Here is a 72,089-nt window from a genome sequence, read left to right as displayed (position 1 = left end):
TTATAATTATGTCGTAACATACCAAGCAGATTTGTTCTTTTGTAATATTGGTATCATACACTATATACCTGCTGATTGCAATGAAGACTTTTAAGAAAATTCTGTGAGACCTTCTATTATTTGTTATAAAATTCTAGATTTGGTAACTATTTTCATAATAATATATTTAAGCACCATGATTGTAGTTGGGTTTCAGTTATAAAATAGAATACCACCCTTCACCATTGTAACATTCTCACCACCAATCCCCCATATCACTCCTCCTTCATGCCCTGCCTGTATTTGAGACATTCTATCACTCATTAAATTGTCATGATAGTTGTTAGTGTAGTTATTTCTGTAACTGCATTTGACTTTAAATAAAAGAATATCAGATGTCTTTGACAATCAGTAAGCAAAGATAACTTTGCATTTCTTTTGAATTTCCTCATAATTTCTAGAGTTCTAGCTATGTGTACATCTGCTTACAGTTTATAATGCAAAATAATGCCCTTTAAAATTTTGAAAACTATGCAATTATAAATGTCATTATGATAAAACTAGCAATAAGTAATCATTAAAATGTGTTTAATGTAACAACATTGGCTATAATTATATTTTATATTTCCAACCTTCATAGCCCAGGAGTCAAGTGTGTATACATAACAAAATATGCCATCAGATTATCAATATTCATTTTATATAATTATATGTTTTATTTATTTATCTTTTTTTGCTTAGAGACTACAGTCAGTGGTGCTCAGGCATTAGTTCAAATACCTTTTGGAGGGTCTCATATGTGGTGTTGGGGATAAAACCTGGCTTAGCTTTATGTAAGCAACTCCCTTATCTGCTATGCTATCTCTCCAGTCTTATATTTTATTTAGTTTTATCTTATTTTATATAGGGTGGCATCTTAAGCAATGTCCAGATGTCCTGGAAGGCACTGTTAGAAATTCTTTATTAACTGGTTTGGCAAATCAAAGAATAGGTCTAAAGATGCTGTGCTTTCCAGCACCTGCAGTGCTGGAGAGTACCCATGGTCTAGCCTGTTAGTACTGGGCATGAAAGAGGCCTCCACATTCACAACTAATATCAGGAGACCAAGTGTTGCCACACATTTAACTGGGATTGAATAAATAGACAGCATGTACTTCAATCCTTCTACTCTTTCTCTGGTTCCCTAATTCTAAGTTTCACAGGAAATATTTAAATGTCTGCTACTGAGATATCAAATTTCATATAAAGTACATAAAAAATATCATGATGGGAGATATAATGCAGTGGATATGATACCTGTTTTACATGATGCCGACCAAAGTTAAATTTCTGAATTATCATATGTCCCTGAGCTCTGACACAAAATTTGTCCCTGAGTGCAAAGCTAGGAGATGCTGAACACCGCTGGATGCTCCACCAAAACCAAAAGAAGCCAATCAATAAAATCACATTAATAGATAATACTGGGGACAATGAAGGCCAATAGTGACATTGAGGCATTTTATGCACAATTAATGAATATGAAAAAGTTGACATATGGAATCTGCTTATCAAAGTATTTTTAAAATTATTAAATAAACAAATACTCATATCATTGTATCAATCAATGCAGTGAAAGCACTTGACAAGATCCAATATACATTCATGAATAAAACTCTCAGCAGAACAGATGTGGAAGGAACCTTCCTCAGGATAGTAACAGCTATCTATTAAAGGCCCATAGGCAACATTACTCTTAATGGCAAAATACTGAAAGGCTTTTCACTAAACCAGGCACAAGTCAAGGATGTCCATTGTCTCCACTCTGATAAAACATAATATTAGAAGTTCTAGCAATAGCAATCAGACAGGAGAAGAAAATAAAAAATATATAAATGGAAAAAAATGAAGTCAAACTACCGTATTTGCCACGTATAAGACAACCCCCTAATTTTGCAGTTAAAACATAGATTTAGGCCTATATTCGCTGTATCAGACAGAACGTTCCTGTGCTGCATGTGCTGCATGTGTTCCTCTGCTCATGTACCACAGTGAGCCAATCACAGCAAGCAAAGGTTCAAAGGTTATACTGTAATAGACTTCCTCTCTGACTCTGAGCAGGCTTTTGACAGTGTAGACTCGGGTCCAAAACATTGTCTACTTTGCATGCATAAAAAGCCTGCTTGGATTGGCTGAGTTAGAAAGGCGGTCCAAGCAGCCTTGCAGTGATTGGTGCAGGATCGAGTTGGAAAATTCGTTTTGTGGCAATATTCAGACAATTTTCGTTTAGAGACATATTGAAACATTTTTCAGGATATTTTGGTGTATAAGAAGATCTCCGATTTTCGTTGACATTTTTTTTTATTTCAAAAGTCGTTTTATATGCCGGAAAATACGGTATCTCTTATTTGCAGTTGACATAATGCTATACATAGATAATCCAAAAGAGTCCACAAGAAAACTATAGAAAAAGTAAACCCACTAAACACAGAGCTCTGAATGTATCACCCTGGACAAAGCAGAAGTCTTCCACACAAAAACAAAAACAAAACAAAACAAAACCAAAACAAACAAACAAAAAAAAACACCACGGGAGAGTAATGATCCTGAGCAAAGACTAGAACTGATCCCATGACAGTATACTACAAGGAAGGAGAATCCCCATATCTCATAGGGCAAGTGAATTCCGTTTCGAATGACCCCAATATTTACTGTGCCAGGGCAGAGGGAAAAACAAAATGCAAAAAGCACAAAACCTTGGATATTTTTATATACATATATATATTACCTTCATTTATTATTGTTATTATTATTATTTTTATTTACCTACCTATTTTGGTCGATTTCTCGGTTTGGATGTGATTATTGAAATTGTTGTCCCCAATTATTTTTTTTTTCTCCTTTCTTTTCTTTCGTTACGTGCTACACCATGTTTCTTATTTCAAGACCACGGCGAGTTTTTTTTGGTTTATATGTTTGTTTGTTTTTGTTTTGTTTTTTTTTTTATCAGTTTTTTGTGGTGCTTATCGATGTAACTGGAGACCTCACTGGATATTTGACACTTCTTTTGGTACTGATGGGGTGTTTCACCTTCTTTTTCTCCTTCATTTCCCAAATCGATGAGGAGAACCCCTAGAAGGATTCTGCCCATTTTTTGGGGTATTAGACTCTTACCCCAGTTTACTCATTTTCTCTTTTTCAGGCAAAACCACCCAACTTGAACTGCTAGCCCTTTGCCCCCACCTTAGAGGGGGAAATAAGGGAGGCACCAAGACCAAATTGATGCAAGACTACTAAGTAGTAGGTCAAATACAGAGGGGATCACATATTCTAGCCACCCTGGGGGGGGAGGGAAGAGGAAATGGGAGGTAGGACAAAAACGGAGGTGTAGGGAGGACAATTTAGGGATGGGAATCCCCCCTGATTTTATGTAAATATGTACCTAGAATATTATTGTCAACAATATGTAAGCCACTATGATCAAAATAAAAATTATATATATAAAAAAAAAACAGACAGAAAAAAAAAAGTAAACCCATGCAGAAAACCAACATAGAAATGTGGCCAGCTACAAAGTTACACAAAAGACAGTTGCATTTCTTTACACAAATAATGGCTCAGAAAAGTAACAGATTAAAAAAATGAATCCTGGGGGCTGGATTTATAGCATGAAGGAAGGGCGTTTGCCTTGCATGCATAAGGATGGTGGTTCAAATTCTGGCATTCCATATGGTCCCCAGAGCCTGCCAGGAGTGATTTCTGAGCTTTGAGCCAAGAGAGCACTGCTGGATGTGACCCAACCCCCCCCCCAAATAATAATCATATTTAAAATAGTATCCAAAACTATCAAGTACCTAGGAATCAAACTAAGAAGAAGGTGAAAGACCTATACCATAAAAACTTCAAAAACAATTGAGAAATAAATAGAATAAGACATAGGAAATAAAAAATCATTCCATGCTCATTGATTGTAGAATCAGTATTATCAAAATGACCATCTTATCTAAACTATGATATAGATTCAATACAATCCCTGTTCAAGTTCAGAAATAAAAAATTTTCAAGGACATAGATTCTAAGTCTTAGAACAATCACTTATAAAGTCTGTGTGAAACCACAAAACATATTTGGTGAGAAACCCCATGTATATGGTCAATTAATTCTTTGACACAGGAACAAGAACTTGATATGAAATAAAGCCTCTTCAATATGTGGTGTTGGAACAGTTGGGTAACTAAGTGCAAGAAATTAAAGATAGGGGCTGCTGAGGTGGCGCTAGAGGTAAGGTGTCTGCCCTGCAAGCGCTAGCCAAGGAAGGACTGCGGTTCCACCCCCTGGTGTCCCATATGGTCCCCCCAAGTCAGGGGCAATTCCTGAGCATCTTAGCCAGGAGTAACCCCCTGAGCATCAAACAGGTGTGGCCTGAAAACCAAAAAAAAAAAGAAAAGAAAGAAATTAAAGATAAATTTATATCTCAAACCTTACACAAATGCCAGTTCAAAGTGCACCAAAAATCTTGAGATTAGACCCAAATCCATAAAATTCATTGAGGAAAACATAAAAAGAACACTCCAAGACATAGACCTCAAAGACATCTTTTATTAAAGGATGCCATTGGCAAGCCCTATAGCATTAAATCTGAATAAAGGGGTCTATATCCAACTAAAAAGTTTCTGTATGGCAAAAGAAGCATGGGCTAAAATTAGAAGACAGCAAACTGAATGGGGGAAAATGTTTGCACTGAACACATCAGATAAATTTTGATATCTAGGATATATATACAAATTACTCAGAAAGGCTAACTTCACAAAACCTAACAACCTCATCAAAAATGCAGAGAGGAAATGAACAGACACTTGTCTGAGGAAGACCCACATATGAACAATAGTCAGATAAAAAAAATACCCATCATCACTTATGATCAGGGAAATCCAAATCAATACAATGAAATATCATCTTACACCAGTGAGGATGGCACATATCAAAAATAGTGGGAATAATCTCTGTTGATTGGGATGTGGTGAGAAAGGGATTTTCTCATCCTCTGCTGGTGTGAATGCTGAGTAGTCCAACCACTATGGAAAACAGTATGAAGGATTATCAAGTAAACTCAACATTGAGCTGCCCGGTGACCCAGCAATTTCTCTTTTGAGTATCTATAGCCAGGACAGAAAAACATTCTTCCAAAAGGATATATGCCTACTACTATTGATTTCATTGCTCAGTACAATAGCTAGGACTTGGAATTCATCTAGATGTTCATTAACAGTAGAGTGCATCATCAAGAATTACATATATACCATGGAATACTATAGAACTATAAGGAATGATGCAAGCATTCAATTTTTCTATAACATGGATGAACTGCATATTATATTAAATGGAGTATGCCAGAAGAAATAAGAATAATTAAAGAATGATCTCACTATATGTAGTATTTAGAATAACTGCATGAAAAAATACAATAGATTAAGTGGGAGTTCTGTAGAACACTCTTAGCCCCACAGTAATATGAGGAGAAGGAAAGAAATTGAGCAGGTAGAATAAACATAAATATGAAAGAAGGGGGTTGAGGTCCAAGCATCTCAGGTGAATTGTTGGAGATAAAAAAAGAATAGAAATAAATATCCCAACCCAGAGTCAAACAATAATACAGTCAAGAGACCCATACTCTAACAATTTAGATTATAAATGGGCCTTTCATATGGGCAGGATGGGGGGTAAAGGTGATTGGATGGGACATGGTTGATGGAAGTCAACACTGGTGTTGGGAATTGGCCCTGATTTATTGTATGTCTGAAACCCAACGATGAAAAATTTTGTAAATCACAATGGTTTCAATAAAATGAAATTCAACAAACAAATAAATACTAATATTCATTAAATCTTCAGAGCCATTTCAATGACTTCTAGAGATTAGATATTAAATTCTGGTTGCTCAAGGACACATATATAAATCCATGTAAAGGTAAAATCAAAGCCAGGTCACGAACTACTGAGAAAGCATTTCTTTATGTACATAACAAATAATTACTGATTTTTGAAAATAATTTATGACTATTTCTAAATCTAATAGTACCTTTTAAGAAGTGTAAAATATGGCACATAATCTATGTCAAATAAAATAATCATTATTCCAATATTTAAGAACAAGAAAATAGATATTCCAAGTCAACTTAAATGACATCCTCTTAAAGAAATATATAACACATATATATTCAGTAGATTTACATGGAGAACTGTAAGCATTATTGTAGACTTGATAAACTCTATTTCCTGTTACTTTTAAGCATTGTTGATATATAAGCCTTCAGTTAGTTATTCAATATTTTATATTCAGTAATCCAGTTTTTTTCTAAACTTGAGTTTAACCTCCCTCCAGCTACTAACTTATCACTCAGCTTCACTGTGTTCATGGTTACAAAATGGCTGCCCAAAAGAATAAGCACCAACTCTTCGCATATCTAAGTTAAAGAAAGGACAATTTTTCTTTTAGAAGCAGTCATCAACTTTCTTTCAAATCTGATTGGCCAGAATTATGTTAGCTTCTCATGCTTCAAGGACTCACTGGCAAGGGGTTTAGAAATATCATGATTAGCTTAAAGGAAGGAAGTAGTTATACAAATAGCAAATTCTGACTTTAGCAGCAAGAGCTAAGTAGGGAAAGGATGTTATATAGACAAAAAAGTAACTTACATATCTCTATTTAAATGTATACAGTATCACAGTAAGGGTTATAGATCTCTTTTCCCATAAAATAAATACAGATACAATATTTTAAATTGATTTCCTTATCTTGAAGTTTAACCTTGATTTATTATTTGTCTGACCCTTAAAAATAAGGGTAATATAAGCCTTTAGGGAAAACAATGAAGTAACATAACAAACTGGAACTTTGTATTAAGAGTAATTTCATCTGTAGGTTAGACTCTGAGTTAACATGTGTGATTGCTATCTAAACTCCTCTTTCTTGTGTCTCTCCCTGAGGCCTTTTCTGATTGAAGCAGTTGTTTTTCATATCATTCCTGCATTAAACATGAAATTTCAGCTGCCAGAATTGAACCTTCCTTTTTCTGACAAGATTTCAAACAGCTTAGCTACAACCATTAGGATCAACATAAACAGTCTCAAGAAATGGGCAAATGAGTTTGTGAACATGGGATAAAAAACATTTTAAAATCTGGAGGCCACTAAAAGAAGCAACATTACTATAGTGCCAGTGTGTTTGAGCGTGCGTGTGTGTATAAGAGGAAGAGAGAAAGTGAAATAAAGGATAAATGATTTTCAAAAGGCTTGGGAATGTTCACTAGTAACTCTCATCATGGAGTCAGCTCCCATTGGTTACTAGGAGGCTAACTCAGGGTCTAATAGTGATGGGAAGTGAGCAGTATAGGTGATTCCATAATTTTTGCCTTAATGATATTCTCGTTAAACTTCATATATAAAATTATATGCAATATAAACTCATATTTGATGCCAAAGCTTTAAAAAGTGGCATATCTAAACAAGTAAAAAATTGGCAAATAAAGTAACTATAATTTGTTCCATTCTATTTGGAAGATAATCCATTCTGACTCTCTGAATTAAAACCTATAAAGACCTATTCATTCACCTGCTTTATTCCATAATTCACAGTATTTCCACTCTCCTATTCTCTCAATCTAAAATTCTCTTAATATGCATGTTTTAACCTTAGAGTTTTTTAACATTAGAATGAGACAAATCCACCTTGTCTGACTCTCAAGTAAATTGTAAAATGTTGAGAAAACTCTTTGGCCACAACACATTAGCATTCAATGGTATTACCCTGGTACTAACAAAAAAAGTGATCACATAGCTGAATTTACTTATTGAATACAAACTATTTTCATAGATAATTGTTCATTATTTTAAATGTTTTGTATTTACCCTCCCTAACACATCCTGTTTCTGCTACCATTACCCAACATTCTCCAAACAAAACTAAAAATTTTCATTAGTATTAGTTCTACTTAGAAACTCAAGAAGAGAAGTTATTTTTCTCTTTCTTAAATGCACAAAATATTAGGAAAATGTCTATAGAGAAACTAAAGAATTAAGATGCTTGGTTGTTCAAAACAAAGGATGAGAAAAGTAACATGAGATAGGAAACAAGAGATACAGTCTAGGAAACTAGTGGAAAACTCTAAGTAGAGATTAAGATGAAATAATCCAGATCAGTGATCTGAGAAAATAAAAATGATTTTTTAATGATAAACAGACAATAATAAGTGTCAATATGTAATCTTTGCAGACAAGGTTGGATGAAAGGAAAAATAGACAAAAGGTTAAAATCAAATGATATAGAAAGATCATCAGAAAATCTAGCTAAAAATTAAATCATAAAAGTGCACTGTTGTTGGATACCCCAGCCTTCCAATGTGACCCACTACTTCCATTCCCCCAAATTTAGGCCTAGCCTGTCCCCACTCCTGATATCTTTTTGCCCTTTCATCCCAAAACCACACAGACATGATTTATATCTGCTATTTCCAGACAGGTAGGCCTTAGCACTTCTCAAAACTCATTAAAAATCAATTAATTAGTCAGAATTTTTTATCATACAAAAAAAAAACCCCTGCACATTTAGGAAAAAGACTTATAATGCAACTGTATTAGTAGCCACCTTTCATATAAGTAGCAAACTGAAACTGAAACACCACCACTTCAACCAACAAAATGCAAAGGCCAATGGGAAAACTATGGAGTTCAACTGTAGGTGCAGATAGAGAAACCTAAGAAAATCTCCACGCCCATCAAAATGCCTAATCTTGGTGGATGAGAACCTAAGACAACATTTAATGCTTTAGTAACAGAAATCAAGGAGGCACTATCCAGCGAAATTAAGCAGTTAATAATCAATTCAACCAACTCAAAGAAGACCTCTTTCAGAAGATGAGAGAATCTATAAAAATTGAATGGAAGATACTAAAGAACACGTTAGCAAGCCATAGTAGCAGAATCACACAGTGGGAGAATATATAGATGAATGAAGACATATTGCAAAGCCAGCATTGGTAAAGAAACCAAAAAAGTAAAAGAGTCAAAGGATGAAAAGTAAGATACTTAGTGAACATAGATAAGAGAAAGTATCTCCAAATTATGGAAATTTCAGAAGGGAAAAAAAAAAAAGAAAGGGGAATAAGAAGTATTGGGAGAAATAATAGAAGAGAATTCCCCCACTCTATGGGAAGAGGCTATTTTACAAATCCAACAAAAGTGTCCCAAATAAAATAGACTCAAAGAGAGTAACACCAAAACATATAGTAATCAAAATGGGGGGAAAAAAACACAGACTTTTTAAAGCAATAAGGAAGAAGAAAAATCTTAAATATAAAGATAGACTATAACAGGGGGTGGAAAAACAAGTTCGACACAAAGAGCCAAATTTTTAAACTGTGGGAGTCAGAAAGCCACACCCACGCAGTGACCTGCCAAAACAGACAAACACTCACACAAAAGCATATAATTTTAACAATAATATATGAAACACATGTTGTGTTTTGCCATTTTGAGTGAGGATAAAAATCCTGCAGTGATGGTGAGGGTGTGTTGTGTCCTCCACACTAAGAACTAACAGCAAGATGTAACCCAACATGTGCCACAGGGTTCCCGGCTCGCTGGCCTGTGCAGTTGTTTCCGAGGGATGGGAGAGGGAATGCCGCAGCGTGGGGATAGGACTGAGAGCTCGGAGATTTCTCCTCAGAGGTCCCTCCTCAGAAGCAGCAGAACAAAATCCAAACTTGGCAAAGAGCCACAGTATACAAAATAATAATAAGAGGCAAAGAGCCGCATTCATTTTGGCCGGGAGCTTCATGAGGCTTGAGAGCCACGTGTCCGCCACCCCTGGGCTATAAGAATCAATCTAGATCTCCCATAAAAAGTGGTCCAGGTGATTAAGTAGGAAATGAAATGTTCAAATTCCTGAATGACAATTTCAATCTAGCAAACCTTTATTTTCCAAGGAAGGGAGGGTTATAAACATACTCAGATAAAAAATAACTTGCAATATTCATGATAACCAAACGGATTCTAAATGCACTATTGAAAGGTCACTTATATAAATAAAATAATCAATTTTAACAGTAATAACACTACACAATATAATGGTACAACATCCCTTTCTTTTTATAGTTTCCTTTAAAGTCAATGGACTTTCCCTTCAAAAAGCCACAGAGAAGAGTATTGCATCAGGAAATAATACACTTCCATTTGCAGCTCAGAAGAAACACATCTAAAATCTTAGGATAGACACAGGCTCAGAGTAAAAGAATGAAAAATAATTAAACAAGTCACTCAAAAACAAACAAAAATTTCATTAAACCTCAAGAGGTAATTAGAGACAAAGATGAACATTACTTATTTACTTATTAATCAGGGGTATAATAGACCAAGTACTAACACTAATCAACATATATATGCCAAATATTTGGTCAGTAAAGTATGTAAAGATTTTGCTCACAAATTGAGAGAAACATATGAGTAGAAAGTGATAGTAGTGGTAAATTTCAACATACCACACTTGCCATTGGACAGATCCACTAGGCAGGGACATAATAGCCGTACATAAAAACTAAAAACTATAAAAACTCTGCTCCAAGAATAAGAGAGGACACGCGGAATGAAGCACATACCCTGCTCATGGGATTGGCAGGATTAACATCATTAAAATGGCAATACTCCCCAAAGCACTGTACAGATTTAATGCGATCCCCCTAAAGATACCCATGAGATTCTTCACTCCTATCCACTGCTGGTGGGAATGCCGTCTAGTTCAACCTTTATGGAAAGCGATATGGAGATTCCTCCAAAAACTGGAAATCGAGCTCCCATACGATCCAGCTATACCACTCCTAGGAATATACCCTAGGAACACAAAAATACAATACAAAAACCCCTTCCTTACACCTATATTCATTGCAGCACTATTTACCATAGCAAGACTCTGGAAACAACCAAGATGCCCTTCAACAGACGAATGGCTAAAGAAACATGTGGTACATATACACAATGGAATATTATGCAGTTGTCAGGAGAGATGAAGTCATGAAATTTTCCTATACATGGATGTACACGGAATCTATTATGCTGAGTGAAATAAGTCAGAGAGAGAGAGAAAAATGCAGAATGGTCTCACACATTTATGGGTTTTAAGAAAAAATGAAAGACATTCTTGCAATAATAACTTTCAGACACAAAAGAGAAAAGAGCTGGAAGTTCCAGCTCACCTCAGGAAGCTCATCACAAAGAGTGATGAGTTTAGTTGGATAAATAACTACATTTTGAACTGTCCTAATAATGAGAATGTATGAGGGAAATTGAGAACCTGTTTAGAGTACAGGCGGGGGGTCAGGAAATAGAAAAACACTTCATGCTCTTGGAGTAGAAAAATCAATGTATAGAAGTGACTATTTTACCAAAATTACTATATAAAACTCAATGAAATCCCTATCCAAATACAGAAAAAATTACTCAAGGACTAGAACAGTCAGTTATAAAATGGCGTGGAACCATAGAATATCCCAGATAGCCAAAAACCATACTGAGAAACAAGAAATTAGAAGAAATCTCATTACCTAACTTGATGGTGTATTACAAAGCCATAGTGATCAAAGCAGTATAGTACAAGAAACAAAGGCAGACTTTCAGATCAAAAAGATCAAACAGAATATCCAGTGACAGACCAGCAATTATATGGGTCAATTAATCTTTAACAAAAGGAGCCAAAAACATGAAATAAAATAAAACACTCATTTTAACAAATTTTGTTGAGAATTAAGTAATTATGTGTATGAAATTAAGTCTGTATTTATATCTCACATATTACACAAAAATAATTTAAAGTTGGATCAAAGACCTTGAGATCAAACCCAAGTCCATAAGTACATTGGAGAAAACATAGACAGAACACTTGAATACCCAGACCTCAAAGAAGTTTTTAACAGTATGATTTCAATAGAAAGGCCTATAGAATCAAATCAGAATAAATTGTAATACATCAAACTAAAAATTTTTTGTATGACAAAAGAAACATGAGCTAAAATTAAAAAAGAGCTGACTTAGTGAGAGAAAATATTTTCCCCTCAGTACCTCAAATAAAGGGTTGCTATCTAGGACATATAAAGTAAACACAAAGGTTAACACACAAGATCTAAAACATATTTAAAAAGGAGTGAAGAGCCAGAGACAGAAAGGCCTCAGCAATAGAGGATGAAGCTTTGGGACTCAAAGAGGACTTCAGCCATACACAAGTTAGGGACAGAATTCAAGACAGAGCCACTGCTCTGCTCTGCTCCACAGCCAAGTGCTCCTACCTATTCAATGAATGCCTGCATGGGAAATAGAAAATGTCATACTACAATCACAATGATGAGAAAACAATGCAACCCTCTACCATGCTTAGAAGATGAATATAGCAGCTCTCATAACCTGAAAAGTACCAACCACCTATTTAGCCTCTCAGATAAGGAATTAGTGTAAAGATGGAGGATGTACATAGACCTCAAAGAAAGCATGGAATGAACTGAATGCTATATATAAGAATCAAGAGGATATGAGAGTAGAAATGAGAAAATGTCAAGCTAAAATAAGATGAAAAACTTAGTAGGCAAAATAAAAATTTCATTGGAAAGCCTCTCCAAAAGAGTAAAGACTGCGAAAGACAGAATCAGTGAGCTGGAAGATGAGATGTATAACAATTACATACAACAGAAGAGGTTGGAGAAGAGCCTCAAAACAAAACAAACAATCAGACTGTGGGAAAAATTCTCAAAGAATATGCACAGACAAAAATTGAAGTACTTGATAAATTCAAAAGAAACAACATAATAATCACTAGAGTCCCAGAGACACAGGAAGAAAATCCCCATAAAATATCAACAAACAAGGACATCATTACAGAGAAAGTCCCATAGCTAAAGAATGCATGCAACCAAATCCTACATGCCAGAAGAATACAAGCTAAATGAGTTCCAAAGAAACTACCACAAGACACATCCTTGTCAGAGTGACGAACCCCATAGATAGGGATGTGATACTGAAAGCAGAAAATTCAAAAAGGGAAATGACATTTAAAAGGAAGCATCTATAATATTTCCACAAATTTGTCACAAGAAAACACTCAAGGAGTGAAGTTCTAGTAGTGGGGCATTGTGACAAAACCTCAATAAAATTAATTGTTTCGCCAAGAGTACTTCACCTAGCCAGAGTTAAATTCATGTTTGAAGGAAGGATACACAGCACTTCTAGATAAACAGCAGCTTAGAAACTTTACACACTCGAAATCAGCCTTAAAAGATCAACTAGGAGATATACTTTAAGATAAGTCTTACCATAAGACACAAAAAAACTTCTAGTAAAAGATGGCACTAAATCCTCGTGGAATCATGTTTCATAACAAAAAATGAATAAATGCACCAGTTAAGACACAAAAGTGGCAAAAAAAGGATAAAAACTGAGTCCTAAGTTTTACTGCCTACAAAAAAACATCTGAATAGTCAGAAGAAACACAAACTCAACTCAAGGGGGAGGACAATTATTCAGCCTTTAAAAGATTGAGTGTCTTTGAGTGCCCGTAATAATTTTAGATGACACAGACTTTATACATAAAAATTTTATAAGGAACAGAGATGGAAATTTCTTAATAATTAAGTGATATGCGCAAGAAGAAACAAATCACACTCCTAAACATATACATACCAAATTAGGGATCAACAACTGTTGACAAACTTGAAGGAAGATATTAATAATGAAACAATAAGAGTGGAATTCTTCAACACTGCCTTGTCACCAGCTGATAGGCCAACCAGCTGAAACCTAAGATGAATACACTAGCACTGAGAAAGCAATGTAAGAAATTATATATATTACGGGAGCTGGTGAGGTGGCACTAGAGGTAAGGTGTCTGCCTTGCAAGCGCTAGCCAAGGACGGACCGTGGTTCGATCCCCCGGTGTCCCATATGGTCCCCCCAAGCCAGGGGCAATTTCTGAGGACTTAGCCAGGAGTAACCCCTGAGCATCAATCGGGTGTGGGCCGAAACCCCCCCCAAAAAAACAAAAAAAAGAAATTATATATATTACATATATAGGTATATATTACATATGTGTAATATACAATACATATATAATATTATATGTATATAATATTACATATATAATATAAGTTTATTTGTATTATATTAATTATATATTATATAATATGTGTTGATATATAATTATTATATATACATATATATTATATATTATATTTGGTTTATTTATTTATAATATTACATATACATATATGTAATATATACAAATATATGTAATATATATGGCTCTACATACCCCATAAAACTGGATACACAGTATTATCTATGCACCTTGGTCATTCTCCAAAGAAGACAACATGGTAGCTCATAAAACATACCTCCATAAAATAAAGAGGATAAAAATTGTACATATTAACTTCTCAGATCATTATGCTCTGAAATTAGAAGTGAATAACAAGCCAACACAGAAAAAAAAAGTTTAAAACCTGGAAATTTTTAAAATAATATCTTTATTTAATTACCTTGATTGCAAACATGATTGTGATTAGGTTTCAGTCATGTAAAGAACACCCCCCTTCACCAGTGCAACATTCCCACCACCAATGCCCAAATCTCCCTCCATCACACCCCATCCCCACCTGTACTCCAGACAGGCTTTCCAGTTCCCGCATTCATTCACATGGATATGATAGGTCACAGTGTAGTTATTTCCCTAACTGCACTCACCACTATTTGTGGTGAGCTTCATGAAGTGAGCTGGAAGTTCCAGCCCTCCTCTCATTGTCTCTGAGGATTGTTGCAAAAAATGACTTTTATTTTTCTTAAAACCCTTAGATGAGTGAGACTATTCTGCATCTCTCTCTCTCTCCCTCTGACTTATTTCACTCAACATGATAGATTCCAAGTACATCCATGTATAGGAAAATTTCATGACTTCATTTCTCCTGATGGCTGTATAATATTCCATTGTGTATATGTACCAAAGTTTCTTTAGCCATTCATCTGTTGAAGGGCATCTTGGCTGTTTCCAGAGTCTGGCTATTGTGAATAGTGCTGTAATAAATATAGGTGTGAGGAAGGGATTTTTGTGTTATATTCTTGTGTTCCTAAGGTATATCCCTAGGTGTGGTACAGCTGGGTCATACGGGAGCTCAAATTCCAATTTTTGTAGGAATCTCCATATCTCTTTCCACAAAGGTTGGACTAGAAAGCATTCCCACCAGCAGTGGATAAGAATCCCTTTCTCTCCACATCCCCACCAGCACTGATTGTTCTCATTCTTTGTGATGTGTGCCAATCTCTGTGGTGTGAGTTGGTACCTCATAATTGTTTTGATTTGCATCTCCCTGATGATTAGAGATGAGGAGCATTATTTCATGTGCCTTTTGGCTATTTGTATTTCTTTTTAATCAAAGTGTCTGTCCATTTCTTCTCCCCATTTTTTGATAGGATTAGATGTTTTCTTCTTGTAAAGTTCTGTCAGTGCCCTAAATATTTTGAAGATTAGCCCCTTATTTGATGGTTTTTGGGTGAATAGTTTCTCCCACTTAGTGGGGGGGCTCTTGTATCCTGGGCACTATTTCCTTTTAGGTGCAGAAGCTTCTCAGCTTACTGTATTTCCATCTGTTTATCTCTGCTTCCACTTGTTTGGAAAGTGCAGTTTCCTCCTTGAAGATGCCTTTAGTCTCAATGTCATGGAGTGTTTTACAGATGTGTTGTTTTATATACCTTAGGTATCAGGTCTGATATCTAGGTCTTTAATTCATTTAGATTTTACCTTTGTACATTATGTTAACTGGGGGGGGTCTATGTTTGCTTTTCTGCAAGTAGCTAACCAGTTCTGCCAACACCACTTTTTGAAGAAGCTTTCCCTGCTCCACTTAGGATTTCTTGCTCCTTTGTCAAAAATTAGGTGATTTTATGTCTGGGGGACATTCTCTGAGTACTCAAGCCTATTCCACTGATCTGAGGGTCTGTCTTTATTCCAATACCATGCTATAAAACCTGAAAATAAAACAGCTCACTCTTGAATAACCAGAGACAAAATCAAAGAGAAAATTAAAAAAAATTCCTGTAAACAAAGGAGAATAAAGGCACAAATTATCAAAAATCTATGGAAAAAGCTAAAGTAGCAGTAAGAGGAAAATGCATAACTTTGTAGGCATTCATCAGAGAAAAAGAAGAGGCCTACATAATTGCCCAGATTATAAATTTGTAAAGTACTCAACAAAATAAACCAAAAATAGGGAAGAATAAAATAATAAAGCTTAAAACAAAAATAAATAAATGGAAAATCAATAAAACAATCTGAAAGATTAGAAAGGCATACCCTGCTCTTGGATCGGCAGGATTAACATAATCAAAATGGCAATACTCCCCAAGGCATTATAAAGATTTAATGCGATCCCTCTAAAGATACCCATGACATTCTTCAAAGAAGTGGATCAGGCACTTTTGAAATTCGTTTGGAACAATAAACACCCTAGAATAGCTAAAGCAATCATTGGGAAAAAGAATATGGGAGAAATTGCTTTCCCCAACTTTAAACTTTACTACAAAGCAATAGTTATCAAAACAGCATGGTATTAGAATAAAGACAGGCCCTCAGATCAGTGCAATAGGCTTGAATACTCAGAAAATGTTCCCCAGACATACAATCACCTAATTTTTGATAAAGGAGCAGGAAATCCTAAATGGATCAGGGAAAGCCTCTTCAACAAGTGGTGTTGGCACAACTGGATAGCCATTTGCAAAAAATTGAACTTAGACCCCCAGATAACATCATGTACGGAGGTAAAATCCAAATGGATTAAAGACCTCGATATCAGACCCAAAACCATAAGATATATAGAACAACACATAGGCAAAACACTCCAGGACATTGAGACTACAGGTATCTTCTAAGAGGAAACTGCACTCTCCAAGCAAGTGAAATCAGAGATTAACAGATGGAAATATATTAAGCTGAGAAGCTTCTGCACCCTCAAAGGAAAATAGTGCCCAGGATACCAAGAGCCACCCACTGAGTGGGAGAAACTATTCACTCAATACCCAGTCAGATAAGGGGATAATCTCCAAAATATACAAAGCAATGACAGAACTTTACAAGAAAAAAAACATCTAATCCTATCAAAAATGGGGAGAAGAAATGAACAGACACTTTGACAAAGAAGAAAAACAAATGGCTAAAAGACACATGAAAAAATGCTCCACATCACTAATCATCAGGGAGATGCAAATCAAAACAATGATGAGATACCACCTCACACCACAGAGAATGGCACACACCACAAAGAATAAGAATAAACAGTGTTGGTGAGGATGTGGAGAGAAAGGAATTCTTATCCACTGCTGGTGGGAATGCCTTCTAGTTCAACCTTTATGGAAAGCGATATGGAGATTCCTCCAAAAACTGGAAATCGAGCTCCCATACAACCCAGCTATACCACTCCTAGGAATATACCCTAGGAACACAAAAATACAACACAAAAACCCCTTCCTTACACCTATATTCATTGCAGCACTATTTACCATAGCAAGACTATGGAAACAACCAAGATGCCCTTCAACAGATGAATGGCTAAAGAAACTTTGGTACATATACACAATGGAATATTATGCAGCTGTCAGGAGAGATGAAGTCATGAAATTTTCCTATACATGGATGTACATGGATTTTATTATGCTGAGTGAAATAAGTCAGAGAAAGAGAGAGAGAGAGAGAGAGAGAGAGAAACGCGAAAAATTGTCTCACTCATTTATGGGTTTTAAGAAAAATGAAAGACATTCTTGCAATAATAAATTTCAGACACAAAAGAGAAAAGAGCTGGAAGTTCCAGCACACCTCAGAAAGCTCACCACAAAGAGTGATGAGTTTAGTTAGAGAAAAAACTACATTTTAAACTGTCCTAAAATGAGAATGTATGAGAGAAATGGAGAGCCTGTTTAGAGTACAGGGGGGTTTTGGTTGGGGAGGAGGGAGACTTGGGACATTGGTGATGGGAATGTTTCACTGCTGATGGGTGGTGTTCTTTACATGACTGAAACCCAAACACAATCATGTATGTAATCAAGGTGTTTAAATAAAAAGCAAGAATTATTTAAAAATAATAGAGATAAACCACTAGCAAAACTCATAAAGAAAGGAAAAGATAGAAAATTAATAAACCAAATAATAAATGAAAATGGTAGATTACTACAGATACCACAGAAATTCAAAAGATAATCAGAGACTTCTTTTAGAAACTCTATGCCACAAAATATGAGAATCTAGAATAAACTGATAAAGTCTTGCCTCTTATAACCTCACAAGGTTGAACCAAGATGACCTAGCATATTTGAACAGATCCATAACTATTGAGAAAATTAAAATGGTAATCAAAATTCTTCCCCAAAACAAAAGCACAGGCCCATATGGTTTCATAGATTCTTTCAAACCTTCCAAGAGAACCTACAGCCAATCATTAAAATGGCAACATTCCCCCTGAGCATTATATAAATTTAATGCAATCCCTATGAAGTTACTCATGACATTCTGCAAAGAAGTGGATTAAATACTCCTAAAATTCATTTGGAGCAATAATCACCTACAAATAGTTAAAGCAACCATTAGGGAAAAAAGATCACTTTCCCCAACTTTAGATTGTACTACAAATTAATAGTCATTAAAACAGCATGGTAATAGTATAAAGACAGATCCTCAGATAATTGGAATAAACTTGAATATTCAGAGAATTGCCTCCAGACACACAATCAGTTGATCTTTGACAAAGGGTCAAGAAACACAAAGTGAAGCAAGGAAATCCTCTTCAACAAATGATGTTCAGACATTTGGTCAGCTTAATGCAAAAACATCAACTCAGACCTTTCTTTAACACCAGGCAGAAAGGCCAAATCAAGATGGAAAAATACCTTGATAACAGACTTGAAACTGTAAATTATATAGAATAAAATGTAGGCAAAACACTCCATAACATTGATATTAAAATCATCTTCATGGAGGAAACACTACTGTCCAAACAAGTGGAAGAAGAGATAAACAAATGAGTCTACATTAAACTGAGAAGTTTCTGTCCTCAAACAAAACAGTAACTAGGATTCAAAGGCCACACATAATTTGGAAGAAATTATTCACCCAATACCCATCATATAAGGGACTAATATCTAAGATATACAAGGTACTGACTAAACTTAAAAAAACTAACATCTAAACTCATCAAAATGAGAACAAATGAACAGATATTTCCTTAAAGAAGAAACACAAATGACCAAGAAAAAAACTTGAAAAAACTCTCCATATCACTAATTATCAGGGAGATGCAAATAAAAACAATGATGAGATATTATCTCATGCCACAGAGACACATCACAAAGAACAAGAACAGTTAGTGCTGGTGGTGATGTGGGGAGAAAGGAACTCCCATTTACTTCTAATGTAATGGTAATGCTGTCTAGCCTTTCTGGAAAATCATATGGATTTCCTTGAAACACTGAAAATTGAGCTCCCATATAATCCAGCAATACCACTTTTAGGGATATACCCTAGGAACACAAAAACACAATACAATAATGCCCTCTGCATCATGTTCATTGCAGTACTATTTACAATAGCCAGAATCTGGAAACAACCCAGCTGCCCCTAAACAGATGAATGGCTAAAGAAACTGTGTTACATATACACTATGAAATGAAGCTTTTAGAAAAAAATGAAGTCATGAAAATCTCCTCTACATGGATGAACACAGAGACTATTATGCTGAGTGAAATAAATCAGAAGAAGAGAGATAAATAAAGAATAGTTTCACTCATCTGTGGGATTTAAAAAAAAACAGTATAGTAGTAACACCCAGAGAAAATAGATATGAAGGCCAGAATGATGAGCCCATGTTATGAATCTTACCACAAAGAGTGTTAAGCACAGTTAGAGAAATAACTACACTAATAATTATGAAGATGCTAGAGAGAGAAATTCAATGCCTGTCTCCAGGACAGTCGGGGTATGGGGGAGGAGAAGCATGGGGGATATTGGTGGTGGTAAAGTTGCATAGGTCAAAAGGGGTGTATTTTTTATGGCTAAAACCAAATTATGAGCATGTTTACAAACATGATGCTAAATAAAATTATTTTTAAAAATAAAATAAAATGAGAAGACATTAATAAAACCTCTCTGAAAAAGACCAAAAGATGGTCAACAGACACATAAAAAATGAACATCCCTTATCATTACGCAGATCTATCACAATACAATGATAAAATATAATATCATACCTGTGAATATACCACATATTCAAAATACTGGGAATAATCTGTGTTGGTAGGACTGTAGTGAAATAGCAACTCTCATTTACTGCTGATGGGAATACAGCCTACTCCAACCCCTAAGAAAACAGTATGGAGGATTCTCAGTAAATACAGAATCAAACTTCATATAGCCCAGTGATAGCACTTTAGAGTATCTATCTGCCAGGTCAGAAAAGTATACATCCAAACAATGTATGTACACTGCTATTTATTTCAGCACTCAGTACAATAGCTAAGAATTAAAATGAACCTAGATATCCAACAATAGAATAGTGGATCATGATGTTGTAGTACAAAAGTCCTATGAAATACTCCTTTTCATAATAGACAAGGGTAAATTTATTTTATTAATTACATTATCAGTATGATCCAAATATTGAAGCAAAATTGGTATTCAAACATCCATCTTTCTCTCTTGTTAACCAAACCTACTTCAGATTTATTGGTTAGTCACAAATGTAAATATATTTTTGATTTATGATAGATGCTTTGGTAGTAGATGTATATTCATTAATTCTATTTAAAAATTTTAGTAGAACATAAATATACAAACATTATACGAATAATATGGCAAGTGATCAGGCAGGGAAAAAATGAAGGTTTTTTTTAATTTTACTCAAAGTTTATTGATGGTATATTTACCACTAAGGATGAAAAAGCTTTGTTATTGTGTATGGGTGATGAAGCAAGCACACTCCTGCTCTGTGGGCAAGAGTTCCTCTATTCCTAACATTTGTGTACTTATAGCCAAAAGTAGGTGGTAAAAATGAGAGAACTTGAAACCACATAATTGAATATGCCTTTTAAAGTTCACTTTAATCCATATTGAAAGGTGTCTTGGAAAAGAGCTGGGCTTAGAGATGGGAGAGTATTTTAAAGTTATTGTAGTTAGCGTGGTAAATAAAGTCCAAGCTAAAATCATAGCAACAGTTAAGCAATGGTGGCTGGCAGGAGTTGGTGATTTAGTGGTGATAAAATAATTTATGGAATGAAGAAGAATATACATTTTAGGACATATATTGGATTTGTGTGTGATAATTTATATATAACTTATATTTTCTTATGGGAAATCAGGGATGTTTATGATTGACATCTTAAATGCACTTTAATGCATTTTAATAGTGAATATGTCTGGTAAAATTCTTTCGTAGGCAGCTAAGAGGGAAGATATACAATATTAATTAATCAGTATTAAGCTAAGTAGACATTTGAAATTTAGAATTTTCTACCTGTAAAAATGAGAGACTACAATTCCCATGATGTATTTAAATTGCAAAAAGGTGAATAAAATCACTTAAGTAATTTTTTTTTTACCATCAGCAATCAAATGGTGAGAAGAAAAAGACACCCTATGAGAATAACTCTGAAAGAAAGATAAACAAAAAATACAAAATCCATCCATCCAGGATAAGGAGGTGTGCTCAACTTTCAAAATAACAATAATCCTCATCTAGGTTATCATGACCTTGTGGAAAATTGTAAGAGAAAAATCAGTGATATTGTTGCCCTAATTCTTAGTGTCAGGTGACATGAACTTTTTTTTCATAAAGAGAAAGATTACCAAGAGACTCAGAAAGCAAACTATGGCCCATTTCAGCTATACTTTATGGAAATTTTATATTTATGTATTGTGATACTGAGAATCAAACCCAGAACCTCATGCAAACATGTATTCTCTCAATGAGCTATCTCCCTAGAATTTTGAGTCATTGGGTGGAGGTGAGGCTTTTAGTAGTGTTTCTCAGATTTTCTCCCCACCATGTGCTCAGGGATCCTGGCAGGGCTGAGGATACCTTAGAAGGTGCTTGAGATTGTACCCAGGTCTCAGTGTTTGCAAGGCAAGCTCTCTATCTTCTGTATTATTACTCTGTCCTTGTTTTTAATAAAAGATAGTTGTTACTGAAGCATTGAGTGTTTTATTTAAGATCATACAGACATATGAGCTCAATCACCTGTTTACCTGAAATTGGATTGCTCGTTTGTTGAGATTCTGGGACTAAAAGTATAATTTTTCTGAAATATCTTAGTTATTTGCCTATTTAAATGTTACTTTGTAAGCTACTATATGAAGGTTAGAGCAAGTATAATTTGCAGAGAATAATTGTCTTGGTCTTAGACATTTTCTGAAGGATCACAAATTTTCTTCTGGATCAGCCATATAGTGTGACACCTAAACATGAAGCAGGTGGCAAAGACAGACACCCTCCCTCCAATCTGTTGTTTGGAGATCAGCTGTTTCAGACTGCCAAGGAGCACAGAAGTGAAGGAGAAGGAATAGGTTTTGTAGTTGCTGCCATACATGACCTAAATCCATTTTTAGATATGTTTAAAAGTTCTTGACAGACTTACAAAATATTCACTAACTCTTTGCTTATTAATCAATATTATTAGAATTATGCCTTTGACATCATTACTATCAGTCCCCTAAGAAAGTATAGCACCAATGCTAAGATGAATTTCCTGTTTCATCACTCTGGCTTTCTGAAATTTTGTTGGAAGTCATTTTGTTAATCTGGGTATTTGATTTTTTACAATAAAAAATGGACAACCTTCTTGGCCCTACAGAAAGTGGAGAAAATAGTGATTAAATGTAGGGTGTGTGGTTCAGGCCACAATGGCTAGAGAAAAAAAGTTAATAATGTTTGTGGGTACTGTTCTGCCCAGCTTAGAAATATTGAATACTCCTCAAACAGACCAGATGCAGTGCTTTCACCTCATCCAACAAAAGGCTGATCTTGCTCAAATTCAAGTAATGCTTAAAGCTGGGATTCATACAGCAGTCTGTACTGAGTGAGTTCATTATTCCTAAATAGCTACCTGTCATGTAAGAAATAGCAATAGAAACCATTGCTTTGTTCTGTTTGTTTTATTTTGCAGCAACATTCAGTGGTGCACAGGGTGTACTCCTGGCTCTGCACTCAGGGATCACTTCTGGTAGTACTCAGGGATAAGGAATGTGAAGGATTAAACCCAGACTGACCATGTGCAAGGCAAATGCCCTGTACAAAATATTCTAGTTCTCAGAAGCCATGATTAATGTTTTTAACCAAAATGATAATAGTAATAAAAAATAAAACCTGTGTGTACACAAATCAAGTACTTTGGCTGCATATATATTGTTACATCTCCATCCAATCTCTAGGAAACCTTTTACTTCTACTACTCTTGATAGAGATAAATAAACATCTGCATTTTTAAAGTTCTAAAAAATAAACACCTGCATTTTAAAGTTCTATAATTAAAATAATCTCTAAAATTTCCATCTCTAACATATTTTAGGAAAATGATCTCTCTTGAAGAATTTCTACATAGGGAATGCTATTAATATATTTTAGTGATGAGTATACACTATGACTAACAGAAACTTCAAGAATGCAGTGCTCAGTTGAACAGTGCTGAATATGTGCGAGGAATTTCAAATTCAAAAATGCCAAAATATCCTACATGCTTAGGTGCACATATCCTTTTACTACATGAGTGGTGTCAAAATTCTAGCTTCTTTTCTAAATATTAATTAGTATTTAAGACTATTAGTCTAGTTTAGTGATTTATTTCATTCTGTAATTAGATATAATTAGAATATCTCTTCTCTATCATATTTAACCTTTCTTTTCATAGAAAATGTTCTATAAGTACAGATAAAATTTTACCAAGTTATAATACTCATTTGAACTAGGTTATAAATCATGTTCTGAAATAACAACAATAGTCTAATAATTGGGTGATTTTCTTGTTTACATATGAATACTTTTTGATCAATGCATTCCAGTAATATTTTGGAATAATTTTTTTATTTTGGAATATATTTTTTTTTGGTTTTTGGGGCCACACCCTTTTGGTGCTCAGGGGTTACTCCTGGCTAAGCACTCAGAAATTGTCCCTGGCTTGGGGGGACCATATGGGACGCCGGGGGATCGAACCGCGATCCTTCCTTGGCTAGCCCTTGCAAGGCAGACACCTTACCTCTAGTGCCACCTCACCGGCCCCTATTTTGGAATAATTTTAAAGGAATATAACTGCCGCAAGATATTACATTTTGATCATCAGAATTTAGAGGAAATAAATTTTGTGGAATAGCACCTTATCCTACTATGTTAGAACAGTTCTAAAGAATGGTTCTTTCCCAGAAAGGAGCAACTTCATATGGAAGATAACATAACAAAAGATAGAGATAAAAAGTGGAGTGAAAAATCATTAATTGATTTTACCACTGTACCATTATGTATCCTGTATGCATAAACAAATTCAAAAGGAAAACATGGAGAAATTATGTCAATTTACAAGGGATAGTCTGAATATTTTCTTTAAAATTTTTACTCTATTTATTTTGTTTAAATTGAGAAAAATTCCAGGTTTGGATAAAGGAAACACATTTAAAAATTAGGAAATGAAGTCAGCACTCAAAATTATTTGGCCTGCCTGGAAAGACAATGTGTGTTTCTTGTGTTCTGTCCCATGGTGCAAAATCCCCTGAGCAAAGCCTTTCATTGCCCTGGTTCCAGTACTGGGACTGCCTCTCTCAAGGGTAGCCCCGAGCACTGCTAGGTATTTGCATTTGATCTTTAGTGAAAAAGAGAGAGAGGTAGAATTTAAATGCAGGAACGGTTTCCTAGGATTTGGTTCTACTTTCTTGTTAAAGAAATGAATACCATATTTTCTTAAACATAAATGTGGACATATGGTCTGACACATGCTCTGAAAATGGGGCAGAATATTTGAAATCAGGTCTGTCCCAGTCAATCCGGGACATATGGGCACAGTTCAGTGATTTGAATGTGAATTTTTCATTCCGTTCAAAAGCTGAATAGCCTCCGTGCCTGGCTGCATGTCACCTGGTGGCAGCCTGCATCAACTTACCTACATAAGCTTGCTGTTTGCTGATCCAGGGGCCCAGGCAAGAATGGAAACAGAGTGAGAAGGTCCTTGGCTTTTGCTTCTTTGAGTAAGCTCTTCTGCAATACCAAATATGTTGGATTTGGTTGACTCCATTAATTTTGTAATGATTACAGAAGAGCTTTAGCATAGATTAATATTCTCAACCTTTGAAATTTAGACAATGTTACCATTGAAAATGTACCCTATTCCTCACTTGGTGTTAAGAGCCCAACAGGAGTCTATCCAGGCTTACAAGGCTTTGGAGTGAGAGTCTGCACACAGAAATACACGGGAGAGGAACGGAGAAGTTGGAAAGAGAACAGAAGGGCAGGACCAAAGAGCTGAAAATAGTGAATAAGGAAAAGTGAAGAAGTGCCTGAATACAGTTGAATGTTCCACTTCTTGAGTTTAAGAAGAAAAGTAAGACCGGTGTCTTGTTGCCACAGGGGCAACTTAGCCAAGGGGTCCTCAAAATTCCTTCAGAAATAAGTTTGTTCTTGTTTATGGGAATACAATAGGAAACATGTAAAAACCCAGGGTCTTCTGATACAGATGAAAGGAAGAGACAGTAGGCCACAAATGTGCTGCCAAGTTCACCACCTCTCAAAAGTACTCTATGGTAGCTATTCTACATTTCAGTTTCTTAGATATCTAAAATACATATTATTGTTTTGGGAGTCCCCAAGTTGGTTTTCAGGGGACCTAAGGATTCCACTCAGAAATTCTTAGTCAATGGATCAGCAGTTCCATAAGAGGACACAAAGTACGACATTGCTCAGGTTCTTTAGTCCCATTAGCATTATCCATGCAGGCTGGAGAGATGGATAAGAAATATATATTATTCTCAGTCAAAATATTTACATAATGCTTGAAATATGCTCACACTGTCCTAAGTACCAAGACCCGTAAGGCTTACACTCTTGTAGAAAAAAAAGTCTTTATTTAAATTGAAAAGGCCTTTATGTATAATTAGATTATTTGATAAGTAATATGTCTTCATGGTGCCTTAAGTGTCAAAAATTTTAGATGGACAGAACAGGACTTTATGCCCAGATGATAGTTAAGCTCAAACACAGGAAGAATATAGAGGAAGCTATCACAAGCAATGAAAAGGAAGTACTCTAGGCAAGGAAGAGCTTGCACAACATCTTTAAAGATGAAGAAAATCCACCAGTTAGGGAATTACTTAAAAAATGGGAATACCCTGAGCATATATTCATTTATATGAATATAAAGTGGCTTTCAGAATTTCTCAGATGCAAATTTCAGTCATACACTTTAGGGCGAACAAACTCTGCCTGTGCTTTCTAGTGGAGCAGCCACTTCCACATGTGATTCTTGAATTCATCCTGCTGGGAAACTAGGTACTATATTCAATTCCAATTAATTTAAATTTAAAAGTTGAAGCTCAATTTAGATCTTTGAAAATTTGAAATGTGCTTTGAACAGTTTGGGAATGTGAATTGACTTTTTCAACTGTAAAGTTTATGAAATCTAAATACATATCATCTAGTTCTGATAAAAATTTGGCATCCAAATTGTAACATGTCCTATGTATAAAATGTACACACTCAGGAAAACTTGGTATGGAAAATAAATATAAATATTTCATTAATAATTTTAATAGAGTAAATATGTGATGACACACATATCTAGTTATTTAAAGCACTATAAAACTAAATTTTACTTCTTCCATTGTATGTATATTCATATAGCTACAAGAAAATGTAAATTAATCTTGTTTATCTTGTTTATATTGCATTCCTAAAAGAGACTAACTGACTTTGGTCTTTTTTTATTTTATTTTATTTTTTGGTTTTGTTTTTTGGGCCACACCAGTGACGCTCACCTCTCAGACTCATCTATGTCCACTTAAAAGCATTTCTTCAATCTCTCTTTTAATTTACATTTTCTCCTTGCTAGTTAAAGTTACTGCCATCTTTTATTTTGATGACTTTAGCCACTTCTTTTTATTTATTTATTTATTTATTATTTATTTTGTTTTGTTTTTGGGCCACACTTGATAATGCTCAGGGGTTACTCTTGACTATACACTCAAAAATTGTTCCTGGCTTGGGAGACCATATGGGACACTGGGGATCAAACTGCAGTCTCTCTTAGGCTAAGGTGGGCAAGACAGATGCCTTATTGCTTGCACCACAGCTCCTGCCAAACTTTAGCCACTTTTTAAGTGATCTCCTCATGCCTTGTCCCCATAACTATACATCACAGCCAGAGGTATCTGCAGCAAATTAAAGTAGAACCTCCCCAGAACTCTGCTCCCATTGCTTCAAGTTGTGTGACCTACTGGTTTTTTTTTTTTCTGCCTTTCTTGCCCATAAATTATCTTTTCATTCTCTGCTCATTCTGTTAGACATGCTACATTAGGGCACTTGCTGTGCCCTGTGCTTTGCATGTGCTTCTGTTTTTCTTGTCCTGACTGACACCTGCTCACTCCTTAGCTCTCCACTCACAGGGACATCTTGCCAAACTCCTTAACTGACTGATTCTCAGAGCACATAGATTTCTAGCTGACCAGAGTTGACATTGACATTTGAAATCTTGCCTTATCCATCAAGACTCAAAATTTGGAACCTTGTTTATTCAGTTATTCTTAAAAGTGAATAAAATGACCTTATCCTAGATGCATTTTCTGAAAATCAATTATCCAAAGGATGAGTACTCAATTTACCAAAACCCAATCAATTGGAAATCAATTAACACTGACCATTTAATCAAATGTATCATTGAACATTTAATAATTTGTCAGGATCCCGAGAAATTTTGGTAAGTATTTATTCTGTTTCTGCAATTTACTGCACCTTTGCTTCATTCCACTCCATTCAACACCCATAGCTTCAATGAGATATAATATAGTTCAGTTTATAGCTCCTATCTATTCATAGCTTTAGAGGTGGGTGCAATTCAAAATTGATATAGAATTATTTCTTGCATATGTTAGATATAAAGAAATATATAGTTTGGCCACATTGATAGAATGGTAGAGAGAGGACTTGTCTTGTATACAGCTGGCCTAGTTTGATCCCTTGATCCACAGCCTGGAGGAAGAGCCAAGATTAAGCTCTGAGTATCAATTGGCAAGCCACTACCCCCAAAAGGAAAAAATGTGGTAAGAGAGAAACAAATGACAAAAAAAAAAAATAATGGAGCTAGAGAGTTCATCTATAGAATTGAGTTTACCTGAGAGGGATAGGAAGGATTCTTGGAGCATTACTGGAAGGAACCAGGCACTCAACGAGTAGTTATGGTGTTAGAATTCTGATAAAATACATCTAATATTAACATTATTTTAAACTGTAATATTTTAATTAAAATGAAAACATGAATATATAGAGATAATTGAACTTATATAATTATATAAATATGATTAAGTTACTTAATTTCTAAGAATTTTAGTTTTCCTCAATTACTGTTTTAATTAATTTCCAGTTTCACAGCATCATGGACTGATAAGGTGATAATATTTTTGTCATATTGATTATATAAAGATATAACATATGACTTATTATATGGTCTATCTTGAATACAGTCTTATGTCTTTGAATAAGAATATACACTTAAATTTTGGGGAATAAATAACCCTATCTTTGGGGCTCATGTCTTACATTTAATTCTTTCAAGGTAGGTGTGGAATATTTTTTCTAGTTGAACTATATAGCAGTGATAGGATAGCTGAAGTCTCCAATTACTATTGCTTTGCCATCAGTATCTTCAGTTAAGTCTATTAGTAATTGCTTATAAATATTTTGATGCTCCATCATTACGTGCATATATGCTCAGGAATGAGAGTTCTCACTGGATAAATACTTTGATGATTAATAAATGATCATCCAGTCATTTAAAGCCTTCTTAAATTTGAAGTCTGTGTTACTTGATGTAAGTACTGCAAATCAAGCCTGTTAAAAAGGTTTTGGTTTCCTGTATGATTTTTTTCAGAATTTGACTTTAAGCCCATGTAAACATGGGCTGTTCTAATATAATTTTTGTAAACAGTTAAGAAATTGATTCAGTTTTATGACCCATCTTGTCACCCTATATCTCTTGATAGATGATTTAAACCTATGATCTTGAGTGAGATTCTTGAGATGAAGGACTTATAACCATAATGTTGTAGAAGTTATATTTATGAATTTTATTTTGACATTTAAAGAAGCCCCTTAATGCTTCTTGCCAAACTGGTTCCAAGACCACAAAGTTCCTATGTTGCTGCTTATCCATAAAATTTTCTATCATTTAATTGATTATTTCTTTTTTCGTTTTACCTCTATCCCACCATTTACTATTGACCATATGGGAATTTCTTTCCATTTAAATTTCTTCTTTCTTCTCTTTCAATATATCATCTCTAACTTTTGTGATTCTGATTTGTATTGGAGTTTTATTTGCATGTAAGGCAGGGAACAATCCCAGTGAACAGCAATTCTGATCTGGAAAACCCAAAAAATGATTCAATCTGCTGGAAAGGCATGCAGTGCAGTTGGCTGATTCCTACTCAAATGGACACTAACTCTGAATCAATGGCCCCTCATATCAAGATAGGCAGTGGGAAGAATAATTCATATGCAAATAGTGGTAATAGGTAGTGTAGCCTCTGGTATACGCATGAAGATATAATCCAGTTAGCCAATCTATCTACTCATGATCTCACAAAATTCTCAGGCCCAAATCTCATTTTTTTTCAAAATATGCACATTTTATTGTATTGTACTTTGATTCATTGTGTTTCATGGATTCTGCATTTTTTGTCTCTTTTTTTCACACTGAAATGTTTGTGCTAACATTATCACAAACAAATTTATTATGCAAAAGTTCATGTTTCTGTACATTTAAATAATTCTCAAAATGATTGTTGGATTGTTATAATGAACTGTGGAGATTACTATTGTAATTTATTTGCATCACCTAAATGAATAGATAAATAAATAAGTAGATTATTTGTGTGTTCTACCTACTTCTCCAATCAGCCACTTCCCTATTTTTTTCCTCTACTCAAGAATTACTATTTTCCAAGATATATGAATCATGCCAATTAAAAACCCTACAAGGGTCTTTGCATAAGAAAATAAAAAGAATATTTGTTTATATATGTACAAATGTTAAAATAATAAGAGCTAATGAGAAAGCTCGTTGCTAGCTAAGATAGATGAAAACTATTCCTCTTTAGGTAAAGGATGGTGTACATTGTCAGACTAAAACCCCATAATGAACAGTTTTATAGTCATAGTTAAATAAAGGGGAAAAAAGAAAGAACAAAACTAAATATACAAGCCACATAGTCAAAGACAATAAAATCATAATACCCAAACATTTGTAACAAAAATTTAAAACAGGTCTGTTCTGATGGCAGGCTGGGGTAGTGGGTGGTGGCCTCAGATGGACACTGGGGACATTGGTAGAAAGAGGCTGACACTAACACTGGCATTGGGATTGGTTCTAAAATATTGTATAACTAAAACCTAACTATGAACAACTTTGTAGATCAGGATGAATTGAATAAAACATTTTTAACTAAAAAACGAATGTTACTCTTCTTGAACCTAACTATTTTAGGTATTCAACTTTTAAATACAAAGTAAAAGTTCTTGAAGGTAATAAAAAGTGCTGCTCCAATGCACAAACAAATGATATAAAAGTAAAACATCTTCATTGCTCATATTGATAAAGTTTCAGTGGCCTAAAAAGAAATGCAAAACAGTTACAACATTCCTTTAAGTTTAAACCTAATCCAGAGCAAGGCTCTAACTTCCTTCAATTCTATTAAGGCTGAAAGTAGTGAGAACTTAAACTTGAAGTAGTGAGCAGAGGTTGGTTCATGAGGTTTGAGGGAAATAAACAAACTTTCTATCATAAAAGTAAAAAAGGATGTTGAAAGAGCTGATGAGGGAGCTATAGTAAATTCCCCAGAAGTGTTTATTAAGATCATTGGTAAATAAGGGTACAAATACATATATATTTTTTTCATCGTATACTGGTGGTTCCAAACTTATTAGATTTACTCCATACAGTCTCTTGAGCACTGTAGGATCAATTCTTGAACAAAGAGTCAGGAATAAACTCTGAACAAGGATGGTTGAACAAAACACACACACACAATATTATAATTCAGTGTAATCTCTGGTGATGGTTAGCTTCTAAAACAGAATCCCATAATTAATGTATGTACATTTTGAAAACATAGTGATCAAAACTTAGAGCCCAGAGTAGAACGTGCACTAAAAACTTATATGCACAAAAGAATAAAATAAACTCTGTAACTTTATTATATTTACTTTCTTAAAGTTTTCTGAGATAGAACTTTTAAAATCTCTGAGGTATATCCATTTTTTACTCATCATTCTGTATATCAAACCAAAACAATTTTAGCTATAAAAGTAAAGAGTGGCAGTGGGGCCTGACCGTGAGAAATTGTGAGTGCTTCCTGTGTGTGACTGTCTCCTGTCCTGTCACTTGAACCTCTTGGGAGTGGGCTGAAAAGAGGCTCCAGAAAATTCGCTCTCCCAGAGGCTCATTCAAGGGCGGGCACACCAAGGAACTGCTTCACAAGGTGAAAACTGGATATAAGCAGTACGTTGCAGAAGCCAGGTCCCCTCTTTGTGACATCAGGCTGGGAGAATCAAAGAAACTACGCCTGCCCAGTGGGGCCCAACAGTGAGAATTTGTGAGTGCTGCCTGTGTGTGTCTATCTCCTGTCCTGTCGCTTAAAACTCTTGGGAGTGGGCCGAAAAGAGGCTCCACCAAAGCATTGCTGCTCTGCTTCACTATGTGGCTGTGTGCTCTTTCTAAGGAAAGAACACCATTGAAAGAAGAAAAAATCACACTAAGAATTGTGCTGGAGGCTGAACTCTGCTGGAACTCAGATGCCAGCACCCCTATCTGCCTGTCTTCTGTGCTGTGATCCTTTATTGGCCTGATTTCATTCTGTGTGTGGCTCACCTGCGGACAGCTCACCATCCCTGCAGCCTTCCCTGGAACTGAGCTTACACGCCAGAAAGGGGAAACCACTGAACTCTGCTGGAACTTAGATGCCAGCACCCCTATCTGTCTGTCTTCATTCTGTGTGTGGCTCATGTGAGGATGGCTGGCCTTCCCCTGGAGCCTTCCCTGAAGGTGAGTTTACAAGCCCAGAAAGGGTGAAGCCAGAGGAGCACAGCTGCTCCGCTTTGCTTCCCTGACGTGCACATCATTTAGCTAATGAATACAACCACAACACATAGAAAAATCCACAATACAAGTGTGACAATGGGGAAACAACGCAGACCAGCGCCAGACATAGAGAATGATGATGGTAATTCTGATGACTTGAACATGACCAACCAACTAGTCAGACTCTCAGATAAGGAGTTTAGAGTCGCAATATTGAAGATGTTCAAAGAACTCAAAGAAAGTATAGAATAGAAAACTAATAAGAATCAAGAGAATATGAAGATAGAAATCAGAAAACTCCAAACTGAAATTTTAGGTCAAATAACAGGTCTGAAAAAATTCAGTAGATGAATTGAAGAAAAACATGGTTGAGCTTTCCCACGGGTTAACAGCAGCTGAGGATAGAATTAGTACACTGGAAGATGAGATGAATAACAATTCCATACAGCAGAAGAAATTGGAAAAAAGCCTTAAACCAAATGATCAAACAATGAAAAAATTGCTCAAAGAATGGGAACAGATGAAAATAGAAGTCTATGATAAGATCGACAGAAACAACTTAAGAATCATTGGAGTCCAAGAGACCCAGGAAGAAAATCTCCAGAAAGAATTAACGGTCAAGAACATCATTAAAGAGAAACTACCAGAGCTAATGAATACATGATATGAAATCCTGCATGCCCGAAGAGTACTTTCTTTCTCTCTTTCTCTCTTTCTTTCTCTTTCTTTCTTTCTTTCTTTCTTTCTCTCTCTCTCTCTCTCTTTCTTTCTTTCTTTCTTTCTTTCTTTCTTTCTTTCTTTCTTTCTTTCTTTCTTTCTTTCTTCTTCTTTCTTTCTTTCTTTCTTTCTCTCTCTCTCTCTTTCTTTCTTTCTTTCTTTCTTTCTTTCTTCTTTCATTCTTTCTTTCTCTCTTTCTTTCTTTCTCTCTTCCTCTCTTTCTTTTTCTTTCTTTCTTTCTTTTCTTTATTTTTTCTTTCTTTTTCTTCCTTTCTTCCTTTCTTTTTCTTTCTTTCTTTCTTTCTTTCTTTTTCTCTCTTTCTTTCTTTCTTTCTTTCTTTCTTTCTCTCTCTCTCTTTCTTTCTTTCTTTCTTTCTTTTTTCTTTCTTTCTTTCTTTCTTTCTTTCTTTCTTTCTTTCTTTCTTTCTTTCTTTCTTTCTTTCTTCCTCTTTCTCTTTCTTTCTTTCTTTCTTTCTTTCTTTCTTTCTTTCTTTCTTTCTTTCTTTCTTTCTTTCTTTCTTTCTTTCTTTCTTTCTTTCTTTCTTTCTTTCTTTCTTTCTTTCTTTCTCTCTCTCTCTCTTTCTTTCTTTCTTTCTTCATCTCTTTCTTTTCTTTATTTTTTCTTTCCTTTCTTTTTTCTTCCTTCCTTCCTTCCTTCCTTCCTTCCTTCCTTCCTTCCTTCCTTCCTTCCTTCCTTCCTTCCTTCCAATGAATGTTTACAAAGCTATAAATTTTCCTCTTAATACCACTTTTGCTGCATATCAAAAAATCTGAAAATTTGTGTCTTCATTCTTATCTGTTTTCAATTATTTTTTTGTTCCTTTCACTTTTTCTCTGACGCACTGGTTATTCAGAAGTAAGATTTTAATTTCTAGATGTTAAAATTATTTGTCCCTTTCTGTTTGTAATTAAGTTATTTTCAGTGCATCAGGTCTGAGAATACAGTTGATATAATTTTTATACTCTTTTATAATTTTTGTACTCTTATGTCTTATTTCTTGAAGAATGCCCCATGTGCATTAAAGAAAGATCTGTTTCTATTTTTTTGGATAAAGTCTATGTTGTTTCTGATCTATTTCTTCAAGTCTATTCACATTTGTTTTAAGTATTTTGCTGGCCCCTCATTGGATTTATATATATGTTTTGGAGTATGATTTTGTTCTGATGTACATGTTCCTTGATTATTATGAAATGACTTTCTCTGTCTCATAATCTTTTAAGCCTAAACTCTATGTTATTTGATATTTTTATGGCTACCCAGCATACTTAAGGGAGTTATTTGCTGAAAGACTGTCTTCCAATCTTTGATTTAAAGTATGTGTTTACTCTAACTATTAAATATATTTCTTGGGGCCGGGCGGTGGCGCAAGAGGTAAGGTGCCTGCCTTGCCTGCGCTAGCCTTGGACAGACCACAGTTCGATCCCCCGGCGTCCCATATGGTCCCCCAAGCCAGGAGCAACTTCTGAGTGCATAGCCAGGAGTAACCCCTGAGCGTCAACGGGTGTGGCCCAAAAACTAAATAAATAAATAAATAAATAAATAAATAAATAAATAAATAAATATATTTCTCAAGGGCAGCAAAAAATAAAATCCAATATTCTGATACATTTTGTCACTCTTTGTCTCTTAATTGGTGCATATAGTCCATTGACATTAAAAGAAATGATTGTGATGAAATTGTGTTTCATCTTTTTATATGTTTAGGGTTTTTTTTTCTTTTCTTGCCATAAAGTATGCCTTTCATTTCTCTTTTCACTGTAGATTTTGAATTTTTAAATTTCTTGAGCTGTTGTTTATCCATGAAACTGTTTTTCCTTTCTTCAAAACTGAATGAATGATGGTCTGGATGAAGAATTCTTGGGAAATATTCATTTTACTGAGTTCTTTCACATCTGCTTTCAGGCCTAAAGGATTGTCTGTGATAAATCTGCTATAAATATTAAGGTTAGTTCTTTGTATGTAATTTCCCTTTTTTGATCTAGCTACTTTCGGTATTGTATATCTATGATTTTTCATCATTGTGAATAGGATGTGTCTTAGGATTCTTTTGTTTGGTCTCTGTAAGCTGGTACCTTGGGCATCAGAATGTAGGTGCTTGATTTGTTCAGCTTTAAGAATGGCAATGATGTATATGATTTTTACTGCTTTATAGGTGTTTTCCTCCTGGTTCTCTGCGCCAATGTTTATATGTTGTTTCTGTTTAATTTACCCCAAGGTCTATTGTCATCTGTTTTCTTATTTTGTGGATTTTCCCATCTTCTATTCATTCATTTTAATCCCTTTTCTGCTTTTTACTGATGTATAAGGGAATAATGCAATTCATCTTCCAGCTCACTGGTATTGTCCTAAGTAGTTGCTACTCTGCTGGTGAGATTGCCAAGTGGTTTTCATTTTGCCAATGAAATATTTTAGTTTTGTCATTTCTGTTTGGAATTTTTGCATTTATTTCTACTTTGATATTCTCTTGAATCTTATTGGCTCTCTTTCTATGGTGCCTTTGCGTTTCCTAAACATCTTTCAGATTTTGTATCTAAAATTCTTATCAATGAGGCTAATAGGTGACTGATGCTAGCTGGGCTTTTAAAATTACCATCTTCATTCAATAAGAGCATTGGTGGTGGGAATGTTGCACTGGTGAAGGGGGGGGGTGTTCTTTTTATGACTGGAACCCAACTACAAACATGTTTGTAATCATGGTGATTAAATAAATAAGTACAAAAGAATGTTTATTTCTTATTGTTACCTTTGCAGTATGATTTTTTAATGCTCTATAATAGAAAAAAATGTACAGCTACAAAGCTAAGCTGTCTGGCCATACTCTTCTTGGTGTAGTCTTGCCTGCATTGAAAATGAATCCTCTCTTTCAAAGAGAATTCATTGGCAATCTTTTAATTTTTCTATGTGTCTCAGTTTCTTTTTGTATGTTTGTTTTGGGGCCACATCTCGCAATGCTCAAGGGTTACTCCTGGCTCTGTGTCAGAAATTGCTGCTGGCAAGCTCGGGGGACCATGTGGGATGCTGGGAATCAAAACCAGGGCCATCCTGGGTTGGTTGCATGCACGGCAAACACTCGACCACTCTGCAATATCTGCAGACCCTTATCTCAGTTTCTTTCACTGTGTGACTGGGTAGAGTCCAGCTGAATCATGGTGCTTCTTTTTCCCTAAAGATGCACTGACCTGGGTGAACTTGCTCTTCTTACTTAAAGAGACACCTGCTTCTGGTTTCTCTGTCTACCTCAGTTTCTTCGAACTGTATGGCTCAAAAAGATTGATCTTTTAAATGTTTCCATTTCTTTAATAAATAATAGATTTTTTCCTGTAATAGTATTAAAGAAAAGTTTAATCTCAGGAAGTCCAAGTTATCTATTATTAAGAATAAAATTAAAAACCTATCAATAAAAGTATACTTAAAAGGTTAAAAACTGTCTTCAACTGGTTCATTAGTACAAACAACAGTAAGAAATAAACAGTGAACTTGAAGATAATCCAATAAAAATTAACCATCTAAATTATACAGAAACAAAGAGTGTCAAGAAGAAAAGCAGAGACAGTACTAAAAATATCATAAGACCCTTAATAAAAGATATATATATTAACACATCAAAATATTTAAACTTGATTAATAAAATATAAGAGGGAAAGGAAGGTAAAATGAATATAGTCAAATTATCTGAGAAACAATATATGTGAAACTTTTAATATAAAAATTACTATACCAGTGATCTAAGGGCTTTAAAAATGTCAATGTTGGGGCCGGGTAGGTGGCGCTGGAGGTAAGGTGTCTGCCTTGCAAGCGCTAGCCAAGGAAGGACCGCGGTTCTTCCCATATGGTCCACCCAAGCCAGGGGCGATTTCTGAGCACATAGCCAGGAGTAACCCCTGAGCGTCAAACGGGTGTGGCCCAAAAAAAAAACCAAAAAAAAAAAAATGTCAATGTTGTTACTACCTCAAACAAAAAAAAAAAGAAAAGAAAAATACTAAAAAAGGAAATACTTAAACTTAGAATCATAGTAAATATTTTAGCATATCGTTCAATTCTAAGAGATTTTTTTTAAGTAGTTAGAGAAAACACAAAAACAAAAACAAAGCACTGGAACTATTAATTAAGCTGCATAATAGTTTAGGTGATTTATGGTATATGGGAGAAGCATAAATTAGTTGTAATAGAATTAACTTGGAAGATTATATTATCTATTATATTTACTTAATTATAATTTTACATATCAGAATAAAAGATCTATCATAAATGAAAAGTTGAAAAGTGACATTAATTTGGAATATATAGATATTGGCAGTTTGATAGCTAATCTCTAATCGACTATTATCAGTTCTTCCAGAATATTATCTGCTTCCCAACCCCAAATTCTTACTTCTGGTTACTTAATCTGATGTTATTATCTTTTTTAAATGTGCAATAATATTCTTAGATTTACTTTGTAATTTTCTGATTTTATATTCCTCAGGTACCCTGGAAATACCAAAGTTAGTGTTAACTTAGTGTATCATCCAATACCTTGAGTTTTATCTCATTGCTTTCATCTATTTAGAATTAATATATGGCCACTGCTAATAAATATTATAATTTTTCTAATATGACCATGTGATAATAAAGGGTTAACAATTGCTTCTCAGGAATATAAAAGATAATGTAATCAACAAAATCTAAAATACGAAGTCTGGCCCCAAAGTAGCATGCTTCTGATACTCAGCCATATTTTATGTTTGTTAAAGATCTGACTACCATGGTGTTTCAAAGAGTATATGAATCATTAGCCACTCATAGAATGGTGCACCATTTACTGACTTAGAATTTACAATCAAGATCAGAACTTTCCTTAATTCCAACAATAGTTTGTCTAACCTCCGTAAGAATGGGAGAAAATGGCTTGTAATTTTGGCATATCATGCTATTGAATAACATAGAATATTGTTGTTTTGTGTCTTGATGGAATCTATTTCTATTTCAAGTATCATTTTCAATAAATCTTTATCTTTTACAACACAAGGGAGTTTTCCTTCAGAAGAATATTTCCTGTAAATACAGAGTCAACCTTCCCACATTAGTAATAAAAATATGGTTTCATTATACAGAATGTTTTTGAGTATAACCATAAATGGATTCTATGCAGTCATTCTATGAAAAAAATTAATCAGGGTTGTATGTCCCAGATTCTGTTATGTTCAGTGTGACCAACAATGTTAATATCCTTGTTCTTTTAAACAAGAGAATCTTATAAAAAGTATTTTTTAGACATACCTAAAGATAGCTTCAACACTTGTTTGTCATATTCTCAGTCTTTGAGGATTTATCTGCTTTATCCATAATGATTAATAGCACTAAATTAGCAGGCTATGAGCTTACAAATACTTGCAGACAAAGCTCTCAATAAACTTTCTGATTCCACTTCTGTTCAACTCTCTTTAGATAGCTGCTCTAACGTTCCACTTCATTAACATGATATTTTATTCTTTCATATTTAACTTCATTGTCAATAGATTAGTACTTAAAATATTTCTTTTGCAGTATTACTTTCAACATAGATTTTATTGAAAACCTGAAGCCAATCTATAACAGGTTCATACATGTGCCTAATATTTATTATCAACATCCCATTTAAATGGGCTTCCAGAAATTTCCCCACTCATCAATGTTCTTCCTTTGCTGACTGGTGAATATTTTTTTTAAATCAACCTACCTGCAGGTCCTTAGGCGGCTCCCATTCTTGAAGAGTATGTGTTATATGTATTGTATGTTGTCTTTTCCATTTTACTTCTATGGTAATTCTAACAAAATTTATTTTGATCTTTGTTTGGATGCTCTCATCAAATATTTCATATCACTCAAAGACCACCATACATTCTACCTTAACTAGAAACCAACTTATTTTGAGTCAAAATTATATGGCATGACTTTTAGGTTTATTTATGAAACACTAAATAGAATACCTTGTAAAAACAATTCTCTATTGCCCTGATATTTGAAAAAAGCTACTTATATAGAATAAAGAAAAATTTACTCCCATAGTTTTGAGTACTGGAGAATATATTCAGGAAGTTTGTTGATAAAATATTTGCTACTACAGTTGTATATGTTTATGCTATTTTAATATTAATTACTTATGCTATTACCTAAGTTATCACTCAGTTTGTTATGTACATAATACCAGAATATCTTTTTAAGCAACAAAGCTCAAGATAATCCTCCTAAAAATCTGAGTAAAGTCAATTATCTATCTGGCTTGACTTAAAATATCAATGAGACTAACAAAGCCAGGTAATAATTTCAGTGCACAATGTCTTTTTTTTTCTAATCATTAGCCTCTTTCCTTTCATTCTTTTTTAAATGTGAGTGGACTTTGAGTTCAAAAGGATATGACTGAGAGAGAGATGACTAGTTTCTTTCTTAGAGGGCATTGAAGTGAACACTATCTTCTGTAGTGTGATGAGATCACTGAAAAAAAAAAAGGGGGATTTGAACTGGGACAGTATAGACTGCCAGCACCACCACTGGTCCTTTCCCAAGCTGTATTCTCATCCCATTGTCTGTCCTGAGCCAGTCATTCTGCTATTCCAACTCAGGTGCAACATCTAAGGGAGGGACAAGATACAACATTTCAACTGGGGCTCTTTATCCTCCAGTGCCACAACCACCCCTTCTTGAGCTGCAGACTCAGCCTGCTGCCCTTTCTGACATCTGGTCAGTCTGTATTCTCTTCAAACTGCATGGACTCATTAGTATCCACAAAAAGACATTCCAAATAATATCTAAAATTTACAAGCATATAAACATTAACTCTTATTTTGCTTAGACAATATGCATCCTCAAAACTCATTGACCAAACAAATTAATTTGTTGGCAATTTTTTAGAATATTCAGATAACATTGCATGTTTAGAAAAATACCTGTAAGGCATATGTATTTGTAGCTTTGTTTTTATAACCAATTTAACAATTCGAAAGATCACTTCTTTTTACCTAACAGGGAACATGAAACTCCATCATCCAAACCACTAAGTACAAAGATCAATGAGAAACTATGAACAATTGCAATTAATATTGAAAGAAACCGAGGTAAATCACCAAGCCCAAAAAATACCTGAGCTTTGTAGATGAGGAATTAAAATCAACACTTAATATTTTAGAACAGAAATCAAGGAGGTGATAGGCTGTAAAATTAAGCAATATGTAGATGAACAATTTAACCAACTCAAAGAATAACTCTTTCATAAGATGAAGAAACCAATATACATGGAACTGAAGGAATAAGGAACATATTAGCAAGCTAAAGTAGCAGACTTAAACAGATAGAAAGCCATATAGATGAACTTGAAGACAAATGACAAGTCACTATTGATTAAAGAAGTCAAAAGAAAAAGGAGAGACAACAATGAAAGAAAATGAGGGTACCCAATGAACAAAGAATAGAAAAATAATTTCTAAATTATAGAAATACTGGAGGGGGAGGTAAGTGAAAGGGGTAGAACAAGTAGTGAGAGAGATAATAGAAGAGAAATTCCCCACTCTCTGGAAAGAGGCCACTGTACAAATCCAAGAGGTAAAAAGAGATCCAAAAATAGACCCTAACAGAACAACCTCAAAATATTAGAAATCCAAAAGCCAAAAATACAAACAACAAACAAAGACACAAACAAAAATCAAAGAGAGAGATTCCTGAAGGCAGAAAGGGAAAAAAAACTTAAGTATAAAGAAAAGAATATAAGAATCAAACCATTTCTTCCATTTAAAATGATCAAGGAAAGAAATAAAAGTGGAATGACATATTCAAATTAATGAATGAAATAAATATTTAACCAGGAATTCCACTACCCATCAAACCTCTTATTCATATGAGAGGAAGGGAAAAAAAACATTCTCAGACAAAAAAGAACTGGCAACATTTCAACTAACCAAACTGATTTTAAATGAGCTACTCAAAGATCAATCATATAATTCAAATTCCAATTGTAACTGCAAGATCCCTACCCAGTATAATGGCACAACAGCCCTTTCTGTCAATAGTTTCTTTATAGTCAAATAACTAAAATCTCCCATAAAAAGCCACAGAGTACTAGGTTTAATCAAGAAAAAAAACCCAACCATTTGCTGCTTGCAGAAAACACACTTAAAATCTCTGGATATATGGGGCTGGAGAGATAGCATGGTGGAATAAGTCAGAAGGAGAGAAATAAGCACAGAATAGTCTCACTCATATGTGGAATTTAAGAAAAATAAAAGACAGTATAATAACACCTAGAGACAATAGAGATGAATGGAAGTACCAGCCTATGGTACACAGGAAAGGCAGTTAGAGAAATAACTACACTAACAGCTAAAATGGCAATGATAGAGAGAGAAAAACAATGCCTGTCTTGAAAACAGGCAAAGGGTATGGGGTAAGGAAATAGAGGGATAATGGTGGCCAGAAAGTTGCACAGAAAGTTGCATGCATATTTTATAGCTAAAACCCAATTATAAACATGTTTGTAACCATTGTGCTTAAATAAAGAAATTATCTGAAAATAAAACAACAACAAATGAAACAGGAACTGTTTCTTTGAAAGTATAAACAAAATAGACAAATGACAGGCAAAATTCACAAGGAAAGAAAGAGAAAGTGTCCAAATAAATTGGATCAGAAATAGGAGGGGAGAAATTACAATTGAACACCCAGAAATATAAGACATCATGGCAGCTTATTATAAGCAACTATATTCTGTCTAGCTTGAGAACCTAGAAAAAATAGACAGATTCTTGGAAACATACACTCCCAAAACTGAATGAGGAAGAAGTAGAAAGCCCTAACTGGCCAATCACATTTAAGAAAATTGAATCTGTAATTCAGAAACTCATCAAAAATAAAAGTTCAGGACCAGATGATTTTACAGGTGAGTAATATCAAATATTCAGTGGAATTACTACCATTGATACTTATAATGTTTCAAAATATCAGAAATGGGACTCTTCCTTAATACCTGCTATGAACCTGATATTATGCTCATTCCCAAATCTGACAGAGATACTACCAGGAAAGAAAACTACAGGACTTTCTCACTGATGAACATTGATGCAAAAATCCTTAACATAGCAAACTGGAGCCGGAGTGGTGGCACACGCAGTAAGGCATCTGCCTTGCCTGCATTAGCATAGGACAGACCACAATTCAATCCCCTGGAGTCCCATATGGTCCCCCAAGCCAGGAATAATTTCTGAGCACATAACCAGGAGCAACCCCTGAGCATCACCAAGTGTGGCTCAAGAAACCAAAACCAAAACCAAAACAAAACCAAAACAAAACCAAACAAAACAAAAATCATAGCAAACTGATTTCAACAACACATCAAAAAGATAATACATCATGATCAAGTTGGTTTAGTCTCAGGGATTCAAGGATAGTTCATTATGAACAAAATCAAAATCTATACCACATTTGTAAAAGAAAGGATACAAATTATGTGATCATTTCAATTAATGCATAGAAAGCATTTGACATGCATTCATGATGAAAAGCCTCAGCAAAAAAGGAGTGAAAGTGACAACCATGACTGGGCAGAACTTGTCCTGGGACCAATAAGAAAAACCTTACCCTAGGCTGTAGCCTAGGACTTGTACAAAAATCAATATTTCTAATGATAGAGGCTCAACTTTGACAACGGAAACTGAGCAGAACTTTTGGAACCATAAGGAAGACTCTATCCTAGGCTTCAGCCTAGTATCTGAGCAAAAACCAAGACGACTCATTACAGAAGACTGATTAAAACAACAATGATGAAACAGAGCTTCAAGAATCGTAGACTCTAACCTAGACCTTGTCCTCTGAACTGAGCAAATACCAAGATCTCTAGCTACAGAGGCCTGATTTTACCATCCACAACTGAGTGGAAAGTTTCCTGACACCACAAAAAAAGACCTCGGGGTATGGTAATGAGCATGTACAGAGCCAGTAGTTGTTCCCATTATAGTATGCTTCAAGGACAGAGAAACCATGAATCTCTTCGGGCAAGCGAATTCCCATTCTTACTTCCCCAATACTTATTGTACCTTTGTAAGAAAAGGAAAGAAAAAAGTGGGGGCACAAAACCTTTCCATACCAACACTTATTTGTTTTTTCTCTTCTTTTTATCTTTTACTTCTCTTTTGTGTTCGTTTTTTCTTTCTTTTCTTTCTTTTTCACTCTGTGGTTATTATTTGATGATTCTTTTGCTGCTGGGTGCTTTTTATTTTTTGGGGAGCTGCTATATTATTTTTTCTTCTTCTAGCAGAATCGCACAAGGTAAATCATCTTGTTTTGCTCATGAATTGAGGGGGAAAGTAAAAATGAACGGTACTAAGATCAAACAGCCATATGAACATTTAGTGGAATTAAAAAATGATCAGATTTAAACATAAAACCTAAAGTCAACAACAGAATCAATACCCTATCTACAACAAGCTATACACAGAAGGCAACAGTTTTACTAGCACTCTGGGGACAAAGAGGATATATGGGACACGTGTTGGAAAAAGGGGTGGAGGGAGGACAACCCTGGTGGTGGAAATGGCCCTGATTCATTGTCACTATGTACCTTAAATACTACCGTGAAAGATTTGTTATTCAATAAAAATTATTATTAAAGAAGGAGTGAAAGTAACCTTACCCTAAATTGTAAAACTTATCTATAACAAGTCCAAAGTTAATATTATTCTCAATGATAAAAAAAAGCTGAAAGCATTTCCACTAAGGTAAAGCACTGGGCAAGGATCTCCATTGTCTCCATTCTTTTTGTTTTTTTGTTTTGTTTTGTTTTGTTTTGTTTTGTGGAGGGGTTACACCCGGCGGTGCTCAGGGGTTACTCCTGGCTGTCTGCTCAGAAATATCTCCTGGCAGACACGGGGGACCATATGGGACACAGGAATTCGAAACAGCCACCTTTGGTCCTGGATCGGCTGCTTGCAAGGCAAACGCCACTGTGAAATCTCTCCGGGCCCCATTGTCTCCATTCTTATTCAACATAGTATTATAAGTCTGAGAGATAGCAATAAGACAGGAGAAAGAAATAAAATAAATCCAAATCGAAAAAATAGGAAGCCAAGCTATCTCTATTTTCAGATAATGTGATGATATACATCAAAGACCCTAAAGAGTCCACAAAAAAAGCTCCTAGAAATAAACCAACATAGCAAAGTGGCTAGCTACAAAGTCAATACACAAAAGACAGTTGCATTTATATGAATGACTCAGATGAGAAAGATATCAAAGAGTCTATCCCATTTAAAATAGTGTCCAAAACTGTCAAGTCTTCCAGGACTTAGAAAAATCAATTATAATGTTTGTGTGGAAGCAAAAAAGATCTCAGATTGCCAAATCCACATTGCAAAACAAGATACTGGGAGGCATCTCTTCACTAACTTAGAGCTCTACTGCAAAGCCGTGGTGATCAAAACAGCACGTTATTGGAACAAAGACAGACTTTAGACCAGTATATCCAATAAAAAAAAAACCCAAGTTCATGGTCAATTAATCTTTGATAATGGAGCCAAGAACTTGCACTAGAATAAAGACAGTCTCTTCAACAAATGGTGTTGTTGTATCTATAAAGATAGATCCATATCTCACACCTTAGACAAAAGTCAATTCAAAATGGATAAAAAAAACACCTTAAGATTAGGCCCAAATCCATTAAGTTCATTGAGGATAATATAGACAGAATATTCCAAGACTTAGATATGAAAGAAGTCTTTGATGAAAGGAATGTCAAAGGTCAGGGCTATTGCATCATATCTGAATAAACAGGGCTTCACTGAACTAAAAAAGCTTCTGTATGGCAAAAGAAATACAAACTAATCTTAAAAGATAACTAACTACATGGGAGAAAATGTTTGCACTCAACACATCAAATAAAATTTTTATATCTAGATTAAAGGATATCTCCACGAAACCTAAAAACCCCATCAAAAATGGAGAGAAAAAATGAACAGACACTTCTCTGAGTAAGACCAAAGTATGGACAACAGGCAAATGAAAAAAATGTTCATCATAATTAATAATAAAGTAAATCCAAATCAAGACAAAAATGAGATTATCATACACCAGTGAGGATGGCACTTATCAAAAGTACTGGGGACAGTCTCTATGTATGGAGATGAGGTGAGAAATAAAGAGACACAAACACTAAAACCCAAAAGTTAAAATGGGCCTGTTATACTGGCAGGCTGAAGGTTTAGGGATGGTGGTGTGGGATGAACTTTGGGAACATTGGTGGAGGGAAGTCTACACTAGTGGTGAGAATAAAATTGGCCCTGATGCATTGTATGTCTAAAACCCAACTATGAAGAATTTTGTAAACCACAATGTTTTCAATAAAAACGTCAATATACAAAGGAATTATTGGCCAGAGAGATAGCACAGTGGTAGGGCACTTGCCTTGCACATAGCCAATCTAGGAAGGACAGTGGTTCAAATCCCAGCAACCCATATGGTCCTCAGTGCCTGCCAGGAGCGATTTCTGAGCACAGAGCCAGGAGTAACCACTGAGTGCCACCAGGTGTGTCCCCCCCAAAAATAAATAAATAAATAAATAAATAAATAAATAAGGTATTATTGATTGACCAGAGCGATAGCACAGTGAGTACAGCATTTGCCTTGCATACAGCCCACTCAGGTTCGGTCCCTGGCATCCTCTATGATTCCCTGAGCTGGCCAGGAATGATTTCTGAGTGAAGAGGCAGAAATTACCCTTGAGTGCAGCCAAGTGTGACCCAAAAACCAAAAAAAAAAAAAAAGGAATATTCATCATGCTAAAGAGTTAATAAGCTGGCAAATTTAGAATATTTAAGAATTGTAATATGTTTAAAAACTTATTGACTGAAGAGATAGTACTGAGGGTAAGATGTTTGTCTTGTAGTGGTCAAACTAGATTAGATCCCTGGCACTACATATGGTCCTCCCAATACCTTCAGAGGTGATTATTAAGCACAAAGTCAGGAGTAAGCCCTAAATGCTCTGACTGTGGTCCCTAAAACCAAGGCGAAAAATATAAATGTTTTTGTCTCCGTGGGAATTGATGCACTTTTATTCATCCCCCTTTTTCTTGTACAGTAATTTATTAAGGTGCTCATGATGCAGATCACATGGTACAATCCTTTCTTTTATATGAAGAAATTAGGCTAGATAGTTTAATGTACTTGATCTTATTTACATATGATTGAATGTAGAGAAGAGTTATAACTTTTGACACGGCTTATAAGATGATTGATGAATTATAACCAAGTCCTTAGCATTATTGTAGAAAGAAACCTCATAATGCAAAGGTTATGTGCCTCATAAGGTTTATTGATAACTAATGACTCATTATTTATAATTTATTAAAATATAATTTATAAAATATTCCTGTTAAGAGAAAATAAACTTAAAATTTGTTAATATAAACTCACTTAACCTAAAAATGGGCATAGTAGAAAAAGGAAGTTGTAATACATAAAATCATAACTAACAAGGACCCAGTGAAATATAAAATTGTAAAATTTGGGTTTCAAAGAAACTCATCTGTGAATAACCATGTAAATAAGTGCCTTATTATTTAATAACATTTACTTTAAAGTGTGTTTCATGGAGTAACAAATATTTAGTATTTTCTGAAATCTATTTTCAATTTTTTAATTAAATATATATTTAAGTTTCATACAACAAATTGTCATGGGTTCCTACAATACACACTCAAGTCTTCCACGTTCAGAGATATAGCAAGGAACAAGTGAAATTTCTGACTTAGAGATACCACATCTCAGTAAAGAATATAGAGTAAACTAAATTATTTCATGAGCAAAAAGGGAAGATGTTTGAATGAAAATAAAGCAAGGAAGGCACAGAAACAACAAATGAGAATATATAGTTTTAATAAAATGATTACAGCTTCACACCACTTAAAAATGTTCTCAGCATAAGTGATGGAGGGATGCTATGTATGTTTCTCACAATTTCAGATACTAAGCACATCACTCAAAATTACCATAATTTATCATTTTTATTTCTATCCCTGGGTGTTTCAGATACTTTTATCACATGTATTAGAGTATTAAAATGACAATAGGAAATCTCAATGATTTCAAATGGCAAATTAATTTTCATCACATCTCCATGAGATAGGTCAATGTTAAATGAGCTCCAGATAACATAGTAACCCTAAAGGGACTTGCTGGAAACTATGCATTCCAGATTGACTATTGAAGGGTAGACTCTCCATATTTTCACTCCTTTAGGCTATTTTGAGTCTCTTCTTGTTCTCACCATTCTGTATATATTTCTCATATAATAGATCTAAGAGGTAAATGCTAGGCAACCAGAAGTCATCTGTTAAGTGTTTGTCACTTATTATGGATGACTTTCTTTACTCAAATTCCTCTACAGTTACTTACATGTGGGGTCCTTCCATATTTATGTTCTTATTTTTTGACCAAAAATCTGTTCAGAATATTTATTTAAGTCTCTCAGAGATGCTTCAAACTATGCCCAGACTGAATGCACCATCTTTTCTTTAAACTTTTCTTTCTGTCATGTTTCCTACCTCAGTAAATAACCACTACCCCTATGATGGAACAAGCAGGAAAATTGGTGACTTTTGGTAATTTAATATCTATGTTTCACTATCTAGTCATTCTGTTGTTCTTCACTTTTGACTATGCCTCTTCTCACCCACTGCTACCATTCTGGGATAGCATCTTCCACCACTTGCATTTTGAAATAGCCTCCTCCAAGTATCTTCAATCTGACCTTTATGCTAAAGTCAGAGGGATTCTAATAAAAACTTGATCATATTGCCTTTCCTAAAAATAGTGTCTCTATTTTTTATAAAAACCAAAATGCACTGTCCCCCACAGCCTTCTCTCTCCTTCCTCCCTGTCTCCAGGGTTATTCTTGGACACCTGTTCAGGGTCCCAGCAAGTGGGTTCTGGCGAGGTGCAATTTAAAAGAGACCCCAGGCTTCCTTGTTCCTGCAAGGGGCTGGGAGGAGACTGGTGAACTTTCAACTTCCAGCAATTAGGAAGCAAACGCCTCAGCAGGCAACAAGGGGAGGACATGGCTCCATGTGCTCTTCGCTTGTCCAAATCACAGACCAAAGTGGTGTCTCAGAAACAACACCCTCCCTCTTGACTATTTCTAAAACATAAAAAGGACACGTGTATCTCCTTTGTATATCTCAGATGTATTCCCTTAACATCTATAACTCTTTTCGAACATCCTCATATAGTGACAATTTTGCCCACTGGCTTTGTTATTTGATTGTTTGATTTTCCCTCTTTGAGATCTGTTTTATAAGCAATACTGGTAGAAGAGTATCTCTGTATAGATTTCTTGTTTGAACCAAGTTACGGGGAATGTTGGACTTTATTTATCGGCCCCCAGATGCACCAACAACATCTTGTGGCATTGCTTCTTTTTTGCATAGGCACATTAAAATGGGAAAATAATACATATGCAAACAAGTTCTTATCTAATAGAGATGGGAACACAAATTTGGTAATGTAATTAGGCCTTTTACCCTGAACATTGGCATAATGATTTAGCTTAGGCCTCAGAAGATGGGCATCGCCCACACACACCTGAACAATGAATACCATCTATGGAAACAACCACAATTGTCTATAACATTACCGGGATCCAAGCCTCTAACAGGGAAGACCTACCACTGCTTTGGCATTGACTTACTCCAAAGAGTGCTCCCAACACCCAGACGACTCAGCAACAGTCTGCATGCAGGGCAGATCGCTCCGCATTTAATGGTATGTTGAAACTAGAGGATGCTTCACATCAACCTGACATCAATGAAAGAAATGGACAGAATCCAGAGTCTTTAAATATAAGAATCTAATACCAACAATAGCTAAAGTGTGAAAAAGTTTCACCGGGACCACGGAGAATGACTCGGGTTGGACAGACTGGTATGCCTGGAACCCAGAGTCAGTCTTATGCCAATAAACTTCTGAGGGGAGGTCTTTTGGTAATCAGGCCAAGGATTTTTTTCCATTTTCCCCTTTTTTCTGGACCTATGCAAACAACGGCGATTGCCACTATCACACCTTTACTATATTTTTTTACTCTTATCCTTTAAGGAAAAAATACAATTTACTAAACTTAAAAACCAAAGTGCTTAGTAAGTTCTTCAGAAATTTAGAGATTATTATAGTGTCTATGATTTCATCTATCTCTATTTTGAATTTATTCTATGAAGAAGATACGAGAATAGTAGAGGAACTCAAGACTCAAATGAATCTAACATTTTGGTTCAACTGGTAAGAGCATAAACTGGAGACCTACTTAACCCAAGCTTGGACTCCTGACACATGGAAACTGAAATAATTTATTTGTGCTGTATTAAGCCACTAAATTTGTAGCAATAGAAATAGTATTTAGTTATAGGGTAGTAGACATAATAAATGAGGCCCTTTTTGACTCTCTTTGGAACATTGATTTTCAGTCTTTGTCAGTAGAAAGAGAACAGTGTTAAGTGCCACTAAAGAAGTAAATTTTTTGCTTTCTTCTTATTCAGATTTTATTCACTTAACCCATACATTGAAAATATTTACTAGTTTTTACTAAGCAGTAGGCATTCCTATGGCTCTTGGAATACAATAGTGAACAAAGCTGAGATCCAAGCCTCCTATCATTTAGAGCATAAATTTAGAGAACAATCATTCATTTTAAATATGGCTTTAAAATGAGTTATAAAAATTTCAGGAAGCTTTAAGTGCTAGAGACAATAAGGAATACAGAATATCATATGTATATAGACTTAATATTGAAATGCAGCTTAAATATAGTGATAAGACTTTTAGTAGAAGTAAAAGTAAAAGTAAAACACTAAAAGTAAGGAGAAAGATAAATCAGTTTCTTAATTTGTAAGTTTTGTATCAGCAACCAGGTCAGAATATGTGAAATGAAGTTAACAGATTAAAACTTGCGATTTGGGCCCTGAGTGGTAGCACAGAGGTAGGGTGTTTGCCTTGCAACTGCTGACCCAGGACAGATGTAGTTTCAATCCCTGGTATCCCATGTGGTCGCCGGAGTCAGGAGCTCTTTCTGAGATCCTGAGTGCTGCCGGATGTGGCCCAAAATCAAATCAAAATAAAACAAACAAAAATTTTGTGAATTGAAGTGTGTCTCTGTGTACACATGCGTGTATATGCACATGCATAGTACAAATGTGAGTAAGGGAATAGATCATGTCAAAACTGATAGTTTTAAAGATTTAGTTTCTCATTGTGCCAAGATTTTAAGAAGATGCATGATATGATCTGACTTACATTGTAGGAAGATCACTATCATTCCTCTGGTGAGAATAGACACCAGTAAAAATAAAAGAGAAAATATTAGCCAACACAGCAAGGCAAAGAGAAGATGAAAACTCTTCTAGATGTCCAGTATGTCTTCCACCTACTTCCAGAGATAACACTTCCTGCAATTATAGAGACTCAGCAGAACTACATTATTCAACTTTTATTCATTTCTTATCGCTGCTTGGAATTTAGTGATTTTTCAGATAACCTTCTTAATTTATTCATCAACCAAATCAAAGCTATATTGACCATGATATGAAAAGCTATTAAAAATATGTATAGTGGTAAGCAAATGAGGGCAAACACTATTCAACCATAGACTTCATATGTATTTCTATTTTTTTCTGCTGCTGTTTATGCCTTTTAAAAATATCACTATGAAAGGCTGAAGAGATATTACAGGGCTTAAGTGCACTCTGTCTATATATATATATATATATATATATATGTGTGTGTGTGTGTGTATATATATATATCAGCGTAGTTATTTTGATGACAGTTTTTGTTTTTCCCCAAGAATGTTCAAAAACTAAGTTTTTTCCAAAAAAATTTACACGTATACTAAAAATATATCTGAATATACAAATTTAAAAATAATTCCTGCTATTTTATTCTATAACATTTTGATAAGATTATATACCTAGGGGGGCTGGAGCGGTTGCACAGAATTAAGGCATTTGCCTTGCACTTGGCCGACATAGGACAAATCGTGGTTAGATCTCTAGCATTCCATATGGTCCTCCAAGTCAGGAGCTATTTCTGAGTGCATAGCCAGGAGTAATTGCTGAGTGTCATCGGGTGTGGCCCAAAAAAACAAAAACAAAAACAAAAAATATTATACGCCTAGAAAAATTCAACTTGATTTTCCTTGGTCCATGTAGATATTTAGATAATTTTGCTAAATTTCTTTCCAAAATTTCTTGCCTCAGCAAGATGTGATATTTTCATGCTGTCCTGATGTTTATTGTTAAATTGAGCTTTTACTGACTTCATACTTAGTGACAATTCTCTTTTATAATGCACTCTGAAATTTTTGATGATAAATATGAAATTATTTGCTACTTTCAAGTTAGATGTAAGTCATCTGTAAAATATGTGAGTTTGCTATTTCTTTGAGGAAGGATATTTAACGATTCAATTTTTAATGGTTAGATAATATCTAGATTTGTTTTTATTAGTTTCAATTTTGAATCTATTTCTTTGTATTCTTTTTTATAACTAAAACTCAACTACAAACATATTTGTAATCATGTTGCTTAAATATAGTATAAAAATAAAATAAAATTAATTTTCTCTAAGCTCTTCATATAATGGTTATATCAATTTAAACTGGATTAATGGCGCTGTTATCTTTTATTTTATCTTTATCTTGTTTATTTATTTTTTTTTTGCAGGACAGGTATGGTGGGCCATATAGGTTAGTGCTCCAGGTTTACTCCTGAATTTATGCTAAATATCACTCCTGGGCATGCTCAGGGAACTATTTGCAGTACCAAGAATTGAACCAGAATTGCCCACTTTCAGAAATTATAGTATTCTTAGAGTATACTATAGCCTTACCCATATAGTATCCCTTTAGCCCCTATTTCCTTAATTAAGTCTAGAGTTTATTTCTCATTTTTTGGCTTTTGGATATAACTGATTTCTGTAATGGTTTGTTTTTTGGGGGGTCACACATAGTGTTGCTCATATATTACTCCTGACTCTGTGCTCAGGGATCATTCCTGTTGGTGCTCAGAGAACCAAATGGAATGCCAGCAATCGAACCTGGGTTGGCTGCATATAAGGCAAGCTCCCTATCTGTGTGCTATTCTTCAGGCCCTACAAAATATTTTTAAGTATATAATTATTTACTGTTCCTTTTTTTCTTTTTCATTTTTTGAATTTTTCTTTTATTTTACCTTAGTCAATTTAGAAACTAACATTATTAATCATGTTTTTCTTTTATTTTCTAATAACAGTATCCAAATTTTCTCTTTATTCATACTTGATGGATTCTACATTTGGGAAATACCAATCTGCTTTTTGTTCTCTGGGTCCTTTGAAATATGAAAAGTTCAACAATATGGAAAAGAGGTTTTTCAGAGTTATAGCTTCTTCATTTCATCTTTTAGAAGAGCTTCTCAACAAACACTGTTCCAAGTGTTTAGATAAAGACCGTCAGGTCTTGTCATCAAATCTATATTGGGCTATGAGTTAGCTGAAGATCTCTAAAGACTTTGCTCTATAGAATCTAGTTTTTACCTGTTAGATTATACCTTGCTTTATACAAAACAAAAATCATCTTTTTTGGGGGGCACACCCATTTGATAATCAGGGGTTACTCCTGGCTAAGTGCTCAGAAATCGCCCCTGGCTTGGGGGGACCATTTGTGAAGCTGGGGGATCGAACCACGGTCCTTCCTTGGCTAGCGCTTGCAAGGCAGACACCTTACCTCTAGCGCCACCTCACCAGCCCCCTATTTTTTTTTTTGTATCTGTGTGCTTACAACTTGGTTTTACCCAAAACACATATTGTTCTTATATGTAAATCTGGGCAGGACAGACTCGGGATAATCTGAGCTATCTGCCCTTATTCTGTCCTTTCTCTCCCACTCTGTACTCAATAAAGCAGGCAGCTTTCTCAGGATATGAGGTAGAATATTGCCAGACTACACTTGTTTCACCCTCAGCCTGGTCTGGATTATTTTGTGCAGCAACTGCTTTAAAATCATTCATCTGGGGTTGGAGATATGACATGTGGAGGGATTTTACACACACTCATGTTTTCAGCTAGGATAACTAAGCATAACCTAAATAGAATGTAGTTAGGGTTTGTATTTTATCAGAGGAATATAGTGTCCCAGCATGTCTTTGAATGTAAACAGGTAGAGTCAAGACACAAACAAGGCAGTGGTTAGTGTTGTTAGCACTCTATGTCTTTAATCTAGATGTTTGTGAAGTTCAGTTTTTATACAATGATGACATTATGATACATTTATATCACAAAGCAACAGGGACAGCAGAAATGTCAACAATGATTTCACTGAGTGATGAATCTTATTGAATCAAAGGCAGGTGCTTTGTAGATACCGTAGCTAAATTTTGCAACACAATAGAGTAAATGTACTTTCCTTTTTATAGGAAAGCATTGAAGAGTTTGGGAGAAATTCACAATTCCAATCTAAAATGTTCATGGTTGTAACAACTCTATGATTAATTAAAATTATCCTTGAGGTCCCAGAGGGATAATTCAGTTGGGGGGTATGTCTTACATATGTAGAAAACTTAGTTGTATCTTCACAACACATGAATCCCACAGGTCTGACACTTATGCCCTTCAGTAGAGCATAAACTCTAAACTATGCAGACTATTTGGCCAAGAATTGCCAGAGGTCGATCTGGGTCCCTTGACCATTACTTATCCTCCCATAAAGTACTATATTATTATTGACAGACTACAAATCATAAAACAATGTTTGAAAACAATAGATGACTTCTTTAAAATCATACATATGATAATATGACTGAAACCCAACTACAAACATGTTTGTAATCATGGTTTTTAAATAAAGATATTATAATAAAAACAAAAGAAAGAAAGAAAGGCATTATATGATAGCATATTGCTATGCATGCAGCTGACTTATTATATCACTAGCATCCCAGCTACTCCTCCAAGCCCACAGTGTGATCCCTAAGTTCAGAGCCAAGAATATCTCCTGAACAAAACTAGATGTCCCTCACAAAAAAAAATACACAACAGCATAAAAGATCACATATCCTTTGAATAACAAAATGACTTCCAAAATTTTTGAATATTGTTTATTTTTCTAAATAACAAGTCACTCAAGGCATTCATATTGAGGTTTGATCTTTGTAGTTTCTTTTATCTGTGCCCACAGCAGTTGACCTTCAGTTTCACTATAAAGGTTTTTTTTTTAATTATAGGCTATCTGGTTACAAATCAGCTTTCCATTATGACTGAGGCACAGCACAATGAGGAAAGGAACCAGAACCTTGGAAAAGAGCCAAAATTTCAATTGGACCTATTGGACCACAAGAAGGATTTGGGCTCCAATGTAAAAGTAATGAGACATCAGCAATAAATTTGAACTTGGCTGTGAGTTTGTGCTTGTGTAAAGTATATTTAGATTTCTATGTGCAGAGTGATTTGGTGGTTTGAGGAAAGATCACTGATGAAAATGGAGGCTTTTACAGCAGTTTAAATAAGAGTTTGAACTATAGCTGCCAATGGCGATGGAGGAAAAAATAAGTTGAGAAATAATTAGAAAAGGGACATACCTGAATATAATTGCAAAACTGAGGTAAGCATGAATCAGCAAGGCTCCTGGTATTTCTGCTTTCCAAAGTGATGATAGTGATCCCAACCACAGAACTAATGAAACAAATCAAACCTAAGAGTTTTGGAAGAGCTTCTAGAACCGTAGGATTTCTCCCTAGCTACTTTCCAGGATTTCAAATTCATTGTATAGTATACATGAGGATCCAACTGAAACTCAAGTTTTTTTTCCTAGTTTCTAACAGACTTTAACTGAAAATTATATTTTAATATAAATATATAAAACTAAGTTTATTTATTCCAAATATAACACTTTGGACTGTCCTTTCTCATTCTATCATGCTGAAAACAAGAGGAATGTCTTCATTTCTTATTTTTTAATATACATCTTTATTTAAGCACCATGTTTACAAGCATGTTTGTACTTGGGTTTCAGTCATAAACAGAATACCCCCCATTTACCAGTGCAATCACCTCTTATTTTGATATAGTGAGAGGTTCATGGTATAGAAATCCTAAGTTTAGTTCTTTTAAATGATGTTCATTTCTTCATAACTTTATTTAAGCACCATGATTACAAAAAATGCTCACATCTGGGTTTTAGTCATAAAATGTACACCCCTTTACCAGTGCAACTTTCCCACCACCAATGTCCACCATTTTCCTCCTCCCCACCTTTTGCCAGTCTTTGTGATAGGTATTATATGAATCTTTCTCACTATCATTGTAATAATTGTTAGTGTAGTTATTTCTCTAACTGCCCTCACCACACTTTGTAGTAAGCTTCATGCCATAGGCTGGTCCTTTTGGCCCTCATCTCTATTGTGTCTGGGTTTTCTCATTGCAATATTTTTATTTTTTAATAATATCTTTATTTAAGCACCATGATGACAAACATATCTGTAGTCTCACTCACAGATGAGAGACAGTTCTGTGTGCGTCTCTCTCTTTCCTTGACTTATTTCACTCAACAAAATACTCTCCATGTCCATCTATGTCTGGGAAAATTTTATGACTTTATTTTTCTAACTGCTGCATAGTGTTCTATTGTGTATATGTACCACAGTTTCTTTAGTTATTCATCTGTTGTAGGACTTCTGGTTGTTTCCAGATTCTGGCTATTGTAAATAGAGTTGCAATGAACATAAATATGCAGAGGGCATTTTTGTATTGCATTTTTATGTTCCAAGGGCATATCCATAGGAGTAGTATTGCTGGATCATATGGGAGCTCTATTTACAATTTTTTGAGGAATTGCTATATTGTTTTTCAGAAAGGCTGGACTGAATAGCATTCTCACCAGCAGTGAATGAGAATTCCTTTCTCTCCACATCCCCCCAGCACTGATTTTTTTTTCTTTGTACTGTAAAATGATATTTTATTGTTTGATTTGCATCTCCCTGATGATTAGTAATGTGGAGCATTTCTTCCTGTGCCTTTTGGCCATCTGTAAGAAATCATTAGTTTATATCCAAATGTTTGTTTCTTTTTGAGATGATTTTATGATACTTATACAATTTTTTAACACAGCAGTTTTCCAGTCTACCAAATAAGTTTGCTTAAATTTCTATGTGTGAGTATTTAAGTAGCTTCTATCACATATAGAGATTATCATTATGTCTTCTGATTTCTATTGGGTTGAAATCCTACAAAGAAAGTATTCTTGTATGTTTATGGGTTTGAGCTTTGCTCATTTTAGGGTCTGAGTGAATATATATGAATTTTACTAGTCAAACATAAAGTTATTAATACACTTAAATAATTTACACCATTTTTTCTCTAGACCTTTAAATATCAACACACACTCATTCAATTATACTTTAAAATTATCCTTTTTGAAAAGTAACACAGGGCACCAGATTCTTATTGTCAACATATCCCCTTTTAATGGCTGTAAAATTTAACTTAGAAAGCTAACATTTCCCAAAAGCTTCAATGGTATTAAATGTATTTTGGACTTTAATAGCTTTCTCAGCACTGATCTTTATATTTAATGTTGATTTTTTTTCTGGACCTATATAATGGATGTAAAATTCTGATTATAACTCTAGAATCTTTTTAGATGATCAAATTTTATTTCTAAAATTAGAACAGTCCCTTTAGCTGACCACAAACTAATGTGAAAAAATATGTATAAAAACCAGAAAGGTTCAGGATAGTTCAGACTATAGATTTCGGTTTTCACTACACTTTGAAATTCAAGAAATATGAATGTGTTTACCCAGAAATAATAAGATAACACTGGATTGAACTCAGTGCAAACTTTAACCTCAGGTGAAGGTGAACAGACTTATTATTTATCAAGTATTTTCCCTAGATGAAGGGAAATGTAAAATTAAGATAGGCTAAGGTTTCCTTTATGGACAGTTGCTTAATGCAGTTTTGAGGGCAAAATGATTATAAATTAATCAAATGATACTAATGTAATTAATTTTATATTAATGAAAAATTGCTTTTGGCCTTGAAATTATAGATAAAATTATCTAAATAATTTGTATTTCTGAACATGAACATCATGGAAACATGAAAATTTCCCCAGACAATAACAGGAAGGTCTTTTCTAGTATCCTACATGAAGTTGAGAACATAGTGTGTGTGTGCATGTGTGTTTGCATGTATGTGCATATGTTTTCTTTGGTCTTATTTGCATTTCTGATTAGTAAAATCTCTTCATGAGAAATTCAATTAACTTAAGATGTTTATCACACCATATTCCACTGGCCACCTGTTCCATCTTTGTAACCTGCAGGTCTGCTGTACACTTCTCGTTCTTTTGTAATTCTTCCTTTTCATTTTGCCCTTTGAATATTCCAGATGGTATGTCTAGCACTTCTTTTAGTATTTTAAGAGGACCCTAGCTTGCAACATTGCTTTTCAGTGCTCTGTATTTTATAACAGAGTAAAAATAGTTTAAAAACTGAGTGAAAGTCACGGTATTGGGCCATTGCCAGGTTTAATCCAAGCATCTAAACTCATGGTAGCTCAGTGAATGTTTCATATTTTCATGTTTGTATATGTAGAGGGATTGCACCCTGTGATACAAGTCTTAAATCTGAGTACTTTCTATCATTAACACAAGTGATATCATAGTGCAGAAACATATATATTCTGTCTACTCCTTAGTCCAAAATTACGAAGATCAATTAGATTGCAGATATTTTGTCTAGAACTTTGCAATTATTAAAAATGTTATTTTGTTTTGCCTTCTATAATTAATTATTTATTTAATACATTATAAGTATTTTGATATGTAAAATTAAAATTTTATTTATATGTTAATTTTGCTACCTTTCTCTGCCATTGGTTGTTTTTAGAATCAAGCTATACTTAATTCAAAAGAAAACTATCTGACTGAAAAACCTAGAGGATGGTTGTACTTTATTTGTGTTCAACTTTTCTTGTTTCATAGACTAACTATAGGTTCTAGACAACTCTAAAATATTAAAAGTAAATCATAAAATTTCCACAGCAACCTTATGATCTACCAAGGCAACCTCAGAACATGTTGTTTAGCATTCTGCCCTGTGCTAAGGAAATTTCTAAAGCATGCCAAAGTACCTATTACCTGTCAAGGCAGTCCTGCCACTTAATTAGTTACATAATTATGCTCTATTTATGCCTCTTTATCTTTAGTACAGTGATTAAACTATTTTTTACAGTTACATTAATTTGTCAAATAAGCAGGGTCTGTCTTTAATAAATATTTTCTGAATTGACCACTAAATTACCCTAGGATTACTTCTTACCTGGATTTATATAAATTAGTTTATATAGTTGAACTTAAACTTTGAGAAATTTCTTTTTTCTTTTGCATTTTTTTAAATTTTTATTGTGACCAAAGTGCATTACAAATCTTTCACTGCATCATTTATGGTACATAGTGACAATGAATGAGGGGCATTCCCACCAACAGTGCTGTCCTCCCTCCACCCCTGTTCCCAGCATGTATCCCATATCCACTTTACAGCTTGTTGTAGATTGAGCGTTCATTCCACCGTCATTGGAGATAAAAAGGATAAGAAAAAAGGGAGAAAAAAATTTGGTAACAACTACCAAAAAAAGAAAGAAGAGAGAAAAAAGAAAAATGAAAGAAAAAAGAAAAAAATGCACCCAGCAAATAAAAATAAATCACAAAATAATAACCACAAGAGTGAAAAAGAAAAAGGGGAAGAAAAAAGAGAAGGAAAATAAAGTCAAAAACTAACAAATCAAAACAAAACTTTGAGAAATTTCAACTTTAGTGAACTTAAAGGCCTTTTTCAGGATTACTTTCGTTGCATGAAACTTTGCTTACTTTAATTTAATAAACTACATACAAATGAGATAAGTGGTATATTTTGAATAATAAAACTTGTAGGGTTAATACTCAAAAACGAATCACAAATTCATTGGCTTTGTTTTATCTTCCTCCTGAAGTTTGAAAAGTAAGATGAAGAGCTCACGTATAGTTTAACTTTCTCTCTCTTTTTTTAAATGTGCCTTCCACATACATAGTGGCAATAAAAATATGGGTCTACAATCTGTCTTTCACTTTAGAAGTCCAAAACACAGTGAAAAACTATTTTTTGTGTGTTTTTGTTTAGTTGCTCATTTATAGGCAAACCTGCTCTGCCCCCAAAGTTGTTAGACAGCCACACCTGGTCTGAGCAGATGGAAAAGCACCATCGCTTTTATATATCCTTCTTATTGTAGTTGTCCACCAATTTGCAGGCAGCCTTGGTGTGTTTGATAACCAAGAACTGACCCAAACCTTCAGAACATTATGGATGCACAGTGCTTATGCCCTGTGTCTTTTCTAAGCTCAAACACAGAAATTTGATTTTGAAACATATTTGATTTGTAGAGGGTAAGGATTTGACAGGTTTATGTCAAGTTCTAAAAGAACTTGAACTTTTCTAAACTAAGATCAGATTTGATTTACTAGTTTAAGTGTGAATCACTAATTATAAGCATTTAATGAATACAAAAACCATTTCCATATTAATATGTACTTTGCTTTTTGTCTTTTACAAAAGAGGTAATGAGTTTAGAGATTCAGAAATTCTAAGAAATTAAATATTTGCTAAATTATGTTGCCTTCAAGGCTTTGGCCTTTATTTTTGCCTGGAAATATCACTGCCTTTCTATCTGAGGTACAGGTGCAAACATGACCCCCAAAACAAGTTCAGAATAGTAAATAAAATAATAAAATGACTCAAATTGTTAGCGATTATACTTCGTTGCTATTTAAGGATAGAAAATATAAGACTGACCCTTAATAAATTATATAGGAGAAATACCTTACTTTGTCTCACTCTTTATATTTCTACTTTAAATTTCTAAAAGTTCCATCTTATATCCAGACTGTTAGCAATTATTAACTGCCAATTAGTTTCTCTTAATGGTTTATCTCAAGTAATGATACAAAAATAGACAAATATCACCTGGATGTTATCCTAGAGATTTAAAATAAAATCCTCCAGTTTTAAGATGAATTTATCCATAATGGTGAAATGACCAAAATTAGGTAGATTATATGGGAGGAACTTAGGTTTGAACTCAAATTAGTCCCTTCATGTATCACAACTCCAATTGCTCATCAAATTGCTCTTGTTTTCTAAATAGAATTGGCTTACTTGTTGTACTTGTTTTTGTTTTGTTTTCTAGTTTTTGTTTTTTTTTTAGGTTTTTTTTGTTTGTTTGTTTTTTGTTTGTTTTTTGAGCCACACCCGGCAGTGCTCAGGGGTTACTCCTGGCTGTCTGCTCAGAAATAGCTCCTGGCAGGCACGGGGGACCATATGGAACACCGGGATTCGAATCAACCACCTTTGGTCCTGGATAGGCTGCTTGCAAGGCAAAAGCCGCTGTGCTATCTCTCCGGGCCCCTGTACTTGGTTTTTATCTTCTGTTCAGATCATAGGAAATTTGCTTACTTTAGGTTAATAGACTACCTACAAAAGAGGTAAATGGTATCTCTGACTCAATGGTAAGAGATGTGGTGTAGAGAGGCAAACTGGTTCTGGAATGTAAAGGAAAGTGATCAGACATGGATTCTTTCCCAAGGTTAAAGCCTTACTCTAAAAATCCATCTTTCTGCTTTTGTGCTTCTCCTAAGTTACACAATTAGAGGAAGAGGAGGTATATAACAGTGGCCCAGGTGAATATTTGATTTCTGTCACTTTTAATATTCATTTTCATTTGTCTTTCACATGCTAACAGTTTGCCATCTGTATAGTAATCTCTGTTGTTCAACCCCATGCCAGGGTTCACTGACAAACTGCAGAAGAATCACATTCATGGGATGACAATAACTTCAGACAACAAAAATGCAGAAGTATATCAATGCAATAAAAATATTTGTATGACTAGGTTTCAATGTGTATTCTTAAAAATAATGAGTTTAATAAAGATATTTATTTCCAGTGTATTGGTGTATAGAACTAAAAAATAAAAATGCATCATAGCAATTTTCTTCATTATGGTCCATAATCAGTTATGGAAAAAAAACCTCATATTTCAAATCATTTAACCTATCTTTTAGAGATTCATATTGTACACTTGTTTTACTAAGAGGTATTTGTGTGTAGCCATGCAAAAAAAAATTAAATAATGTAAGCAACAAAGTAAGCCATTTGCCTCAGTGATTAGACTATAAAATAAGGCATCAGAAGAGGAAAGTGTTAAAAATTATGTGGAGTATGGGCAGTGTCCATGGAAAGACTGACCGGCTGACAACCAGCAAGAATCAGGGAGGAATCTCTGTCTCCTATGGTTAGAGAAGATATCTTGCCAAAACTGTAGGAAGCTTGGAGATTAGACCTTCCCAGAGCTTCTATGAATGAAAGCAGCTGCCCATAACTTGAATTTACTTTTGTGAACATTCAGAATAATAGAAAATATCTACTTATAATATATTATAATAATATTGTTTATAATATAATGGGCTTGTCATAGCATTGATGTAGTTGGTCTTGCTGCACAATGACTATACCTTATTACTACCAGAAACAAGTTTAAAAGGTAATACTTTGGAGTGAGGGGATAGATGGATTATTTCTTCAGTATTTTTATTAGGAATAGTGCTATTGATTTTGGCAATTGAATGCACTTCAGTAGAAACCATCCCATGATATTTTTCCTTTTTTAATAATGTTTTATTTATAGTCCTTTTCTTTTTTTTAATAAATAATGTTTTATTTATAAAACTGTGACTTACAAAATTATTGATAGTTGACCTTTAGGCATATAATATTTTTAACACCAGTTCCATTACCACTGTCCCTAAGCTCCATTTCCTTTACCAGCCACCTTGACAGGCAAAAAAACACACTGATTACATTTTAGATCTCATGTCTTCCGTGTTGTTGAGTCTGTTTATTGGTGTATAGCTGTACCACTCTCCCACATTATCAGTATAAATAAACACTTCCACCCCTCATCTTTCGTAATTTTTAATAAAGTTGTTATTTGTTCACATGTGTTACGCTTCCAAAAATGCAGGCATTAATCTCAAAGAAGTTGTGCTTTCAAATCTGATGTGATTTTTTGTTATTACCCTTATTTATCACTACTAAAAATAAAAAAATTAAGACACTTTCCTTCTTCATCAGGTGATGTAGAAGAAAATCAAGTCTCATATTTAGGGTAAAAATCAAGGAATTACATAGTTCATTTAACCACTTTAAATCATTTTTAAATATTTTTATATTCATATTATCATAAAATCAAACAACTCTACAAGGTTTTGAGGTAGTCTCCCAGTGTTCATTGTCAGTAGTCACTTTTTATTCTTACCTCTATTCAAAACTGTCACTAATATTCTGGTGCTTTCATGCATATTTATAAATCTTCGGGTGATACTTTTTGTTAGTATTTAATAATTTCAGTTTAATGTCTGTTAACTTTCTATTTTAGAGGAGGAGAAATTAGGTTGGTCTGTTTTATTTGTTTTTATTTTAGAACCACACCTGACAGTGTTCAAAGGTTGCTCCTGTCTTTGTGCTGAGAAAAGGAAAGCTCAGGGATCCATTTGGGGTGACCCACATTAGCCACTTGAAAGGCAAATGCTCTATATTTACTATATTATCATTCAAGCCCAAGAAGTTATATTTCTTATTTATACTCCATGCACACCCATACTTCCACACCTAACTGCTCAAACCAGTGATTTTCTAATTTTGAAAGAAAACATCCAGTGTTTATTTTATGATTATTGAACAAACATAGAGGCTTGTGGGTACAATGCCTGCATACCTTCTTGTAAAATATTTGTTTGTTTTATCCAGATATCATAATTTTTATGTTTGCTTATTTGTAGAGTTCATTCCAACTTCAAATTTAGATCCAAACTCTCTGCCAGAGGAACAATCTCTTTATAAAATGATCTTTAATTTTCATCTGTCTCAAGCATCTTTCTTTTTTTTTTTTTTTTTGTGGAAATATTCACTTTATTCGGAGGACAAAACTGAAGTCCAAAGACTCAGCTTCAGTTCCAGCCAGCCAAAAGCCTCAAGCATCTTTCTAAGAACTATTAGTACATAATCCAATACAAGTCTCTTCTCTTTTAGATTTGTTACTCTGTAATTATACAGAAAGCTCATTTATTATAGTGTTGCCAAATTATTTTCATGTTTCCTTAGTTGAATTCCATTCCCCTTTCATGTCTTGACTTTCCATTCAAGTTTGTAAGAAATCCACTCTGTAGTAACTCATAAGAAGGAACACAGAAGTTCCTAATTACTTACACTTTTGTATCAGTGCAATGTGTGGCTGGTTGTAACAGAAAACCCAATATTTCTGGTAAAGCTTACTTTATGATTTAGTTTTCATAGAAAGAAGGAAGAAGTTAGAAAATTAAGGTCTCATGTGGTAGATGTTAGGTCATCAAGGTGTCAAATACATTTTCTGTTTTTATGATGACATCCTTGGCTTTTCACCCAACCTCACTTCTGTGCACAGTTAAGAAAAAAAGGAACAACTTTGTCCTTACATGCTTTTGCCCTTATATTTGTAAGGAAAAAATAACTGCAGCTGAATTTCACATACATCTCCATGGCAGATTTATGTAATATGAATACTCCTAGATATGGTTGGAGTTATTTTCAAGGGATTTTATTGTCAGAAAAAAATTGTGATTCTGTTAGAAGGAGAGATGAGGAAATAGATAGTGTTATGTGATTAATGAGGCCTACACACCTTAAATGTTTATATATTTTTTCTATTCTCATTCTCATGCTTTATTATTAGTTCAAGAGAGAAGACTGCTTGGTTGAAAATCATTTCCTCAGGTTTTTGGAAGCATTTTCTCTTGTGTACACATGATACTGCCATTTAAAATTGTATTGAATTTATGGTTTCTTGGGCTTTTATATTACCTCTCCATATCTCCATTCCAATGTGTTCTGAAATTCAGGAGTGTTATATTAAAGCACCTTCCTTCTCATCATCTACTAGAACTCTCAGTGAGCATTTTTAATACACAAACCTGACTCTTTACATTTTAAAGTTAGTTATTTGAGGATGTACCAATTATTTACCTTATTTATTTGGTTATTATATTTCTTCTGATAGCATTATCCTTTCAATTTTAGTGATCTAATATTTTCTTTTTTGTTCTATTACATAGGAAAATTTGAGTACTTTCTTCCAATAGTTTGATTTGAAATTTTGCAAAAGTTGTCAAATTTTAATATAGAAGGGATCTTATTTATTATATTCGCATATTATATGCATGCTACTCAATACACCCCACAATATTTTTTATTTATTTAATTTTGGATTTGGGGCCACACCCGGTGAAGCTCAAATGTTACTTATGGCTATTCACTCAGAAATCATTCCTGGCTTGGGAGACCATATGGGACACCTGGAATCAAACTGAGGTCAGCCACATGCAAACGCCCTACAGCTGTACTACTGCTCTGGCCACTCCACAATATATCATGTAAATTCTTGCACTGATAACTTTTGTGATTCATAGGTCTTTTATAAGAAAACCCCAAAGACTGATTTATCCTGAGAGGTACATTGCTTTCCTCTGATTGGTAACGTGTGGAAGTGGTATGTATAAGAATCTGAACTACATTTTTAAAACTTCATACACAAATTTTTGTTAGTATTTTATTGTTGTTTTGGCAACATGAACATACAGTCTTGCTGTCATGGTTTTTTATTAGCAAAATAACTGCACCTACACACCACCAATTTATTATTGTTATTTGTTAATTCTTATTTTATTGAAATCATTGTGATTTACAAAGTCCTTCATAGTTGGATTTCAGAAAAATGATGAATCAGGACCAATCCCCCTACCAGAGCTGACATCCCTTCACAAATGTTCTCAGAATGTATCCTATACAACCACCCTTTGCCCCAAGCCTGTCATAATAACAGGTCTATTTTAAGTTTAGATTGTTATAGTTTGGGTCTCTTGATTCTATTGTTTTTAACTTAGGCTTGGATATTTAGTACTCTCATGTTTATCTTCACCAATGTACCTGAGACCACTTTGGTCCTGGCCCCCATCTTTTCTTTATTTTACTCCTTCTTAATTTTATTTAAAAATGCAGAAATAGGGGCCGGAGAGATAGCATGGAGGTAAGGCATTTGCCTTGCATGTAAAAGGATGGTGGTTTGAATCCCAGCATCCTATATGGTTCCCCCGAGCCTGCCAGGAGTGATTTCTGAGCATAGAGCCAGGTGTAACTCCTGAGTTCTGCCAGGTGTGACCAAAAACCAAAAAAAAAAGGGGGGGGCAGAAAAATGAGGTAAAACAAAGTAATTTGTATCCAAAATTTCTATGAAAAAAGTGGGAGCCACGATCTAAAAAGGTGTGGCAGTTTTTTTAATAGGTACAGAAAAAGTTGGGGAAAATAAAAGAAAAAAAAACCTTTGGCCTAAACTCAGGGTGTTCCTTCTCATGAAGCATCCTGCCACAAGACTACAGGCTCCAGGCATACTAAGTTGCCTAACCCCAAACTCTTCATGGTCCCAAGAAAAGTTCTCGTCAATCATGGTCAACACAGTCAGGCTTAAGTAATTAGAGATCTTGGTTCTTCACAGCTTTTCACAGATCCTAAGTTGAAATCAGGGTCTCATGAAGCATCTTGGGTTTCATCTCATGGTTAGATGGTGAGGCAGGGTGACTCACCTTGAAAGCAAGTTCCAAGTCATCAGTGTGTCATATGAGCCCACCCTGAAACCATGGCATTAGGGCTTTCCCTGGTAGAAGTTCTATTCCTGTTATTGGTACAGAAAACCCTGCTGGTTCTAAATATAGGATCCAAGTTTTGGGGATGAACAGCTAATGTCCAATGAACTGAAGTTTAAGTCAACTCACTATGACAAATGCTCAGGGTGAAAGAGCCCTTACTTCTTTCTACATGTAAGATTTCACCCATTTTAATGTGCCTATGCAAAATGGAACAATGCAACAGGATACTACTGGTGCATATGGGAGTAAAAAATAATAGGCTAAACAATCCCTATAATCTGGATCTAACCTGAACTCAGATCCCAAGAGAAATTTATCTACTAGAGTTTCCTCCTAAACAGATACTAAAAAGGGGGATGGGGAAAGCTATCACTACATAAGAAAATACACTGTAAGAACTATACCTATGAAGGAAATACACTTAAAGAAATATATGAAGGAAATATACATATCCCTTTTAATACCTTTGTAATAGTCTGGGGGAAGGGATAAAATTCAGAGCATAGCTTTAGCCTGCAATGTGGTCTTATGGAGTCTGAAAAATGGCTCAGGGCAGTCAGAGATCAGGAAATTTCCTCAAGCCTAGGGTATCTCAAAAGCTGAATCCAGTAATGAGCAACAGTCCACAGTAAATGGAGGTGGGAGAAAAGGGAGAAAGGGGGCCGCTGAGAGTAATTCAGCAGCAGTGACAGCTTCTTCCTAGCAAAGGCAGGGGTAGGGCTTGGAGGCTGTCCTTTGCTTTTGGGATCTAGCTGGCAGTGGATTGGGGTCAGGGGAACATTCCAGTTCATGAGATATTAAAAAAATCAAGGTAAAAAGGATTAAGTTTGGAGAAATAACAAATCAGGGGTGAGTGCAAAAGGACATAAAAGGATTTGTAAAGTGGTAAGCAGGTGAGGGGAAAAAAGTCATATATAATGGGGGAAGGACTATATACAACATAGACAGACACTATGTACAATAGAGTTGGAAATTAGACAGACATTGTGGTGGCTACAACACTCTCTCTCTTTCTCTCTCTCTCTCTCTCTTTCTCTCTCTCTCTCTTTCTCTCTCTCTCTCTCTCTCTCACACACACACACACACACACACACACACAAATAGACAATGAATATTGATCCATAGGTTGCAGTTAAAAAACTGACCCAGGTGAATGGGTCACAGGGTTTAAAAAATATAAAGCTGGCAGGTCAGATAGAAAGGTTTTCCTATTCTTAGGAAAATCATTAGTGAGAATAAACTTTGCTGACAAAAGACTTCAACGGGTTAGATTGACATCACCACTTTTTATTAATTTTTGAACAATATCTTTATTTAAGCACCATGGTTACAAATATGTTTGTAGTTGGGTTTCAGTCATAAAATATATGCCCCCTTTCACCAGTGCAATCTTCCCACCACCAAAGTCACCTACTTCCTTCCTCACCCATCTTTTGACTGTCTCAGTATAGCCGTTCTATTTCTCTCACTCACTATCATTGTCATGATAGTTATTAGTGCAGTTATTTATGCAATTTACCTCACCACTCTTTGTGGTAAGTTTCTATAATGGGCTAGACTTGCTGGCCCTCATAACATGTTATCTACCTTTACCTTTTTTTGAAATTTCTGGGTCAAATTACCTGACTCAAAGATCCAAGTAGACTTGCATAGAGCTGCCACTTATTTACATGCTTTATGCTTGCCAAACTGTGCTAGTATCATTTTAATGTTTACTTATGTATTGCTTATTTATTGATTTTGTTTTATGTAATTTTTGCCTGAGTATATTCTTTTTTCTTTTACCATGTGTTCTAAGTATCAGTAATAATCAACCTTGTTTACTGAAAACCTTAAATGATCTGTCAACCTTAAAATAGACATCACAGAGCTTGGAAATTGTTAAGTATCTGCCTATCAGATACAAGTCTCTGAGTTTGATCCCTGATAATCACCACACATGTCAAGTGCAGTGTCAGCAGCACTGCCATTGGGATTCCATATGTCACAGCAGAGTTGAGACCTTTGGAAGCAAACTTGGCCCATTAGTATGCAAATACCACTATCAGGTATTTGATCATCCTAATCAAATGGAAAGCATCCTAATCAAATATGCAACTCTGGGTATTACAAGTCCAAAGTGGAAAAGGATGGTCAAAATTAAAAATAAAAATATATTTTTATTTTTTCTTTTCTCATTTCAGTTTGGCAATGCAGATCTATTCAACATGCAAAAGGCCAAGCCATAGTAAAAGTAAAAAAAAAAATAGACACTGTGGTTTGTAATATTGTTACTAAAGATATATTATGTATATCACTTTATATCCTGTTAGCACCCAATTCTTGTAAAAAGTGATCCTTGACAATATCTAAGAGAAATACAAATAAAGATAGAGAGGAAGAGAGAGAGAGAGAATAAAAATGCCATAAAGGTAGGCAGGAGAGAAGAGGACAGAGGGAAAGGCAAAAGGAAAACTAGGGACATTGTTGGTGAGAAATATGCACTGAAGAATGGTATTATACAGTGTATGACATAAACTGAATTATGAACAACTTTGTAACTGTAAAAAATGAACAACTGTATTATGAATAACATTGTAAACCATGTGTTTTTTAACTAATTTAAAAAATATAAAAATGTTTAGCTGAAGAAATAAATGAGTAGAAATAATTATAATGATATGTGTATTTTGCAGTTTACAGACATGCAAACTTGTGATAGCTTTCTTGGGGTGAGAACCACATAGCAGCACCTAGAATTGCTGAGGATTTAGTTTTGGCTCTGTGCTCAGTGATTACTCTAGGGACTCTAGAGGATCATATGTGGTGGTAGAGATCAAACCAAGAAATGCAACATATATAACAAACACTAGACACTGTGTCCAACCCCTTTAGCTAACATTTTCCAAGAATATTGAAATTAGTCACATCAAAAACTATAAGTACTCCCAGCCACAGATATTTAATTCTATTACTATTCTATAAAAATTCCTATTTCCTGAAATAAATTACTATTATAGGAAGAGGATAGGAAACACACAGTTGAGCTTAGAATGTCTTTTTCTTTAAGAAAAATGAATGTGCTTAAGCAACACAATTTGGAATTCATCTGAATGGTAGAGGAACTAACTTGAAAAGAAAGAATAAATTTCAGAGAAAAATAAATAACAATATTAGTTGACGTAAAAGCAAAAGAATGTTAATAGAATCAGCACATATAAGTAAAGAGGTAAAAGAAGAATACCTCACATCTGTTGGGATATCTGATAAACTATGTAGAAAACTTGGCCTTATGCAGTGAAGTACAATTGACCCTCCTTATGTATGTGGGTTGCTTTTGATAACTTCTTTTCAAATAGTTTGGGATGACTGGGGTGTGAAAGTACTTTGCAGTCAAGAACTCAGCCAACTTTCCTTCAACCTGTGATCAAGATCAGGTCAATGGTTATGAATCATAGTAGAGGCAAGGGCATTGTGTATGAAGTTATGGGGAACTATTTTTCTCAGTCACCCTCCTCAAAAAACATGTGACCATGGTATTCTCATGATAAAAACACCTGACGTTTTCAAATTGAGGGGCATGCTAAAAAAGTAATTTATAAGTACACTAATATCAAGGGATCACAAACAAGGAAATTTTGAGGAGCTGTCCTGGCAAGAGCAACCCAAGAGCATGTGAGGACCAGATATAATAAATGGCTCTGCATTTAGGACAGAAGAAATTCCCTTACATTGAAAATGAACAGACATAAAAACTAGAAATAGAAACATAGTGACTAAGTTAATATAAGGTGGACATTGACTCAATGAATGTGAAAAATATATAGATAAATTAAATGCTACCATAGGATAAAACTGATTGAGAAATATATAGATAATCTTCTCTATAAACTAAAAAATGCTATTATCAAATGAAAATCTATGGGGGAAGAAGTGAAAGGAGTCTGTGGTAGTGTCTAGAGTAATTCATTATGTCCAACCAAATTGTGTGATTTCTGACAAGATTTTTTAATTTAAATAGAGTCTAGTATAATTTAGTATTTGTTCAACAAAAGTTCTATACTTCTGACAAGTTTAAATTTTTAACACTCAGTTTTCTTGTCTAAAAATTTGTATCTACTTCATGTTTTTTTTTTTCTGAGCACTACTTTATTTGATCAATGCAAGGGGGCAAGCAGTCTCATTTTGTATTGGTGGAGATTTAAAAAAAAACAGACAGAACTAAATATTAAAGCCAAAGTCAACAACAATAGAATCAAGAGACCCAAAATCTAAAAATCTAAGCTTCAGATGATCCTATTATACTAGCATCCTGGCAGCTAAAATATGGTGATTGGGATACAACCTGGGAACATGATGGAGAGATGTTGACCAGGTGGGGTCCTTGTATGTCTGAAACCCAACTATGAAGGAATTTATAAATCACAATGGTTTCAAGAAGATAAAGTATTGAATCTCATGTTAAAGAATATTCATGTTCATAAAAAATGGTCTAAGACACTGGAAACATGGCAAATGACTAATAAAAGTACTCTAAGAACAAAGAACAAGTAATATCAAAATATTAAAATACAAATCTTATCCAAGAAACAAAGAGAAGAACCCTATAGAAAGGTAACAGACACTACAAATACAGTATCCAATGCAATAATAGGTCCCCATTAATTTCTTTTTTGCAGTAGATATGCCAGGTAATTAACTGAAATTCTAGAGGTAAAATACTTCAGCAATATTAGTCATAGATGGTGATTACTAATGATTAGGTGTAATTTCATGGGAATAAGAAAATTCTGATGCTCAAATTTACCTTCCCTAAGAATTGGGGATGGCAAAAAATCTCTTAATGATATTAATGCCCTAACACTTTCAATAAAAAACACAGAAGCCTGAATAAGGGCTTATGGGAGAACATACATTTTGCATATTTAACCCTCAACACTTAAAAATATTCTGACCCCATTACTTAATGATGTGGATGCTATTTTTCAGTTACAAAATATAAGTATTGATGGTACCTGTTTATTTTATTTTTGGATTTGCACATATGTTGGAAGTAATACAAATGCTAACCTAGTTATTATATTAGTACTCTACAAGAACCCTTCACTTTCAATTTAGCAGGGATTTACAAATGGTATGGCCTTGGTTAGAATTGGTCAAAGAGCAATCTACTAGATTACAGGCAATAGAAAAACCCCCCAACAACTTTTCTATCTGGGATGTTTAGGAAGAGTCTAAGTCTGGTGGTAACTCATTTCAATTGCATGGAAAGACTGATGCTATTTAAGACGTCTAGAGCAATGTGTCCAAACTTTGGACTGAACCATCCCATTGAATCTTTGGGAACAGTGCTTATTTCCAGCAGCAGGTGCTCATCTCTCCTTCTAGCTAAAATTTTCCATAGTTCTCGTTGTGCATTATAACACTGACAACAAATAATTGGCTACTATATCCTTGGTCAGAGCCTGACAAGCACTATCAGGTTTCAAGAGTGAAGAAACTAAAAGATATTGAGCTCATGAAAGCAACCTGCAAACCCTTTGATGTCTCTGATGTCTCCTTGAATAATTCTTTTGTCTCAGTTTCTTTTTTATCTAAACCTCACTGGCAAAGGAGGATAAGAGTTCTCTTAACCTTGCCATTTGCCCACTGACAACAAACAGCACAAAAAGAGGAAACCCGTGTTCTTGCAATCTGTGCCTTGAAGGAGGTTTCATTCAAATTGTCGAGCCTGTGAAGACCTGACCTTAGGGTTCCAATCTTTCCAGGGTGGTCTGGTTTATGTCTGTAATCTTCACATTGCATTGTTTTATCTACTGTCTGGATTTCTCTCCTTTTAGTGAAATCTTATTGTTCGTGCTGAATTATATATGAAGTTATAAGTTTGAAGACATAAACTTCATACATTCAGTTTAGACTCATGCACTCTCATGCTTTATGCACAGCAACGTTTTTACATTTGCATGTGGCTAAATATGAAGGCAACCACTTGTAACCTTTTCCTATTTGGGTAATACTTTCTAAGTATAAATTAATTAATGGCACCCATTCAAGGTTGGTATATCCATAGATAAAATCAAGTGCTTTCGAAAATATTAAGAAGGTGCCTATGACTAGAGCTATAACTCCCATTGGCTGATACTACAAAGTGAGAAAGAGTTGTGCCATAGTTACTCGTCTATCCTTTCCAAATACTACCTAGCATATCAGTGAAAATAAATTGGTAAGATGAATTCAGTACTAACAATTGTCTAGGAAAGCA

This window comes from Suncus etruscus, chromosome 12 (assembly GCF_024139225.1).
Source record: "Suncus etruscus isolate mSunEtr1 chromosome 12, mSunEtr1.pri.cur, whole genome shotgun sequence".
Taxonomy (NCBI): Eukaryota; Metazoa; Chordata; class Mammalia; order Eulipotyphla; family Soricidae; genus Suncus; species Suncus etruscus.
Note: the sequence above shows the minus strand (reverse complement) of the source record.